Source organism: Zingiber officinale, chromosome 6A (assembly GCF_018446385.1).
Source record: "Zingiber officinale cultivar Zhangliang chromosome 6A, Zo_v1.1, whole genome shotgun sequence".
Lineage (NCBI taxonomy): Eukaryota > Viridiplantae > Streptophyta > Magnoliopsida > Zingiberales > Zingiberaceae > Zingiber > Zingiber officinale.
The window spans coordinates 19,005,559-19,077,647 of record NC_055997.1 but is presented as its reverse complement, the minus strand read 5'-3'; the positions used below and the strand labels follow the sequence as shown (position 1 = coordinate 19,077,647).

General features: G+C 42.3%; 2 protein-coding genes across 2 annotated transcripts; both read right to left on the bottom strand.

Annotated features, from left to right (window-relative positions):
• Positions 1–18,495: 18,495 nt before the first annotated feature.
• Positions 18,496–20,115, bottom strand: LOC121993779 (ACT domain-containing protein ACR8-like). The gene is made up of 4 exons (XM_042548092.1): positions 20,011–20,115; positions 19,711–19,942; positions 19,057–19,626; positions 18,496–18,972 (listed from the first exon to the last, which is right to left on the bottom strand). The coding sequence occupies exons 1-4, from the start codon at positions 20,088–20,090 to the stop codon at positions 18,496–18,498; spliced, it is 1,359 nt and encodes a 452-aa protein (XP_042404026.1). The 5' UTR covers positions 20,091–20,115.
• A 41,569-nt stretch (positions 20,116–61,684) lies between these two features.
• On the bottom strand, positions 61,685–62,303 carry LOC121993778 (indole-3-acetic acid-induced protein ARG7-like). Its single transcript, XM_042548091.1, has one exon. The coding sequence runs from the start codon at positions 62,241–62,243 to the stop codon at positions 61,794–61,796; it is 450 nt and encodes a 149-aa protein (XP_042404025.1). The 5' UTR covers positions 62,244–62,303; the 3' UTR covers positions 61,685–61,793.
• Positions 62,304–72,089: the final 9,786 nt, after the last annotated feature.

The following is a 72,089-nucleotide window of genomic DNA, read 5'->3' as shown; positions in this document are numbered from 1 at the left end:
TGGCCATTAACCGCTTAGTCAGCCCTTCATCGGTCCCCATGCTGAGACCCTTTAGGAAATGGGTCCCCCATTCTTACCGCCGGATCACTTGCCTTCCCTTCAAGTCTAGTCGAAGGAGGCAGTGAGTCCGACTGACTGGACTATATGTGTCCGAGCGGGCGGTCGCCGCCTTTCCGTAGCTTATAATATTCCTGGGGTCGTTCGGCCCTTCTGTCAAATTCAGCCGTTCGGCTCTTCATTCCGGTTGTCTTGTCGCTCAACATGGATGTTTGCTTGTCTAGATCTTCTCGAAAATCACGCAAATCTTCTCCATTAAGTCGAAGCATGCGCGGTATGGGCGCATTAATTGTGCCTGGCGATAGAGCGCCACGTGGCTCTTCTCGCGTGGTGGTGATGATCCGTACGATGGGACGCTGGTCATTTTGAAACGGACGGCTAGATGATGACTTCGTCTTCCGTGACCTGCATCCGACGGACGAGGCTGACCAGCCTCGTTCGTATAAAGCCCTCGTCTTCGCCTTTTACGCCGCATTTTCTGTTTCATCGCATATTCTCCGTCGAAGGTGCCCGCTGCTGCTGCATCATTCCGGCCGTCCCAGCTCTCGCCTCTTGTTGGTCTTCGGCTCTTTGGTGATCCTTTCTGTCTACCTTCCCTCAGTAAGCTTCTCCCTTCCCTTACAAGATCTTCTCTGCTCATTTCGCCTCTTTCGTTTCCCTTCCTTCGATTTCTTGCCATTCTTTCGCTTCTCCGAGATGGCAAGCTCCTCTGCACCCGCTGTGGGTGTTCATGGCCCTTGGTACCTGACCATGGAGAGTCGATTTGATGAGGAGGGTGCTCGGCGTCTTGTTCGGACGTATGGAATTCCTGATAACTATGAAATAGTCGTAGCCGACCCGACCGACCGACCACATGACCCGCCGATCGGCACAATCTGTTTCTTTTTAGACCAATTCCAGGGCGGCCTTAGATTTCCTACCCATCCCTTTATTTTAGAGGTTTGCAACTATTTTCGCATCCCGCTCGGCCAACTTGTGCCGAATTCCTTTAGGCTGCTGAGCGGGATGGTCGTCCTCTTCAAGCTGCACAGTATCCCTCTTGACCCTAAAATATTCCACTTCTTCTTCTACCCCAAACAATCCGAGCTGGGGACTTTTATTTTCCAAAGTAGAATAGGCTTTAAATTTTTTGACAATATGCCGACCTCCAACAAACAATGGAAGGAGTTCTTCTTTTATATCCGACTTCCCGAGCGGCCAGCATTCCGAACCAAATGACAGACCGCTGTGCCGACTCAGCCGGAGCTCGGCAAGTTCAGAAGCAATCCAGCCTATCTTCATGCGGCGAATTGGTTGTCCGGTCAGCGATACAAGATCGATCAGCTGCTGCTCAAGGGGGTGTTGTATATTTTCGGATTGTCTCCCGTTCGGGCAAATCACCCCGTCCGCATGAGTAAGGATTCTTTACTCTCTTAGTCTTTTTTGTCTAATTGATTTTAATTTCGTTTACTGCAGCTGAAGTCATGTGGCGCTCTAAGGCTACCGCTCATTTGAAACTGAAGGCCGTGGAAATTGAGGCGGCCACCAAAAAGGAGCTCGCCGAGCGGGGTCTCATTCCCAGCCGCTCGGCAGACGCGGGAGAGGGGGGGGCGCAGTCCGCCCCTGAAACAGATGCTGCCCCATCCGCTTCAACAGAGGTTGAGGCGGATCCTGTTTCCTCAGCCCCCGCCGAGCTGGGGGTCCCTCAGGTCGGGGATCCACCGCTGGAAGTTCGGCGAAAGCGTCGAAGAGACTCCAGCCTTCCGCCGCCACAAGAGGGAGCACCACAGGTGCCGATCGGCGTAACTTCGCCTGCTAGCACGCCATCACAGATCGGGACTCCAGCGGCCTCGCCTACCGCACAGCCTTCCGGCTCTCCTCCCCGGACTCGTCGCCGTTTACGTCGGTTGGGCGAAACTTCCACCATAGGGGAGTCTTCGCAACAAGCGGCTACAACTGAGGAAGCGCCGTCCGGCCATCCGACCATCAAGACCACCCTCCGATTCCCATCGGAGGAATATTTACTGTTTGCTGATCGGCCATCGAGCCCTGTTCACGAAATAACCTTGATGGGTCCGCTCGCCAAGCTTTTTGAGGACGCCCAGATTCAGGTTGCCCTCATGACGCCCAAGTAGCTCGGCGATAACAATATGCAGCAGGCCACACAGGTGAATTCATCTTTCTTCATGTGCCATGCTACTGTTTGACTCCTGATTTTATTATTTCCTTACAGCGTTGGGCAGAGCAAATCGCCACCAGCCACCGGCTGGCCGAGCTGGAGGATCTCCTGGAAAAACTCCAAGTATCAGGGGGTCCATCGGCCGAGCAGGAGAAACAAACTCTCGAGGCCGAACAGAAGAAGGCTGCTGATCTGGCTGCAGAGGTGGCCCGACTCGAAGACTTGGTGAAGAAGCGGGACGGGGACGTGAAACGCGCCAGTGGCCGGAACAGGCGGCGCCAATTTGATCCTGTTCGAATCAAGGGTCAACGAACGCTGGGGATGTGGCGCTCCTTGCTGGGTCCTCGAGTGCTCCGGTGAACCTGCAGCAAAACCGAGCCGGGAGGGGTGTCCCGGCGACGGTCCTCCGACGCTCAACTCAGGCGAGGAATAACAAGAAGGTGGTCTCCAGATCAAGATTTCTCATACCTCCGGTGAAGAAATGGAGGCCTTATATAGACCTCCCGAAGAAGCCTGGGCACACCAATCAAAGTAACCACCTGCCTTTGACCATGCCCAGGTATGGGTCTGTCAGAAGGGCCATGCCCAGATATGGATATGTCAGGAAGATGTCCATGAGGCCATACTGCTACTGTATCAATCTTTCCATGATGTGACGGCAAGGTCCTCCATCGTGCGATCTGGTGTACGGCCTAATCATCAGACATGCTTTAGCTGATATCCCATATCCCGAGCCGAGCGCATAGGTCGCTCGGCCCCCTTTGTACCCTCGCCCTTATCTTGGCCGAACGGACGACCCGCTCGGCCCTTCGTTTCCAGCCGAGCGGCATCCCGCTCGGCCCTTCGATCCTCCTGCCTTGGCGTCGGAAACCCAAACCCTTGGATGGGTTATGTCTAGCTCCGCTCGGACTTACTCAGCTGCTCGGCGTGGCCATTAACCGCTTAGTCAGCCCTTCATCGGTCCCCATGCTGAGACCCTTCAGGAAATGGGTCCCCCATTCTTACCGCCGGATCATAGGACATGAAAATTCATGTTGGTATCCATTGATTTTACAGAATTGGGTAGACCTATGATTTTCAAATTCCCCCCCATGATCACTTCTTATTCTTTTAATTTTAGTATCTTTTTCATTTTCTGTTAACTTGCAAAAATTACTAAACTCTTCAAAAGTTTCATCTTTTGTTTTTAGAAATTTTACCCAGGTGAGCCTAGAGTAGTCATCAATTATCACTAAGCAATACTGGTTCTTGCTTAGTGACTTGGCTCCATGTGAATCAAATAGGTCAAGGTGAAGGAGTTCAAGTAACGAGTTGGTTCTTTCTAGATTAGTTGATTTGTGAGTTGACTTGGTTTGTTTTCCTTGTTGACAAGTATTACAGATTGAATTTTCAATAAATTTTAATTTGGGCAAACCTTTAACTAGACCATTTTGACTCATTTTTGAAATGAGTCTGGTGTGAGTATGACCCAATCTTCTGTGCCACAACTCAGTTTCCTCTTCTTGTGTTAAAAAACACTTTATTAAGGAAGTGGGTAGATTAATTGAGTACATATTATTTTTCCTAAGACCCTTAAGTGTGATTTCAGGGTTTTCAATATTTTTAACTAAACAACTAGATTTGTCAAAGGTAACTAAGTATCCACTATCACACAATTGGCTTATACTTAGAAGATTAAAATTGAAGTTTTCAACTAATAGAACTTTTCGAATAATAAAATCGGATCTAAGTTCGATGTTACCTCTTCCGATTACCTTAAGTTTGTCGTCATTGTCGAATGCAACAAACCCTAAATTCTTTAGTTTGAGCTTTGTGAATTTTAATTTATCTCCAGTCATGTGTCTAGAGCATCCACTGTCTAACATCCACTGATCCAATTCTTTATGTTCCTACACATAAATCGTTTGAATTGGAATCTATTTGATGAAAAGAAAGTAAAGTGATTGATTTTGTCTTGGTTGAAACATAAGTTTAATTTTAGGTTAATTGAGTTCTCAAAAAATAATTTTAATTTGAGAAGTAATTTTAAGTTAATTAATTTTGAAAAATAATTTTAGTTAATTTTGAAAAATAATTTTAAGTTAATTAAGTTTTAAAAACGATTTAAGTTAATTTTGAAAAATAATTTTAAGTTAATTAATTTGAAAAATAATTTTAAGTTTAATTAATTTGAAAAATAATTTTAAGTTTAATTAATTTAAAAAGGTAAATTTAAGTTTAACTAATTGAAAAAGTAAATTTAAATTAATTTAATTTTGAAAAATGATTTTAGGTTAATTAACTTTTAATTCTAATTATGAATTAAATTAATTTTTATTTTTCTTAGTCATCTCACCCGATCTAAATTTTCAAGCAGATAATCCTATAATTGTTGTGAGATGAATTGAGGTTCAATTTTAGGGTTTAGTTTAACTTTGTGTTAAATTCAAGTTTAGCTTTGGGTTCAACAAGTAGGAGTTCTTTGGATAAACTTTTGGGCTATGGTGAGTCACAAGGACATCATTAAAGTAACCATGCCTTCGACGTTTTCCAAATAGTCCTACCCATTGAACTTAATATAAAACCTTGGTCTAACTAGTTAGGATCCATAAAGGGTAGCTTCGGTCAGTTCCACTTAGCCAAATGCACCAGGTCGAAGCCATATCTTCCTAGACATGCAATGACTAAGTTTCCCCAACGTATTATCATCCAATACTTCACCAGTACCGTGGGTCAAGTTAAACATAACTCCTTTTAATCTAACCTTAATTACCCTGCCGGGTAGTCTAATCTTGTTTACCCATTTCGGGTAGATTAAGTTCGGTTACCTAGTCGGGTAGTTTAGTTGGGGGTGCCAGCTATTCTGGATCCTCCTTCTATTTTTTATTTGATTTAAGTTGAATTTGAATTAATTTTGAATTGAATTTTGAATTTTTTAATTGAATTTTGAATTTTGAATTTTAATTTTTAATTTAATTTCATAATTTTTAATTTAATTTTGAATTTTTAATTTTTAATTTTAATTTTTAATTTAAAATTTTAATTTAATTTTAGAATTTTAAATTTAATTTTAAATTTAATCTTAAATTTTGAATTTTAATTTAATTTCAAATTTTAAATTTAATTTTGAATTTTAATTTAATTTTTAATTTTTAATTTCGAATTTTTAATTGAATTTTAATTTAATTTCGAATTTTTAATTTAATTTTAAATTTTAATTTTTTAATTAAGTTCGTTTTATTAATATCGTTTTTCTTTTTGCTCCCCCTGGATCATAGCCTCGATATGGTCTATCGAGGTAGTGTATTTGATCCTTCAGGATCCAATATAGACCAAGTCCAACTTGATTAATAAATTTGGACTTGGGGACCCATGCTTGGACTGTTTTTCTATTTCTTTCTACAAGAGATAAGTAAAATTTATATTTCCTTTTTGGTTTAAATCCTAGACCAGTTCTATTGTAAACGGTTCTATGTGTCCCAAGAATTAAGTCAAGATTCTTGGAACCTAAAGAAAACTGTTCTAGTGTTTTTTCCAGATCCTTGACTTGAGTTTTCAGGCTGGAATTCTCTTCCTCAAGTTTTTGGACTTGAGTTGAGTTTCCAGTCTGAATTGGTTCAGTCAAAGATTCGGAGTTAGTCACTTCTTTAAGGACAGCTACTTCCTTTAGAAGTGACTTAATTCTAAGGTTTGATTTAGATAATTTTTGTAACAAATAATTAACTAAATTATTGAGGTGAGGGATAATTACAGAGGGATCGGGCCCTTCGGAAATGGATACGGATCCATGGCTTCGCTCGGACTCGGCCTCCGACTCGCTCTCGCTCTCGGATTCGTCGATCTGGTCCCGGGCCATCAGCGCAAGTAAACTTGCCTGATCGAGTTCATTGTCGTCGTCTTCTGAGGAAGATTCATCCCATGTCGCCTTCAGGGCCTTCTTCCTCCTTTGCTTCTTTGCTTCCTTTTGGTTGGGGCAGTTGACCTTGATATGCCCCTTCTGGTTACATCCATAGCAGGTCACCTCAAACTTGATCTTCGAGCTCTGTTGACCTTCCTTTGATTGCACTGCCTTCTTTAGGTCTTTCTTCTTGAAGCCCTTCTTTTTCTTGTAGAGCCTCTTTACCAAGTTCACGAGTTCGGCTGTTAGTGCGTCGTCTTCATCGTCTAAGTCTGATTCTGGTTCCGACTCTTGCTCGGTTCTTCTTCGTGATCTTGGTTCGCCTGTTCTACTGGTACCTGCAAGCAAAGCTACACCTTTCTCGGGTGGCTGTGTATTAGTCTGTTCATGAAGTTCAAATTCAGAAAATAACTCGTCTAATTTAATTGAAGATAAATCCTTGGAGACTTTGTAGGCATCTACCATTGATGCCCACAGTGTGCTCCTCGGAAAGGCATTAAGAGCGTACCTTATGATGTCCCTGTTCTCGACCTTTTGCCCGATCGCGTGGAGAGAGTTTAGTATGTCTTGTATACGAGCGTGAAGTTGGTTGGCTGTCTCATCTTCCTGCATTTTCAAATTACACAATTTATTAAATAAGAGATCTCTCTTGCTTACCTTAGTATCGGAGGTGCCCTCGTGGAGTTCGATCAGCTTCTCCCAGAGCTCCTTTGTTGATGTGAACGGACCAACTCGATTGAGCTCCTCCTTGGTCAGTCCGCACTGGAGGGTGCAGGTCGCTTTGGCATCAACTTCCACTTTCTTGATTGTCGTCGGTTCCCATTTTTCGCAGGGTGTCGGCTTGCCGTCTTCATCGGATGGGAGTTGTAGTCCGGTCTTGATTATCATCCACGTATCGAATTACGTCTTCAGGAAGGTTTCCATTCGCCCCTTCCAATATCCGAAGTCTTCTCTGGAGAAAAGTGGGGGGGGGCGAACGGTATTGAAACCTTCTTGTTGGGTCATTTGTAATATGCAACAACAAAAATTAAAGAATGTTCCAAGACTAGATCTTGGATTAGTAGTACGGGAAATAGAGTTAAAGATTTGCAAACTCGAGTGGTGTTGCACCAGTCTCGAGCAAAATTCGATTAGAAAAATTAATTAGAATATTGCTATTAAGCTAATTCTAATTGACTCCGTAAAAACTGAAAATACCACGAAAAAAAATGTTTTGAATAGTGGTTGCACTGATTCAAAACGACCACACTCTGATACCAATTGTTGGATCGAGAAGCGCTAGAGGGGGATGAATAGCGCTCGTGGCTTTTACTTTTTGAATTCGTAAATCGTACGAAAAACTAATAGTGTAATAAGTAGCGGAATAAAGAGAGAACAATCAAACACATAGACATGAGGAATTACTTCGTTCGGAGCCTGTGACGACTCCTACTCGAAGGCCTGCGATCCTTGATCGCTTTCCGTGGGCAACAACTATAAGCTCGAATAGAGTACAAATATTACAATTAAGTACAAAAAATAGCTACACCGACAACAGTATAGTAATCTGAAGATTTCGGAGCTCCGGGTCGTCGTTGTCAAGTCGTAGCACTGCCGGGTCGTCTTGTTAGCAGCTAGTTGCAAAGAGATCGCTTGGTATTTGTTGTTTGGAGCTGCTGGTCGAGACCCTCTTATAAAGGGTGTTCAAGGCGCCTCCATCAGGCTCCAAGGCACCTTGAATCCCTAAGTTTTATCCCGGAAATGACTCTGCGATGAAGCTTTGACCGCTGCCTTTTATCCATCTTAAGGCGCCTTCATCATTGTCCAAGGCGCCTTAAGCCACCTGTTCAAGGCGCCTTGAGCTTCCTTCAAGGCACCTCCAACCCTTCTGGACAGTTGGCTTCGGCTCGCACCCGAGGCGCCTCCAAGCTCCATGGAGGCGCCTCGGACACTGTTCATCCGAGGCTAAGTTGTGCTCCTTTGGTCCTGCAACAAGTGTTAGTCCCAAACACATACCCTGCAAAACCAAGTTAGCACAAAACAATATAGATATGATAATGACAGTCTCCGGACTGTCCGGGTTTGACTTTGGATTTCCAATCGGAAACCCTAGGTCGACCCGACGCCTACTGTTTCCTCTACGGGGAACGCGTCCTCACCTACTTCACTAAGGAAATTTACCTGTTGCCAGTGCGATCCTCCAGATCGACTGGACTTTTGCTCGGTGCTCGATGCTTCCGAACTTTCTGCTGGACTTCCGCTTCCCGGCTGGTCCAGTCTTTCACCTGGTTCGCCACACCAGGACTTTCCACCTAGGGTTACCCCCCCCCCAGGACTTTTGCCTGAAGCACTCGACCCACCAAGACTTTTTGCATAGGGTTACCACCCCTTATGACCTAGGGTTACCACCCCCTAGGGTTTTTACCTTGCCTAACCACAGTTAGGGCTTTTGCCTAAGTACACTTAGAACTTTCCTGCAATCTCATTCAGACTTTTAGATCACCACACACCTTAACTTTGAATCCTTTGCCATTATCAAAACTCAGGTTCGATCGTCGGATGCTTCCCGCACCAACACCGACAACCACTCACGTTGTTCGTAGGTGCACTCCAAGACGAACGTCGCACTCGGACTCAACCTCAGATCGTGGAACCAAGCCTCAGACTCAGAACAAGGAAAGGAAGGGAGCGGGCGAACACACAGAGGAAGAAGAGAAAGCAAAGCAGCGCACAGATTGATTGAGTGAAGAATCAGAAAGCAGACTTCATATTTTTTTCACTCTGAAGCACTGCTTCCCAAAGCGTGTGTCACTTTCTCACGCTGACAAAATAACCAGGTGCGTCACTTCTCTTCCTTACGCGGAGAGAACCAACCAGGTGCATCGCGTCGCTTCGCTTCCTCACGCGGACAGAACCAAACCACCAGGTGCGAGGGACAGAACCAAACCAGAGACTGGCAAAAAACTAACCAGGCCGCCTGCAAGCGTGAAGCCCACGAGCCGGGGATTTGCGCCCCCCCTGCGCGTGATGATCGTGTGTGTCGTGCCCGGTTTATGGATTTCTGGCTCAAACCCCCCGAAACCACCTGATTTGGGCTCGGCCCGCGCATGCGTGTAGGTCCCCTTAACTTTGCTAAGCAAGGATGGAAGGGCTCCATATATAAGGCCTTCCAACCTTTTTAGCTTAGCAATGTGGAACTAAATGCATACACATATGCTTTACCAAAAAGAAACAAAAGGAATAGTTTGAATTAAAATTCAACAATCCCCCACTAATTCATATTATTTTTGGTCGAAAACAAAGATATGTTCTGAGGCTTGGTTGCAATGAGATTTTAGTGAAAATACCTTCCGGTTTGAATTTTCACCTAAGTACACCAATCTTATTCACATAGGTTTGAAGAGAACTCAGTCTTGATCTTAAACCTTTTATATGTGAAAATCAATTGGTAACAACTCATCACGGGCGACGGATGAATCCTTTTGGGTTGGTACATTACGGTCATGCCACCGAATCTTGTTTCATAACTGCTAAGGAGAGTTGCCTAGACCCCCCACACTGCGGCCCCACAGTTACACTTACATAGGTGAGTTCTCCAAGGATGTACTGCGAGCATCCTGTCATTAAGACCTTGAACTCATTAAGAGCTCCTAAGCTCATCCTTACTAGCAGTCAAGCATCTATCCAGGGAATAGACTATGAGATTACATCTCAATCAATTTGATGCTTACGTTTCACCCTTATAGCTTGTTTGTACCACATTGAACCTACTTTTTTGGATCTCCAATCAGATAGGTTGGATTGCCGCTATAGATGAAACCAGGACAGGCCTCAGTCCCATTCCCTTACTGGATCTCTTGATTTTCTCATAATCAAGTCCTTTAGTGAGTGGGTCAGCAATATTGTCTTTTGAACTTACAAAATCCAATGACACCACTCCAAGAGACACTAGCTCACGAATAGACTTTAATCTTATTCGTACATGTCTCTTCTGTTTCTGGTTATACTTGGAGCTTCTAATATGAGCTATTGTTGTTTGATTATCACAGTGTACTGAAATTGAAGGTATTGGCTTCATCATCAAGGGAATTTCAGAAAAAAGACCCTTAAGCCAATCAGCTTCAGTTACTGTGGTATCCAAAGCACACAATTCTGCCTCAGATGTAGACCGGGTTATAGACCTCCAAGCAACTGCACCGCCTCCAAGTGTAAAGACATAACCAGTAACGCCTTTACACTCAGCAGTGACAGCTATCCAACTAGCATCACTATATCCCTCCAGGACTGTAGGGAATCTCCCATACCACAAGTCCAAGGATATAGTGCCTCTTAGGTATCTGAGTACTCTGTCTAATGCATCCCAATGTATTATGTCCGGACAGCTGGTAAACCTGCTCAATTTCATTATAGCAAAAGAAATATCAGGTCTAGAACAATTTGCTAAATACATTAGACTACCTATTATTTGTGAGTATCTTAATTGAGACACTGCCACACCACTCTTATTCTTGTGGAGAGTTTTTGAAGGATCATAAGGTGTGACGACAGATTTAACTTGGCTAGAGCCATATTTCTCTAATACTCTCTCAACATAGAGTGACTGAGAAATTGCTATTCCATCAGTTGATCGAGTCAACTTCAGCCCTAAAATCATATCAGCACAACTCATATCCTTCATATCAAACTTACCACTTAAGAGGGCCTAAGTCTCATTAATAATAGAAAGGTTAGAACAAAAAATTAGAATATCATCTACATATAAACATAAGATAATACAATTATCACCTTTCATTTTAGCATACACACATTTATCAGAGTCATTCATTTCAAAGCCAAACGATAGCATATCACTATCAAATTTTTTGTGTCACTGCTTTGGGGCTTGCTACAAACCATAAAGAGATTTGACTAACCTACAGACTTTATTCTCATTTCCAGAAACTACATGTCCCTCAGGCTGATCCATATATATCTCTTCTTCAAGATCTCCATTTAGGAATGTCGTTTTGACATCCATTTGATGGACCTCAAGATGATATATGGATGTCAATGCTATTAACACTCGGATTGTAGTAATTCTGGTAACAGAAGAATAAGTGTCAAAATAGTCAATCCCTTCTTTCTGTTTGAATCCCTTAGCAACTAGGCGGGCTTTGAATTTATCTACTGACCCATCAGGTTTTAGTTTTTTTCTTAAACACTCATTTACATCCTATAGTGGTACACCCAGGAGGTAAATCTACCAACTCCCAAGTGGCATTAGAGATAATAGAGTCCATTTCACTTTTAATGGCCTCTTTTCAGTGCTTAGCTTCAGGAGAAGCCATAGCATCTCCATATGTCACAGGGTCACCTTCTATATTATAGGTGATAAAGTCCTGGCCTAAATCCATAGACACACGTTGCCTCTTGCTCCTTCTCAGTTCTGTATGCTCACTAGATTCATCTAGTCTAGAGTGACTTGAGGAAGGTGTACCTTCTACGGATAATGGGGCCTCTACGGAAGCAGACATATCTCTAGTAGGAATACCAGATATAGACTGAGGTGTTCTTGTCTTCATAGGAAATATATTCTCAAAAAATGTAGTATCACGAAGTTCTACAATAGTATTTGCATCTATTCCAGAAATTTCAGATTTAATAATCAGAAACCTATATGCAATACTATTTTGAGCATAACCCAAGAAGATACCATCTATGGTCTTTGGACTAAGTTTTTTCCTTCTGTGTTCAGGTACTAATACATTTGCAAGGCACCCCCACACTTTAAGGTATTTCAAACTTGTCCTCCAGCCTTTCCAAAGCTCATATGGGTTTTTATCCCTTGACTTCATAGGGACTCTATTCAACACATGGCATGCAGTGTATAGAGCTTCCCCCCCACATGAAGTTGGGTAACCCAGAACTGCCTAACATAGAATTAATCATATCTTCAAGGGTTCGATTTTTTCGTTCTGCTACACCGTTGGATTGAGGACTATATGGAGCAGTTACCTCGTGAATTATACCTGTATCTTGACAACATTTTTGAAACAGGTTCGAGGTAAACTCTCCTCCCCTATCAGATTTTAGCCTCTTAATAGATTTATTTGTTTGATTCTCATCTTCAGATTTAAAAACCATAAATTTGTCTAAAGCTTCATCCTTAGTTTTCAGCAAATAAACATAACAATAACGAGAGTAATCATCAATGAAGGTAATGAAATACCTTTTATGATCTCTCGTTATTACACCGTTAAACTCACAATAGCCAGTATGAATCAATTCTAAAATGTCAAAATTTCTATCAACTGATTTGAAGGGTTTTCGGGTTTGTTTATATTGCACACAAACTTCACTTTTTTTCTTATTATTTATAGCATGCTTAGGAATCATGTCTAGATTCATCATTCTTTTTACGGTATTAAAATTGACATGTCCTAATCTGTCATGCCATATATCATAAGACTCAATGTTATATGAACAATCAATATCGGTAGATTTATTTAAGGTAGCATTTTTTCCATTGAGTTTAAATAAACCTTCATTAAGGTAACCTTTTCCAATAAAGGTTCCTAAATGTAATATTACAACTTTATTACATTTAAAGTTCAACTCATAACCAGCGCGAACTAACTTTGACCCGCTAATCAAATTCCAACAGACCGCTGGAACATGATGCACCTCATGCAGTGACAGGACTTTTCCAGAGGTGAACCTCAGGTCAACTTGTCCTATCCCAAACACCCTGGCTGCAGAATGGTTCCCCATGGTCACGGAAGTGCCTTTAATTATCTGATAAGTAAGGAAGGCAGAGCGATCAGCACAACAGTGCACATTAGCACCTGTATCAACTAACCATTCATTGGGTTGATAGATCAAGTTTAGTTTGGGTTTGAAGGTAACAAACCTATTGCTGGTGTCGTCACTAGCAGTCACGACATTTGCTTGTGATTTGGTGTTGGACGTATTGCTTTGGTTTTTCTTCTTGTCCTTTTGCTTATAGCAGAATTTGGCATAATGCCCAACTTGTCCACATGCCCAGCACAGTTTGGTTCCATTTTTATTTTGAACCTTTGGTTTGGGTTTCATCTTGTTCTTCATTTTATGATTTTTGAATTTCTTCTTGTCAGATGAGACTACTACATTTGCCTTAGGAATAAAATCCATAGACATTCTTTTATCATCATCTTTATGTTGCTTCCAATGTTCTTCTTCGATATTTAAGGCAATCATCAAATCTTCTAGAGAGATTTTACCTCTCCTATGTTTAAGTCATGCCAAAATCTTCCCAACTCGGAGGTAATTTTTCGATGATAGACAAGACCTGAAATTTTTCAGGTAATGGCATATCTCCTTCAGCAAGACCATGAATTTGAACTTGGAATTCATGTGACTGCTCAACCACAGATTTGCCTTCAACCATTTTGAAGTTTAGGAACTTTGCCACAGTATACTTTTCTAAACCAGAATCTTTGGAGTTGTATTTTTTATCCAAAGATTTCCACAGCTCTTTAGCCGAAGATGTTGAGCAGTATACATTAAATAGTGCGTCTGAGAGGGCAGACAGGATCCTTCCATGGCAGAGATAATCCCTTTGCTTAAACCTCTGTAAGGCAGCACTATAGGCAGGTTCCTCTTTATCAGGTGAAGGAGGATCTGTTTCTATAACGGAGAATAGCCCTAGTGTAGTAAGCCAAAATTTCATCCGTTGTTGTCAAGTCTGAAGTTTTGCCCGAAAAATCTTTCGGGTTTGGCGCTAGCCTCATCAGACCTCGTTACCCTATCATTCATCATGTCTACTGATGCTGAAATTAAATTCTCTAAAAATGTTGTTGTAACGAGAGTAGCAACTCAGTAATATAATTGCACCAAAACAACAAGCATGCAGTAAACAGGTAAATAAAAAGAGAGGTCGAGAAAATGTTATCTTCGATTGAAGCGTCGGCGTGCCGACTGTCTTTAGAGAATTTATTGTCACCCACGGTGCAGAGGCTCTCCGGAAAAATTCTCCCAAGATCCGACAACCACTTGCGTCGTCCGTAGGTGCACTCCAAGACGAACGTCGCACTCGGACTCAACCTCAGATCGCGGAACCAAGCCTCAGACTCAGAACAAGGAAAGGAAGGGAGCGGACGAACACACAGAGGAAGAAGAGAAAGCAAAGCAGCGCACAAATTGATTGAGTGAAGAATCAGAAAGCAGACTGCATATTTATTCACTCTGAAGCACTGCTTCCCAAAGCGTGCATCGCTTTCTCATGCTGACAGAACAACCAGGTGCGTCGCTTCGCTTCCTTACGCGAAGAGAACCAACCAGGTGCATCGCGTCGCTTTGCTTCCTCACGCGGACAAAACCAAACCACCAGGTGCGAGGGACAGAACCAAACCAGAGACTGGCAAAAACTAACCAGGCCACCTACAAGCGTGAAGCCCACGAGCTGGGGATTTGCACCCCCCCCCCTGCGCGTGATGATCGCGTGCTTCGTGCCCGGTTTATGGATTTCCGGCTTGAACCCCCCGAAACCACCTGATTTGGGCTCAGCCCGCGCATGCGTGTAGGTCCCCTTAACTTTGCTAAGCAAGGATGGAAGAGCTCCATATATAAGGTCTTCTAACCTTCTTAGCTTAGCAATATGGGACTAAATGCATACGCATAGGCATTACCAAAAATAAACAAAAGGAATAGTTTGAATTAAAACTCAACACTAACGAGCAACGTAACGAGGTAATGGCAAATGGTAAGGCCGAGTCTAGTCTTTTGAGCGTACTACCTACCAAGTATTCCAACAAAATCGGAAAATATAAAAGCGCAAATGAACTTTGGGAAAAGTTCTTGAAGATCTATGAAGAATTAGCTGAAGTCGAATCCAACTCTTCAACGGACTCTAAGTCACCATCAGAATAGTCCGAGAACAAGGAAACTACCGGGGCAGCCGTAACAGTCGAATTCCATCCTGAAGATACATAAAGCTCATCCCAGATGAGCATCGATGAAAGGGGAGAGTTTTCAGAAGAAAGTGACTCAACAGGGGGAGAATCAACTGTCGACAAGGTAAGTCAGGTATGGTCTCCACCTCCTGAACAATTGGTTAAGTCAATCAAAACATTGCTGAAAGATTTTTGCAAATTAGAAATTAAATTATTGAAAGATTTTTGTGAGTTAGAATTTATATTCTTGAAACATTTTTGTGAATTAGAAATTCAAAATAAAACAAAGAATAGTGAAATAAAAGAAACTCAAGCAACAGCTTGTCAATTAAAGGGTTTAGACAAACTAAAAAATGACATGTTGGAGGAACAAATACAGTTTATTCAATTTTCTGCATGTTCAAATTTTCTTGCTTCAAATTTGAGAAATTATGATAGATTGAAATGGAAATTTAAACATCACTGACCTAAATTTCAGTACTTTCAGTAAGAAAATTAAACATTTAATTTTTTTATGCAGCTTTATTTAAGAAAGTGGTTATTGCTCCAATAACCAAGAAGGTCTAGTGCCTCGCCACTGCCTGGAAGCCAAATATTAAAATAAAATATTTAATTAACTTACTAATAAAGTATTAAAGTGAGATAATGCTTGAAGTTTGTCAAACATTTTTTTCTTAAAAATAATGTTTGCAAAATTATCTAACTTAGAAATTTTGAAATTTTCTTTCATTTAGAATTTTTTTTAAAATAATTTTTAAAATTTCCAAAGCTTTTACCTTTAGATTTCTTGGAACCTCATTTTTTATGTGATCAAAGGGGAAGAGGAAAAAGTATAAGTCTAGGGGAGGTAGAGATTGAAATTTTTATCTTATTGCACTTAAATGCAAAATTTTGTTACTCTTAATTTATGTTAGTTACCTTACCTTAACTTGGGTTGCTCACATCAAAAAGGGGGAGACTGTTGGAATCCTAAAGTTGTTTTGATGTGATCAAACAAATTAAGATAGGTCCTGTTGTGTTTTGACCATGTGTTTAAGTGTGCAGGAACTTAGGACCACAGGAAGTCGAGCAGAAGACGTGGCTAACGAGAAGGACGGCACGGGGAGAGAGCCGACGGGATCGGTGTGTCTAAGGGACGAGGTGTCGCGGAAAAGTACCCCGGCGGACGAGAAGGAAGCGTGCACTGGTTCCGAGGGACGAGAAGCCGGAGCGGAAGATTGCTCAGGGAGCAAGAGACGCAGCTAGCGAAAATGTCAGCACAGGAGACAACCGACGGGCTAGGTACGTCCAAAGGACGAAGAGCTGCGGATGAGTATGCTGGTGGACGAGAAAGAAACAAGCGACGATTCCGAGGGACGAGAAGTTGGAGCGGAAGCCTGCTCAAGAAGGCCGGGAGCTAGGTTCGGGTGAGCCCTATTCCGGATGACAGAGATCACCCAAGTAAGCGGAGCCGGAACGGAAGACCCGGATCGAGGCGAGCAGCACCGGAGCAGAGGGCCCGAATCCATTCCAGGCGCCCGGAGTTGGCTTTTTGACCAGATCGCGTCAAGCGTGATCCGTTATGTTGGGGATAAAGTTTTATCCCCCTAGGGCGCCTCGACCAAGGCTATAAATACAGCATTGGTCCAGAAGCTAGACATTAGACAAACAATCTTGATTACAACACTTGTATAGTTTCTTTGTAGTTTAGCTTCTTTATTCTCTATGCTTAAATGTTGTAAGAGGTTTTTCCGCCTGAAAGGAGATATCTACTACACTTCATTCTCCTTGGATTAACAACCTCCCCGGTTGTAACCAAGTAAACATCTTGTGGCTCTTCTTTTCTGTTTTAATTTATTTACTTTATGTAAGTGTTTATTTGAAAGTTGAGAAGGATTGTTCTTTTATTTTTTAGAGATATTCAACACTCCTTTTAGTCAACCCCAGCGGTCCATCAAAAAGTTTTTCTTTTCTTTTTCAAAAACTTAATCAAAGTCCAATAGAAATATAAAACATAAATTGAGACAAGACAATTTTACTTGGTTCACACTCCAACAACCGCTCCTTCAATACCTACAATTTCTTGAATTATTTTCATATAAGCAATCAACTAAGGTTCTCTCCTTCAAAAAAATATTTTAGAGATGAAGAAAACGTCATACAGATGGACAACATACTAACATTTTACTATCTCAATAAAATAAAATATGCAAGTACAATTAACTTTACAAACAATGATTGAATAGAGATTCTGCAAAGGTTGTCGAAGAGTAGATCGTCATAGTAGACTTGTGGAGCTGCTTGAACAGTGAAACGGATGAAGGAATTGTGTATAAAAAATTGAGAATTTATACTGAGCCTTGGGTTTTGAGCCTCTTTTACATCCTTTGTTTGATCGACTAATTCGAATCTAATCTTGTTAAGTCAACACTTGAATTTTGGGATTTTCGATAGACTAAATCTCTCTATCGGTTGAATGAACCCGATCTTTTCTTATTTATTGTAATCTGATTAGATTAGACCCCATTAATCCACTTGATTAGTTCATTGTTCCTCAAGTTTTCCTTTGTAGTTTGATCTTGTCTCATCCGATCCTTTATTTTCATATAGATTTGATCGATTAATCATGTTGATCGGTTGACCGATATTTTATTTTCATTTGAACTTGGATTTTGATCTCAGTTGTACTTATCTTCTTGAGATTAGCCAACTAAATCTCCTTATTTGATTGACTAAATTTTTCCGTCAATTTAAATTTTATTTTATTTTTGACAAAATAAAGATTGTACAATAAAATAACAATAATCATTAAAAAAAGTTAAAAATAATCAAATATATGAATGATTTATTCTGACAGTGTGACGGTCTAATCTCAACTTAAAACTCCGAATAAATTTTTTAGTTGGATTATCATCTAAGTGCTTTGTCTCAATTGGAGGGCATGTCCTCACTGCCTTTCATTTTAAAAGATCTCTTAAACATTTATGTTAACATTGTCGAATATTCGACTGGTCTATTTGAATTTTCTTTATTCAATATCTTTTTGATTTATCAGGATTTTCTTCTTTACTCGATGTCCAATCAAGCTGACACATCAAGTATTGTGTCATATCAACTCATCTGATATACTATCGGTCGTATCTCTGATAGAGTCCAGACCGTCAGCCCGAGTCCCATCTACCATTGTCTATCTCATGCAATTTATTGATAGCTTTATGACATGGGACACCACAGTTGTTAAGAATGGTCGGAGATGCAGATTGAAAGGGTCAGCCTTGATAAAGATGTTCTCAATCGGAGATATTTTTACAATGTTCCCAAACGAGAATATTCTTTATTTACGGGGATGTTTCTAAAGTTATGTGAGACTGGAGTATTGTGTAATTTGCTACAAAAATTCTTTCAGTTAGGTTGAAGCTTTGTGTAGTTGGAGCATATGAATTTTACAAGGAAATTTATTATGAATTTTACAAGGAAAAGTTTTGCTACTGGATTTTACAAGGAAAAGAATCATTATGAATAAGAAAAATAGGAAATTAAGAAAAAGAGTTGATCAATCCTAAATTGTACAGATTTCTCCTAACAAAATTACCCAAATACCCCAACCCAATTCCAACTCCTCCCTCAGCTTCCACGCCACCGACCGACTTCAACCGCCAGCGTTGCACCTCCCCCTCCCCCTCCTTCACCGTGAGTCTATCCACGCCGACCCACCGCCTGACCGCCTCAATCGCCTCTGGAACCGCCGGCCGCCCTGAGGCGCCGGTCACGTAGAACACAATCGAAACCACGTCGCCCTTCGTCGACACCTCCGCGCGCGTCACCAGGAGCCCGTTCTCCCTGAGGGTTCTGGTCACGTCGGCGAGGATCCCCGGCTGGTCCGGTGTTTCGAGCTCCAATCTTGTTCCTGGCGATGCTCTTCTGTCGATTGAGGCTTGGAGGCACCGGACGACTCGCTGCCGCTCTTCTTTGGAGCCTATGGGGGTGCCGTCGTTGTGCCTTATGTAAAATTCCTGAAGGAATCGCCGGCGGAGGATTAGATAGAAAGATGGGATTTTGATCTCGGTTTATGGATTTAGAGAGTGAAAAGACCGAACCTGGCGAGCTGAATCGCCGGCGGTGTCGACGGCACCGTGGAACACGACGTACTCCATGTCCGTCAGAGCGCAGAGGACGTCGAAGAGTAGCTTCGGCCGCTCGCGGCACTGCACGCTGAGGACCGAATAACCGCGCTCTGCCCAGCTCTGGATAGAAACGGCAGCAGGTGCCGCCGGAGAGCCACGCTCGTAATCACGGTCGGCGAGCATCAGCTGGTGAAGACGGCGGTCGGCGCTGGCGACTGCTGCAGGGGAGATGGCCGCCGTGGCGCCGCGGGCGTCGTCGAGGTCGCCCTCGAGGACTCGCCGGAGGCGCGACTCGACGCGGCGGAGGCGCTGCTCGTCCGCCACCGACTTGCCGGAGAGCGCGTTGTTGATGGTGAGGCAGCACGCGATGCGGCCGTGACGGACCCACACAGTGGCCTCCACCACGCCACAATTGTGGTCGGCAAGCACGGCGAAGACCTCAGAGAGAAGGCCGGGACGGTCGTTGCCGATCAACTCCACCACCGTGTGCTTTTCCCGGCCGGTGTGGGATCCCCTGCTCTCGTCGTTCCCCGTATCGAAAGACTGGATTTTTAGCCCAAATCAAAAAAACATCAAAATTGGATCGTCAAAGATGGAATTCTCAAACAAATCGGGCAAGGTCCAAACCTGCTCGAGGCACGAGAGCACGCTCTCGTCGGTGAGCTTGCGGCCGAATCGGTCGGTGATATGGAAGACGTCCATGAACCACCGGCCGTCATAGGAGAAGTAGGCCTTCTTGACGGAGAGATTGAGGTCTGCAATTACCTGAACGACTTCCATAAGAGCTCCATGCTTACTCGACGAGCTGTCCACCTTGACGATCGTCGCCGTTGCGCAAGCGACATTGTCAATAACGACTCTGCAGCAATCAAGATCGGTTTTTTTTCTCAGAAAAACAACAGAATTCATTTCAAAGTGGATATTTACCTGGGATTGTTCATTCCAATCACGAGCTTCTCGTATTCATTCATGTTCGTCGTCGTTGTCGTCGGCGTCGGCCACTCCATTGTCTTCCTCTGTTTCTTCTTCAACCTCTGGAACGTTCTCCTGACCGGAAACGCTAAACGTGGCACCTATTTATAACCGGGCCGGGTCTGACGTTGCCGGCTCAGACCGCCAGCTAAATCTTCCTAAGTTTCGGGAGAATAGATCTGTGTAGGTAAGATCCAACGATGCTTTAAATTCGTTATTTAAATTCTTTTTTAATTAAAAAAAAAAAAGGAAAATCGCTTTCGAATTGATCCGATTCAATTAATAATCGATCGAGAATGATGGCATCTCGGTCCGGCCTATGCTTCCGATCAAAGAAAAAACCAACTCCGATCTGCCATCGAACCTCTCCTGACACGTGGATCCTCATGGACGGGAGCTTTGCTTCGCTTCCCGGCTAAGACAACGACTCACATGGCGCCACGTGAGAGTGACAGGTCCGAGATGCTCCGTTCCGGACGGTCCAACCGACCCACTTTTCCGTAAACCGCCGGCCGAATTCATAAACCGAAACCCTTACGGTCCGTCTCGATTTGTCGTTTCTGTTGTGCCGTTTGTGGCGGGGAAATGAACGTGCGTGCGTGCATGCATGCACAATGATCACGTAGTTGGCGTGTGATGGAGCTCCACTAAATTTGCAGCACGTGGCGTCCCACTAGCCGACATGGGGATCTGCGAAAATTTCCAGTGTCGGATCTTGCATGAAATATAAATTCAAATTTATTTATGCATTTTTAGGAATATTATACTTCTTTAGGAAAAAAATCTATAAAAATTAAAATTTCCACATGAAACGTTTGGGTTTAAATAAATTTAAGAAAAAAATAATTTCAACCGGTAATTAATCAATAGCTATAATCAACTACTTTCAAATCTATTCAGAATCTTTATTTACTTTTTATACAAAATTTTTGTAAAAAAAGAACTAGCATCTTTTCCACGATATGATGCATGATATTTACTCGTGGAATTGCATAGATTAATTATAATTATATTAATTCCCATGTGCATGATATTAGAACATAAAGAAGAGAAGAAGTGAAGGCACTCATGGCATTTTTTTTATAATTTAATTAAGTTGTGCCATGGGAGATGATTTCCAAGTTCCTCGGCCTTTATTGCAATCACTCAATTGGGTTGAAGATTATTATTAATAATTTTGATTATCTACTAAAATTATAGTATTTAATTTGATTTAAATAATGAGTGATTCTTAGGTAATGTAACATACTGTCACATAGCAAAATTGGGGATAGAATTGTGATTATTTTGGAAGTGTGAAATTTTAAGTGATTCTGAGATTAATAAAAAATAATTTCAAAATTTTTTTCCAAATCTTATTTCTCAAAAAGTATTTCAAAGGTTGAACGAAATGTTCCTCCTCTATATGCTTATGTGAAAGCTTTACACATTTGATGCACATATCAATGAAAATAAGTAAAACTTAATCAAATTCAACAACTTTTATTTCATTTCCTTTTTTTTCTTAATTAATTTGATTCAATGAGTTGAATTGAGAGATGACATATAATCGATTATATCTTTCTAAAAAAAATTTTTTAAAAAATGGAAACTTTGAACCTGTACCATCCCATTATATCATAAATAAATAAATAAAAAGGATGGAGTTATTTTGTTAGAGTTATAATAAAAAAATTCCTTCTATTTTCGATAGACATTTATAAAAAATTTGTTGCAATTACCATTAAATTATTATTTATTTAAATTTAAAAAATTAATATTAATATAATTAAGTAAAAAAAATTATTTTATATTTTATCAAATAATAAAATAATAATTTTATGAATTAATAATTAAGAATACAATTTCTTTCTAACTATCCTAAATCCACTAAATTATTATTCTTATTTAATTTAAGTATCTTCTTTCTATACTATGATTTTAGCAATGTGACATTGTTTCTAATATAATCAATTAAGTGTCCCCAAGACTATGATATAGTGGAAGGACATTTAATTGTCACCTAAATATTTACGGTTTAATTTTTAACTACAATATATTTATAGAAATTTTTTCTTCAAAATATAATCAATTAACACAATTTATTTAACTATCTTGGACATCATTTGGGCCACCAAATTAGAGTCCATTAAAATGCCTATTAGCCCAAATAGGTTCCTACATATATAGTAGTCTTTTTGAAGTCTATTTTAAGATTAAATTCTAGTCTACCAGCTCAATTTTGGGTGTCTATTTGAGTTGAAGTGTCTATCCAACTTAAGTTGCATGGTCGATCCAATTTGAATTTACATCACCCAAAATTCTCCTCAAATTAATATTGTATGAAGTTTTATTTGCACGTACGATACTCAAGATAATGCTCACATAATATAAGTCCTTGTGCCTTTATCCTAGACTAAAGTTGAATTACTCCTAATTGTCTCTATTACTCAAATACTTTAATAGAATATTAATTGGTGTAGCACAGGTGATGAATTTATGATATCTCTAGCATAATGTTAGAGTCGATTCTTAGAAACTGACGATTTAAAATTTATCTCATCATACGTCTAACATCAATGTACAATATTTACCTCCCTCTATATCGATAGAGCCGACACTAAAGAAACTGTTAATATAACGAATCTATATTTATTTTTAATAGAACATTACTTTCTTATTCATTTTAAAAAACCTAACTCAACCACCCCTACGCAGTTTTATTTTAGTTATAAAAATCCTTTTTTTGAAAGTTGAAATGGCCACTAATATGTGAAGTTTTAGGAGTCTCCATGTGTACAAGAAAGATCAATAGTCATATTGAAATGAAGGTAAAAGTCAAGATGGATCAACAGATTCATCATTACTCAGCTATCCTAAAATGAGAGGATCTGTCATTCAGATTGTTTAACCCAAGACGAACAACTCCTTCATTCAGCTCAGCTTATTTGAATGAGAAGTTCATCATTCCGCTTGACCCAGCCAACCTAATGCCCTGTTCATCTCCACTCGACCTGACAACCCGACGCCTTGCTTGTCTCTGCTTGGCCCAATCGACCCGATGCTATACTCATCTCCGCACATCCCACCGACTCAATGCACTGCTCGTCTCCGCTCGATCCGATCAATCAAACACTCCTCCACTTAACATGTCAAGTTCGTTGACCCAACTATTTCAATATCACAAGGGATATCATAGCACGTGGAGTAGTACGTAGAGCAGGTTATTAGAGCACGTAGAAATGTATGATCAACATAGAGTGAACTCACACCATCTTCTACAATACAAGATGTGAATGACGTGACTCTATAATATGATGTGATGCGGTGATAAGGCGGGGCCCACCCTGCGGAGGATAGCTGCTACGGTGGAGGTTAAAGTCAAGGCAGTCAACACTCAGATAGCATCGGGCGGTCAGGCGAACATGCCTCGATCGAGGCAGAAGGTCCTAGTTCGATCCCTCCTTCAACTCGGGGGAGTTGTCAAACGACCGACGCTAAATGGAGTATGGGGCGCCGGAAGGAGTCTTTGTGCAAAAGCCGAACCGAGCGGCTATCCCACTCGGCAAGGCAGTGGACTTCTGCTGAGCGGCTATCCCGCTTGGCCAGGCAGTAGGACTTGGCAACGACAAAGCGAGATTTCTGTCGAGCGGCTATCCCACTCGGCCAGGTAGCATGACTTGGCAACGGCAGAGTGGAACTTCTACCGAGCGGCTACCCTACTTGGCCAGGCATAAGACTTGACACGGGCACATTGGATCTCCGGCCGAGCGGATGAGACACAAGGAACAGCGAGGGGACCAGCCGAGCGGCCAACCCGCTCGGCCTAGCAGCATATACTCTCTCTGGTATCCAGCGACATCCTTTTGGGAGTTAGTGACACCAACACCGAGTATGGACAACTAGAAGATAGTACAACAGAGGCTTCCACTATCACTTCAGAGATATGCTCGGCCTGTTAAGGTATTGTGCCAAAGACACTTTACTAACAAGTCTTTTCAGGGAAAACTTAGGGAAGAGTGCCCGCCTTGGGAAGCATGCATGCGCGTTATACGAGCTCTATATAAAGGGAGGTCCAAACATCGACAGAGGTACACAATATGTCATGCCCCCAGAGGTATCCCTTCCAGACAAAAATCTGACAGGATCTGTAACGCCCCGGCCTGAGTGGGCCCCACCCAGACCGAACCGGGAATGCCACCTAGAATTGCCCATCGGGTTGACGACTAGCTCCGCAGACCACTGGAGGTCCTTTCAAGGTGTTTTGTCCTCACTCGCACGCACCCTAGAAAACTTCCCAAGAGGTCACTCATCCTCAGATTTCTCCAATCCAAGCACGCTTAATTTTGGAGTTCTTAAGTTTGGGCTTCCGAAAAGAAAGATACACCTTGGTGATATGGATAGTACCATCTAACCTTTTTAAGCCATACTTAATCAGAATCTCAGAACCGAGGTATTACAATCACCCCCACTTAAAGACACAACGTCCTCATTGTATAACCACGAATCACACCACAGACAAATCCCAGAATCTCCCTCGCTAGGTGATGCCTTGGGTGCTCCTGCCACAGGTGCACTCACGGTCGCAAGGTCGCTCTGATACCATCTGTAATGCCCTGTCTCGGGCGGGCCCCACCCGGACTAAACCGGGAACACCACCTAGAATTGTCCATCGGGTTAACGACTAGCTTCACAGACCACTGGAGGTCCTTTCAGCGTGCTATGTCATCACTCGCACGCACCCTGGAAAACTTCCCAAGAGGTCACTCATCCTCAGTTTTCTCCAAGCCAAGCACGCTTAACTTTGAAGTTCTTAAGTTTGGGCTTCCGAAAAGGAAGGTGTACCTTGGTGATATGGATAGTATCATCTAACCTTTTAAGTCATACTTAACCAGAATCTCAGAACCGGGGTATTACAATATTTTAGAATACCTTATTCTAGTTTACTTGAAAACACCCACCCTATACTTGGATTTGAACCCGAGATCTCTAGCATGCTTAACATGCTGAATAGTTTCAACTACCAACAAGACCAAGGAATCCAAGTACGACGGATTTTGAGGGGATGAATTGACGGGTTCAGATTAAGCCTGTTTGGGATACCCATTTAAGTGAGGAAATATTTTATTTTCTTTTCCTTATTTTCCTTCTCCCCAAAACGCCGATCCTTCTTTCCCCAATCTCCTCTTCCCTCTGCCCAATCCCCGTCTCTTCACCGATGCCAGGGAGTTGATTGCCGGCGGTTGAGCACCCCATCTCCTCCATCGATCGAGCTAGCTTGAAGGTCGCGTTTCCTTCCAAGTCGTCGCCTCTGCACAGGCAAGCTCTTAGTGGAGTTGAAGGGAGATCCGAACCCTAGCCTTCGCCCTCTACCTTGTGGACCCGTGCCCTAGATCGCCGGGAGCCGAGAGCGTGCGTCGACGACAGAGGTAGGTTTCTTGAACCTTTCCTCTCTTCCGATTTCATCGTCGGTGTCTTATTCCTTTCTTCCACGTGACGACGAAGCCGTGCCTTAGCTCCGAGCCATGCCTTCTCCTCAGAGCAGTGGTAATCTAGCAAGGTGAAGGGTTTATTTCTTGTCTGATCCCCTCTCTGTCCTTCGGCAAGAAAGCACTATCTCTTATTGTCGGCAATCTTGTAGGTGGAGGATTTGCTTGATTCCGGCCATCACGCCCCTGTCAGCAAATGGGCACACCTGAAGTGGTTAGGTTTTGATGGTTGATCACAGAGAAGGTGCCAAGTAAGATGGATTCCAGTAGGTGAGGGGTTGTTCGATGGATTTGGAATTGGAGGTTTTCAGTTGCTCCACGTCTAGGCTGTGAGGTTTTCTTATTCTTGGTTCTGGCAGCAACCCCATCTAGCAGCACCTTGTTCCAGCAGCATCAGCGGCTGTGAATTGAGGTATGTTGTAGGATAATTGAACTTTTGGTAGATCATGATAAACTAAATATTGTAGTTAGATGATCATGGGTAGATTGGTTAGGTTTATGTATTGGATTGAATGTTGATTGTGTGAAATTTATTTAGGTTTAGATTTTTAATCTAATGGATGATTAGGGATTAGGTAACTAACCCTAATTAACCGTTAGATTTGATTAGGTAGATTGATGTTTGTGTTGATTAGGGTTTTACCCTAAATTAATCTTAGGGATTTTATTTAGTTGTTCATATGAATTTAGCTAAATTATATATATATATATATATATTGTTTGATGCAGGGCTCTGATTCGAGACAAGTGTTTCAACATCGGATTTAGCTTGATTGGACCTTCTATTTGAAATGAGTATTTCTTCCTTGGCCTTTATGTAGTTTTCTTTTGAGCTTAGTGTATGGTTATTATTCGATGGATTAGGTTGCTTTATCTTATATCGTGTTCGTTTGTTGCTTTCCTGCTTGATACTTATGTCTGATCTTTGAGGTGTTCTAGTTATATCATATACAGTCTCAACGCTTGCTATCTACTCTGTTGTGTATACACGTGTAGACTATGTATTATAGGGATTGCCCAGTTGTTTGAATTACCATGCTGATTGTGCATAGGATATGGATTGTACTTAGGTTGGTATGTGTTATAGGAGTCATCATGTTGACCGTACATTTACATGTTGTATGCACACGTATTTGTTATGTACTTTTGGAGGAGTTGTGTTGATTGTATGTTTTGTGGTATATACACGTGTTTGATGTATTTTATTGGAGGATATATGTTGGTTGTGCCTATGTTCTGTGTACATGTGTCTAGTGGGATTATTGGAGATATTTGGTTGATTATACATGTGTAGTTGTGTACATATGTTTGGTGGGATATGTAGATGTATCATGATGATTATATTTATGTTGTGGGGGTACTTATGTGGATTTGGAGGTTGCATTGATGATGACGGTGGCTGTATCATATGTGTGTATATATATATATATATATATATATATATATATATATATATATATATATATATATATATATATATATATATCATGTTCATCATTTATTGCATATCGTCGACCATTATCTCCCTTGTGTGAGAGAGTCATCAGTTGTTCTAGATTAGTGCCGCACACTCGGTCACTCATGGATAGTGGTAGCTAGAGCAGTTGCCCTTGTCCTGTCGTGCCACCCGGTCACGAGGTTTGTAAGATCTGGCGTTATGAGCAGTCAGAGACCTTGATGATATGTAGTTAGATAGCTACTAGCAGGCTGTCCGGCTCAACCACTCTGTAGTGGGCTGGAGGGTAGTACAATCGTCAAATACCCAAGCCTCTCGGCCATACAAGGGTTGTGGTGTCTAGAGAGGTGGCGAGGCGACCATGGAGTATGCATGCATATTTGCATATGATGCGCGGTGCATCTGTGGAGTTATATCTGCATACATGCCTAGTATATACTAGTTGCATGTGATTGTGATATGTTGCATTTGATTGAGCTATGGTTGTTGCATTTGGTTGTCATGTTGCATACATGTCATTTATTCTATATGTATATTTTGTTGTATATATTGCACAGGTGTTACGAGCAAATCTGTTGTTGATCCGGTGAGCACTGTTCATTATTATCTTGTGCCAATTACAAATTAGGTATGTACATTCACTTATGTCAGTTTTGATTATGTACAGTCGTTATGTATGATATGGTTAGGTGTGTGGATTTATTGTTAGCTATAATCATTATACCATGTGGGGTAGACAGATACTAGTAGTGGTGTTTATTGGTTATGTCAGTATGATCATGTTCTTTATTCCCTACTGAGACTATATACTTTTGATCTCCATGTTTATTTATGAACCATGCACTATCCTATCTATTACCCGCTGAGTTACCTATACTCACCACCGCATTTATACCTTTATGTTTTTAGGTAGCAGTTAGATGTTTGGTGTGTTGCTTGGAGTATCTTGTCTGTCGGGTCCTACGTCACATCCGAAGACCGCTTTGGGTTCGTTTTATGCTTTACTTGTATTTGATATTTGTGTATTTGGTGTTGTTGTTGTATTTGTGTTGTTGTGGTTGTTATATAAAGTCTAGCCGGCTGGTAGTGTGTTGATTTATTTTATATGAGCTTTTCGTTATCGTTTTTCCGCTGTGCTGATTTTTGGTACAATCGAGTGGGTTGTTTAATGTATATATATAACTGCGTGATTGTGTTTATTCTTGTTCCTACCGAGTGGGCTAATTATTTAACTATGTGGTTGTGTATATATTCCAACCGTATGTGACTGATTATTTAACTGCATATTGTGTTCTTAAGTGGGGGTGATTGTAATACCCCGGTTCTAAGATTCTGGTTAAGTATGACTTAAAAGGTTAGATGGTACTATGCATATCACCAAGATGCACCTTCTTTTTCGGAAGCCCAAACTTAAGAGCTCCAAAGTTAAGCGTGCTTGGCTTGGAGAAATCTGAGAATGGGTGACCTCCTGGAAAGTTTTCCACGGTGCATGCGAGTGAGGACAAAGCATGCTGAAAGGACCTCCAGTGGTCTGTGGAGCTAGTTATCAACCCGATGGGCAATTCTGGTGGCATTCCTAACTCGGTCTGGGTGGGACCCGCCCGAGCCAAGGTGTTACAGATGGTATCAGAGCGACCTTGCGACCGTGAGTGCGCCTGTGGTAGGAGCACCCAGGCACCACTTAGCGAGGGAGATTCTGTGATTTGTCTATAGTGTGATTAGTGGTTACACAACGAGGACGTTGTGTCCTTAAGTGGGGGTGATTGTAATACCTCGGTTCTGAGATTCTGGTTAAGTATGACTTAAAAAGTTAGATGGTACTATCCATATCACCAAGGTGCACCTTCCTTTCCGGAAGCCCAAACTTAAGAGTACTCCAAAGTTAAGCGTGCTTGGTTTGGAGAAATCTGAAGATGAGTGACCTCTTGGAAAGTTTTCCAGGGTGCGTGCGAGTGAGGACAAAGCACGCTGAAAGGACCTCCGATGGTCTGTGGAGCTAGTCGTCAATCCGATGGGCAATTCTATGTGGCATTCCCGGTTTGGTCCGGGTGGGGCCCGCCCGAGCTTGGGCGTTACACATACACGCGATATTCACTGTTTGTGCTATAATCTTCTTGTTACTCCGCCTTATACTTCATCGCCGGTGATTGACTTGAGCGTCCGAGGGCCAACGCCGGGGACACCTTCCCTGGCTTGGCACCGATGTCATCTGTGTTGCAGGTTAGAGCGGAGTCTATAGGCGTTCAGTGACAACGCCACATCCCCAGCTTTCCATCTCTTTGACTTTCGAACAGGATCATATTTGACATCATTTGTGGGAACTTAACTTGCATCCGAGCCGAGAAGATAAAGGACGTTGGACGACTCACCACCGTGATGCTCAACCAGGAAGAGCTCGACATGCTCATTCAAGCCCGAGCGGCAAAGATGATTGAGCAACAACAACAACAGACGTTAGTCGATCGACAAGCGTCGCAATCGGCGACATCAGCATCCGGGAGACGAGCAGGGCAGGAAGACCGAGCGAAGCAAAACTCCATATGGGGGCAGAATAGAAGGTTGACCGGCACACAAGGGGAAACGCAGCCCACGCTGATCCCCTTTCATCGCGCCTTGTTCCAAACCCCCTCAGAAATAGCCCAAGCGAATCAAGAATAGGGATCGTCTTCGGATGATGCCCCCGTTCGAGATGCACAAAAAGGTAAGGCGCCCTGAAGCAACGCTTCACCCGAACGGATCAATCGACACTTCTCCGAGGAGATCTTATAAGACCCTGTGCCCAGACACTATACCTCGCTGGCGATCGGGACATACAACGGATTGACCGATCCAGATGATTATCTGGATAGGTTCGATAATAAAGTCACGTTGCACCAGTATACAGATGAGGTAAAGTGTCGAGTCTTTCTTACTACCTTCTCCGGATCAGCACAATGTTGGTTCAAAAGATTACCGGATGGATCTATACGCAGCTTCAAGGACTTCCAAGCTACATTCTTACATCATTTTGCCAGCAACCACCGCTATCAAAAGATGAGCGTCAGCTTCTTCTCCCTGAAGCAAGGATTGAAAGAAGCACTCCGGGCCTATATACAGTGTTTCAACCAAGTAGTCATGGACATCCCCTCGGTTTCATCCGAGACGATGATGAACGCTTTCACTCAGGAGCTCGCCGAGGGAGATTTATTCCGATCGCTCATCAAGAAGCCGCCTAGGGACTTCGACCACATGGTCAAGAAGGCCAATGAATATATAAATGTGGAAGAAGCCCAAGCGGCCAGAAGAAAAGAAGCGTCGACCGAACCCTCGGCGCCAATTGAGCGCCGACCATCAAGCATCCATCAGTCACTCAAAGGGCCGAGGGTCGAAGGAGCGTGGTCGTACTAGGAGACCAGGACACATGTCGTGTAACATGTGGCTTCCAGTTGGCAGAAGGCAGCAAAAGACAAGGTGTGGACGCCGATATTTTGTTCTTTCTACCAGTCGTCGACCCACAACACGTGTAATTGTCGCGGTCTAACACCAATCGTCAGTCAACTGGCTCTAAGGGGATATTGCCACCAATCTCCTTCTCCTTATCGGCGACAAAGACATCGATCTACTGGGCAGTGAGAGGACAAAGGAAGGGCGCTCGAATATCACCATCAACACATCGACCCCTCCCGAGTCCTTGTTGAACGAAACAGACCCTCCATTCAGGAAGAAGCAAATAGAAACAACGCATCTCAAGGAGAAATAGGCATGATCGTCGGAGGGTCGACCGACAACAACTCTAATAGAGCCAGGAAGTCGCTGTAGGATCGAAAAGAATTTAGATATCTCCACAATGGTATGACATTGTCCACTTTGGGCCTAAGCCCTCATGGTTTTGCTCTTGGGCTCTCCCCAAAAGGCCTCATGCCAATGGAGATATCTTTTCTCTTATAAACCCATGATCTTTCCCATGTGTTTTCAATATGGGACTATGTTTGCAACCTTGCAACCCCAACAATCCCCCCTCAAACAAAGGACCATAGGCTTCCCATGTCCGATGCTCGACCCACCAGGTCTTCCTGCCCCTCGATCCACCCGACCTACTAGGACTTCATTGCCTAGTCGCAACTAGGACTTCCTGCCTGGTGTATGGTCCTCTTGATCCGAACATAGGATCCCTCACTTTCTTTGTTCGAGGTCAATATTGTACCCACATGGCTCAATCAGACCATAGCTCTTATGCACAGTCGGCGGTTAAACCTTCTGGCAGTCCGGGCTCTGATACCAATTGTAGGATCGAAAAGAATTTAGATATCTCCACAATGGTATGACATTGTCCACTTTGGGCCTAAGCCCTCATGGTTTTGCTCTTGGGCTCTCTCCAAAAGGCCTCATGCCAATGGAGATATCTTTTCTCTTATAAACCCATGATCTTTTCCATGTGTTTTCAATATGGAACTATGTTTGCAACTTTGCAACCCCAACAGTCGCACGTTCGCCGACTGGAAATCCACGCTGTGGGATGCAGCAGGGAGAAGGTAGAAGAGTCTGAGATCAACTTCAACCCCAACAATTTGGAGGGAGTGGAGATCCCTTACGATGACACGTTAATCATCCGGGCAGTAATCTCTAATTATACTATTCATCGAACTTTTGTTGATACATGGAGTTCGGTAAACATTATTTTCAAGAAAGCGTCCGATCAATTACAAATTGATTGAAATGAGTTGCTACCCATGATGACCCCTCTGTACAGTCTCACAGGCAACGAAGTACTATCGCTTGGACAGACCCGACTAGCCATCTCGCTTGGGGAAGAACCAGTGAGGAGAACCAAAACCATGAAATTCATTGTGGTGGATGCATCGTCAACCTACAATGTCATCCTAGGCCGGCTGACCCTCAACGAGTTTTGAGCAGTGGTGTCTACTTATTGCCAAAACATCAAGTTTCCGGTGGACAACCAAGTGGGTGAAGTCAAAGGTGAGCAGCTGACCACCCGACGATGATACGTCGAGATGGTTAAGGCCGAAGCAAGAAGCACTCGGAAGAATCCATGCTTGGAGGTTAATACAATCACCGAAAAGCCTCCTACATTAGTGTACTAAGAAAAGGAGGAGGTTCAGATCCACCCTAGCCGAGAGGAAGCAACAACCTTTATTGCTGCCGACCTGGAGGTGGAGAAGAAGGCAGAGCTGATCGCCTGCCTCAAACAAAATCATGATGTGTTCACATGGTCGACACATGAGCTTCCCGGTATCTCCCCCAGTGTGGCTCAACATGAGTTTTATGTCCAATCGAATGCTCAGTTGGTGAAGCAAAGAAAGAGAGACTTCAGCACGGAACAAAATTTGATCATCCGGACAGAGATAGAGAAGTTGCTGGAGGTCGACCATATTAGGGAAGTTCAATTCCCGAGCTAGCTAGCCAATGTCGTATTAGTCTCCAAGCTGGGCAATAAATGGCGAGTTTACATCGACTTCTGTGATTTGAACAAGGCATGCCCAAAAAACTTCTATCCGTTACCCAGGATATACCAGATGGTGGACTCAACAGCGGGTTGCTAATCTGCATGCTCGACACATACCAAGAGTATCACCAAGTGTCGCTCGCCCGAGAAGACCAGGAGAAGGTTAGCTTCATTACGACCGATGAAACGTACTGCTACAACGTCATGTCGTTTAGACTCAAGAATGTCAGAGCCACTTACTAGGGGCTAATGAACAAGGTGTTCCGATGGCAGATCGACCGTAATATGGAGGTATATGTCGATGACATATTAATAAAATCCTTCCGAGATGCTGACCTGTACGTAGATATCAGGGAGACCTACCGAACGATGAGGACCTATGGAATAAAGCTGAACCCGAGCAAGTGTCTGTTCGGCGCGAAGAGTGGTTGCTTCCTTGGTTACATCATCATCGAGCGGGGCATTGAAGCCAATCCGAGAAAGGTCAAAGCGTTGCATGACATGTCGCCACATCGGAACTTGAAGGAAGTTCAATAGCTGATCGGTCGGATCACGGTGCTGTCCAGATTCATATCCAAGTCATCTAACAGGAGCCTGCCATTCTTCAAAGTGCTTCGTCGAGCTACAAAATTCTAGTGGGACGTCGAGTGCGATCGGGCATTGGAAGAGCTCAAGGAATATCTAAACTCTTTACCTATACTGGCCAAGTCGGTTGTTGGTGAGCCACTTTGGATTTATCTATCATCCAATGAACATGTCGTTGGATCGGCTCAAGTTATACAGAATGGCCAAGAGCAGTAGCCTATATACTTTTTGAGCCATATATTGAAAGATACAGAGTCTAGCTACACCGGTCTTGAAAAATTAGCTTATGCTTTGATTCTCGCTGCTCGGAGTCTTCATCAGTACTTCTTAGCACACACAATCATCGTGCTAACTAATAGCGCCTTGGGACGAGCCTTTCTCAACCCCGAGGCATCAAGAAGGCTAATCAAATGGGTGACCGAGCTAAGCGAATTTGACATACAATATCAACCCCAAGTGGCAATCGAGGCTCAGGCCTTGGTGGATTTCGTCATAGAGGTCCAGAATGTCGAGCCAGAGGTAACATGGAGGATATATGTTGATGGCTCGTCCACTCTACAAGGTAGCAGAATTGACATATTGCTCATCTCACCATGGGAAGACCGGATGCAGCTTTCTGTTCGGCTGGACTACAGAGCCACCAATAACGAAGCCAAGTATGAAGCATTAATAGCCGCCTTACAGGCAGCCCGGCATGTGGGAGCTGTTAAAGTCCTCATCCATTCAGACTCTCAACTAACCACTCAGCAGCTATCCGGGACATTCAAGATAAGCAATGCCCGACTCAGACTCTATGCGAAAGCCTTCAAAAAGTTGAAGACAAACTTTCAGGAGATCATTATACAAAAGATCCCCCCTATCGGAGAACCAGGCGGTGGATGAATTAGCAAAACTAGTCAGTTCGTTGATGTCAATCGTCATAGGGCAGCCGATCGAACAGGTATCACTCGTGGCACATATTGACCGAATGGAGGGAATAACCTCTCCAACGATTGGAGAACAACCCTAATAGAGTTCTTGCGGTCGGGAGCTACACCTGCTGATCTGGAAGAAGCTCGCTTGCTAAAGAAGAGGGTCTGACGGTTCACCTTGATTGGAGATCAGCTTTATAATAGAGCCTTCTCCATGCCCCTACTCAAGTGCGTCAGATCGGAAGATTCTAAATACATTTTGCGGGAGGTGCACTAAGGTTCCTATGGAGGTCACCCAGGCGGTCGTGCGTTAGCTCGAAAGATACTCCTGACTGGATATTTTTGGCCGATCTTTTAAGAAGATGTCACTCGGACGGTGGCCACCTGCTTGTCTTGCCAAAAGTATCACAACCTTCCGCACCGACCGACCATGGAAATGAAGGCGTCCACAGTATCTTGCTCATTCAACCAATGGGGCATGAATATCGTTGGATTATTCCCCATGGAGACAAGTCAGCAGAAATTTTTGCTTGTCGCCATGGACTATTTCTTGAAGTTGGTGGAAGTTGAGCCACTTGCAAGAATAACCGAGCAGATAGTCATTAAGTTTGTTTAGCAGAACATCATATGTTGGTTCGACATCCTACACTAACTCGTATCAGATAATGGGAGGCAATTCTCCAGTCAGAGGCTCAAAGAGTGGTGCGAGGGCTATGGTATCCAACATGCTTTCATCTCTATAGCCTACCCTCAGGGCAACGGACAAGCCGAAGCCGACAATTAAGAGATCCTTAGAGTTCCATGCGCTCGGCTCGACCACGTTGGGGGAAGCTGGGTCGACGAGCTCCCCAGTTTGTTGTGGGCCCTTCGCACGACCCCAAAGGAGGCGACCAGAGTAACCCCCTTTCACTTAGTATATAGCGGCGAAGTAGTCATGCTTATGGAGGTCCGAGTAGAATCCGGTCGGGTGCAGTATTATGATGAAGGAAACGTCGAACGGAGGCTCATGGAGCTCGACTTGGTGGACGAAATGCGGGCGTAAGCAGTTGTTCGGCTAACGACGTACTGGCAACGGATGAAACAGAACTACAACCGGAGGGTGATCCCAAGGTCCTTTCAAGTCGAGGATCTTGTCTGGAAGAAAGTTAAGTCGGTCGGCGATGTCACCAAGCTCGAAACCCGGGCGGGACCTTTTAAGTTTGTGCAAAAGCTCCGTTCAGGAGCCTACTACTTGGAAGATTAGGAAGGCAACTCGAGCGGTCGTGGAGCTCGAATCATCTCCAACCCTATAGGGCCTGATGAGAGGTTTGTGAGTGATACATGTATTTTTGTATGTCTTTTGAACGTAGGGCAAAATATAAATAAAAGTGAATGCCACTCTTGAGATAAGTCTACGTCAACGGTCGAGCGATGACCTTAAACTCTAGTCTACGACAACAGTCGTGCGGCGACCTTAAACCCTTGTCATCATCAGCGGTCAAGCGACGACCTTAAATCCTTGTAGTCATCAAAAGTCGAGCAACGACCTTAAACCCTTGTCGTCATCAGCAGTCAAGCATCAACCTTAAACCCTTGTCGTCATTAACAGTCGAGAGACAACCTTAAACCCTATTCTACACCAATAGTTGAGCGGCAACCTTAAACCCTTGTCGTCATCAACGGTCGAGCGGTGACCTTAAACCCTTGTCGTCATTAGTGGTCGAGCGACGACCTTAAACTCTTGTCATCATCAACAGTCGAACGTCGACCTTAAACCCTAGTCGACATCAACGGTCGAGCAGTGACCTTAAACCCTGGTCTACGCCAGCAGTCGAGCGGCAACCTTAAACCCAGGTCTACATCAACGGTCGAGCGGCGACCTTAAAACTGGGCCTACTTGAACGGTTGAGTGGCGACCTTAAACCCTTGGCTTAGTGAGCGAGCAAGAATCGATGAATAGTCAACCATGAACCCGGGCTACTCAAAAGCTCGAAGTCTTAAAAATACAGTGACTGTTTGGGACTATTCTTCAAAATACTCCCAGGACCGATCAGAATGTCATAGAATCATAATGAACCCTAAAGACAAAAAGGATCGATCGGTTGGATAGACTAATCGAGGATGATCAGAGGAGTCATGAGGCCATGAGTTGAAAAAACAAATATAAGGAGTGACTCTCAACCTCACTCAAGGTAATCTAAAGCATCATCAGGCAACGATGCAATGAGTTTGTCCCGGTTAATGATGTTGCTGGTCAGAGCTGCTAATAGGTAGTTGTTAGGATGTATACTAAAAGCCTAGCTTTTGGTATAAACATTTATCTAGAAATAAGAATCACATTGGTCAAATGTTTACATTTATGATAAATGTGGTTGTTCAATTAATTTATATTGTAGATAACATGGTGTGTGGTGTCACACACAGAGGATCATGTTATCAGTACCTTATAAATTATAAATAGTAGCTCACGATCAAGATGGAAAGGAACAAACCATTGGAAGATCGGAGTGTAATTAGGTATTAGTTTGTCTTAATTATATAATTACACTAGTACACTTAGAGTGTATTGAGTAGGACCATTAGAGGTTGTTTCTTTTATACTGACTTTATAAAGGAACAAAGACCTCAGTTATTATGGAAGTGTGTGCTCTTAATCCTAATATAATAACAAGCACATATATTTGATATTTATTTCTTTAATTTATCAATGGGTGAGATTTAGTTCGATAAATCAATAAGCCCGATAAGTTGGGAAATGATATCACTTATAGTGTGTGTTGTTGATTATAGAAGGAAACTGTGTCCTAGTAATCTAGGTTGATAATGTCCCCAAGAGGAGCTCATAAGGATTGTCATGTTAAATCCTGCAGGTGGACTTAGTCCGACATGACAATGAGGTTGAGTGGTACTACTTTTGGACTAAGATATTAATTAAGTGAGTTGTTAGTAACTCATTTAATTAATGGGCATTCGACATCTTAAACACAGGGAGACTAACATACTCATAATAAGAAGGAGCCCAAAATATAATTTGGGATTGGTGCAGTAGTTCAATAATAGTTCTCTAGTAGAATGAATTATTATTGATAAAATTAAGTTGTGTGTTCGGGGCGAACACGGGATGCTTAATTTTATCGGGAGACCAAAATCAATTCCTCCTCTCGGTCCCTATCGTAGCCTCTTAATTATAGAGTGCTGTACCCACCTATACCCACCTTCTTACCTATCCTATAGGGGCCGACCAAGCAAGCTTGGAGACCAAGCTAGGGTCGGCCATGGCTTGGTTCATGGGTGAATTCATATGGTCGGCCCTAGCTTGAACTCAAGCTTAGGTGGCCGACCCTATTAAAATAAAAAGGAATTTTAATTTTAAAATTTTTCTTATGTGAATAACATGATTTAAAAGAGAGTTTAAAAATTTAAATCTTTCCTTTTATAAGATTCTACAAAAGATTAAGAGAAGAGCTAAATCTCTTTCCTTATTTGTAGATTAAAAGGTTGCTTTTAATTTTGGTAAAAACTTTCCTTTTAATCATGTTCATGATTTAAAAGAAAGTTTAAAAAATAAAAAATTCTCTTTTATTAGTTTCTACAAAAGATTAAGAAAAGATTTAATATCTTTCCTTATTTGTAGATTGAAAGGAGATTTTAATTTTTAGAGATAACTTTCCTTTTTGGAAATTATCCACATGTTTAAAAGAAATATTTTAATTTCCTTTTTATTAACCAATCATAAAGGGATAAAAATTATTGGAGAAATTTTTATAAATTTCCGGAAACAAATTAGGTAGTTTTAATTCTTGTTTTAATTAAAACTTTCCTTGATTTGGGGATTGTAGGTGGTCGGCCATTGATATTAAGAAAAGAAAATTATTTTTAATTAAATAATTTTTTATTTTTCATGGCAAAGGAATTAAGGAAGTTTTTATTAAAATTTCCTTATTTGCCAAGACCAAGGATTATAAAAGAGGGGGTAGAGGTGCCTTCGTGGCTAACGACTCTATTCTTTTTCTTCCTCTCTTTTCTTCCTAGGTGTGGCCGGCCCCTAGAGGTTCCCCTTCCCCTTCTCTCTTCTCCTTCTTGTGGCCGAGACTCCATCACCTCTTGGAGACATAGAAGTGGCCGGATCTAGCTTGGAGAAAAGGAGAGAAAAGAGGCTTGTTTCTTGCATCCCTTGGAGCTTGGTTGGTGGAAAAAGTTCTTCATCCTTTGGAAGTTTTTGCTTGGCCAAAACTTGAAGAAAGGAAGAAGAAGGTGCCTTGGTGGTTCTCATCTCGGAAGATCATTGCCCACACAATGTCCGAGGTTAGAAGAGGAATACGGTAGAAGATCAAGAGGTCATTGAAAATTCACAAAGAAAGGTATAACTAGTAATTATTTTCCGCATCATACTAGTTTTATTTCTTTGTAAAAAGTACCAAATACAAGAGGCATGTGATTCTAGATTTCGAATTAGTTTTCGATGTTGTGTTCTTTTGTTTTCTTTTCGAACTTTTGCTTCAATTAATCTTTTTGGTTAACCTAGGGTTACTATAGGAAGGTTAAATATTTAATTTCCTTAAAAGGCTTTGTCTAGTCAGTGGTGGTTTCTCCCATATCCAAGAAGGTCATGTGCCTCGCCATGCAGTACTGGAAGCCGATTTTGGAAATAAATATTTAATTGTCTTCATGACCTAGTTGATTTGGATCGAACGTGTTAAGTTCCGCAGGAGATCTAAGTCTAAACCTAAAAGAACAAATAAATTAAACTTAGGATCAAACGTGTTAAGTTCCGCAGGCGATCCAAGTTTAATTTAAAAGAACACATGGTAGCTAGGAGAAGGTTCAGACCTTTGTACAAAAATTTTTTACAGTGGAACCATTAGGTTTTCCGAGTAGCAACCAACAATTGGTATCAGAGCTAGGGTTTTGCCTCTGTGTATTTGATATTAGTTTAATTATGCACATGTCATACATAATTTAGGCAGGATAATAGTAGGATGTGCTAACTTTGTGGATGCAGGATTCAACTATTATGACTTATAGATATTGTGTGTGTGATTAGACCCTTGGACATGTCAAGGGCATTTTATTGTATGTGTATGATTATATTATAAAATACAGCAGGAGCTGTATTTAGTTTTATTAGGATTTTATTTTTTGATCTAGTTACATGTACATGCCTTTTATGGAATATAGGATCGATGGATGTAAATTTTATTTTATGTTCGATCTAGTTTACATGTACATTCCTTCGAGAAATATAGGATCGAAAAATGTAAAATTCTATTTATGTCGCGGATCAAATCTTGCAAGGCGTGGAACCTTTTTTTTTTAGGACCAGAGGCGCAGCGGAACAAGGAGCAAGATGGATGCGACAACTAGACTCGGTGGCGGTGGCCAAAGATGGCAGCAGCTAGGGTTGGCGACACACGGAGGACAGCAATAGATAAAAGTCATAATAGTTGAAAATTAGTTTTTCTATTTATTGCTTTTTATGTTGTGTTGTGTGTGCTTGTTAATATGCATGTTAAGTAGGCTAGCATAGTTAAAATTCCTCACTTTAAATAACTAAGTGGGAGAGATATTTATTTTTAAATAAATTTCACGGTCTCCATTACTGGTTTATAAGTGATGCAACAAGCTTGGGCGTTAGCTCTGAGTGTCTTCCTCCATATCGGATGAGCTTCTTTGCGGATCACTAGATTAAACTTTCATTTTGGATGACTATAGAAAGTTAATTAAGAGCGTATGATCTTCCCCATCGGAAGGGGCATGATCCGGTGATAAGGACGGGGGACCCTCGTGGGCGGGAGGTCAATGACATGTGGAGGTCAAAAGTCAAGAGATCCAACCCGGAGACCCAGCCGACTGGAGCAAAGCAGGGCGACCGACCGAACGTAGCGGGGATGACCGGCCTTGAATCCCCCGCCGAATGAAAGACAACCCGATTAGGGGTCGGGTTTCCGATGCTCAAAAGGTAAAAAGGTTTCAAGGCCGATCGGGATGTCCGTTCGGCCGGTGCACAAGGCAACATAGGCAAGAGCAATCTAATCCGAGCATACGACCGAGGCAGAGTGATATGCCCGTCGAGCGACCGACCCGCTCGGCCTTGGAACAGACAGGGAACGCAAGAGGACAAAGGAGATAGAGGATAACATCATCCTCGAGACACCTGCCGCCGACAAGCAGCAGAGTTGGCGGTCGAGCCGTACACAGGATCATACGGTGGAAGCTTCCACCATCACATCCGGGATATGCTCCGACGATTGCGGAATGGCGCTAGAGGCACTTTACTGACACAAGCTCCTTAAGGTATGTTTAGGGAAGCGTGCCCACGCTTCCCCGGGGTCCTATATAAAGTATGCGTAACTCTTTACTGTAGCCACATTACTCTGCCTCTCTCGTTGCCTGACTTGAGCGTCGGAGGGTCGTCGCCGGGAAACCTCTCCCGTCTCGGCTTCTTTGCAGGTTCGCCGGAGAGCTACCCCATCAGTTGGAGATAGCGGAGCGTGCCACGTCCCCAGCGTCCGTCGACTCAGCGCTCGGACAGGATCAAATTGGCGCCGTCTGTGGAAACGCACCTGAATCCGAGCCAAGAAGATGGAAGAAGCTGGACGGCAACTTCTGGTAACGCTCTCTCCCGAAGAGCTCGAAGCGCTCGTCCAAGCGTGAGCAGCGAAAATCGTGGAGCAGCAGCAAAAAGCTCAGGCCGAGCGGGCAGCGCAGCAGGCGACATCAGCCTCGGGGGGCCGAGCACCACCCGAAGACAGGCAGGAGCAGCTCTCAATATGGGGGCAAAACAAGGGGCTGGCCGGCACTCAGATGGGGGCGCCACCCGCCCCGATACCTTTTCATCGGGCTCTGTTCCAGACGCCCTCGGAGATAGCGCAAGTTAATCAAGATAAGGGATCTTCATCGGACGAAGCACCCGTCCGGGACGTAAGAAAAGGAAAGGCGCCCCGAACAGACTCGTCACCCGAGCAGATCAACCGGCAGTTTCCAGACGCCATTCTTCGTGATTCGCTGCCGAAGCATTATGCGCCCCCCGCGATCGGGGAGTACAACGGGACAACCGACCCAGACGACCACCTGGGTAAGTTCGACAGCACCGCCACTCTGCATCAATACACAGATGGTGTGAAATGCCGAGTGTTCCTCACCATGCTTTCGGGATCGGCGCATCGGTGGTTTCGGAGACTGCCGGACGGATCCATCACAAGTTTTAAGGAATTCCGTGTTGGTTGCTACTCGGAAAACCTAATGGTTCCACTGTACAAAAATTTTGTACAAAGGTCTGAACCTTTTCCTAGCTACCATGTGCTCTTTTAAATTAAACTTGGATAGCCTGCGGAACTTAACACGTTTGATCCAAAGTTTAATTTATTTGTTCTTTTAGGTTTAGACTTGGATCTCCTGCGGAACTTAACACGTTCGATCCAAATCACCTAGGTTATTAATTCCATTAAATATTAATTTCTAAAATTGGCTTCCAGGACTACATGGCGAGGCACATGGCCTTCTTAGATATGGGAACAACCACCACCGCCTAGACAAAGCCTTTTAAGGAAAGCTAATATTTAATTTCCTTAAATAACTTTAGGTCAACCAAAAAGAACAATCAAATCACAAGGAAAAGAAAAACAAAAGAACAGAACATCGAAAACAAATTCGAAATACTAGAATCGCATGCCTCTTGTATTTGATATTTTTACAAAGAAATAAAACTAGTATGATGCGGAAATTAAATACTAGTATACCTTTTCTTTTGCAAACAAAAACCTCTAGGTCTTCTACCATATTCCTCTTCTAATCCCGGACGTTGTGTGGGCAACGATCTTCCGAGACGAGAACTACCAAGGCACCTTCTTCTTCCTTCCTTCAAGTTTCGGCCAAGCATATCTTCTAAAGGATGAAGAACTTTTTTTTTTTTTACCAACCAAGCTCCAAGGGATGCAAGCTTTCTCTACTTCTTCCTCAAGCTAGATCCGGCCACCTCCTCCAAGCTCAAAGAGATAAAGGATTTCAGCCACACAAGAGGAAGAGAGAAAAAAAGGAGAAGGGTCGGCCACACCAAGGAAGAAAAGAGGGAGAAAATAGAATAGAGTCATTAGCCATGAAGCCTCCTCTACCCCCTCTTTTATAATTCTTGGTCTTGATAAATAAAGAAAATTTAATAAAAACTTCCTTAATTCTTTTGCCATTGAAAAGGAAAATTTATTTAATTAAAAAACAATTTTCTTCTCATCAATTCATATGGCCGGCCACCACAAGCTATAAACAAGGAGAGTTTTAATTAATTAAAACTTACTAATTTGTCTCCAGAAATTTATAAAAATTTCTCCAATAATTTTAATCCCTTCATGGTTAGTAAAAAGGAAATTTTATAAATTAAAATTTTTCTTTTAAACATGTGGATAAAAAGAAAGTTATCTCTAAAAATTAAAATCTCTTTTAATCTACAAATAAGGAAAGATATCAAATCTTTTCTTAATCTCTTGTAGAAACTTATAAAAGAGAATATTTAATTTTTAAACTATCTTTTAAATCATGAACATGGTTAAAAAGGAAAGTTTTCTTAAAATTTAAAATCCACCTTTTAATCAACAAATAAGGAAAGATTTCAAATTTTAAACTCTCTTTTAAACATGTAGATGATTTACAAATAAGGAAAATTTTTACCAAAAATTAAAACCATCCTTTTAATCTACAAATAAGGAAAGAGATTAATCTCTTCTCTTAATCTTTTGTAGAAAGCTATAAAAGGAAATTTTAAATTTTTAAACTCTCTTTTAAAACCATGATATCCACATAAGAAATAATTTTAATAAAAATCTTTTTTAATATTCTAGTGGCCGGTCACCTAAGCTTGGGACCCAAGCTTTGGCCGGCCACGAACTTGGCTCATCCACTTGGTCTTGGCCGGTCCTAGCTTGGGTTCCAAGCTAGCTTGGCCGGCCCCATTGGATGGGTAAGAAGGTAGGTATGTGGTGGGTATAAATCTCTATACACAAGAGGCTACGATAGGGACCGAGAGGAAGAATTGGTTTTGGTCTCCCGATAAAATTAAGCATCCCGTGTTCGCCCCGAACACACAACTTAATTTCATCAATAATAATTCATTCCACTAAATAACTATTATTGAACTATCGCACCAATCCCAAATTACATTTTGGGCTCCTTCTTATTATGAGTGTGTTAATCTCTCTGTGTTTAAGATGTCGAATGTCCACTAATTAAGTGAGTTACTGACAACTCATTTAATTAATATCTTAGTCCAAGAGTAGTACCACTCAACCTTATCGTTATGTCGGACTAAGTCCACTTGCAGGGTTTAACATGACAATCCTTATGAGCTCCTCTTGGGGACATTATCAACCTAGATCACTAGGACACAGTTCCCTTCTATAATCAATAACACACACTATAAGTGATATCATTTCTCAACTTATCAGGCTTATTGATTTATCGAACTAAATCTCACCCATTGATAAATTAAAGAAATAAATATCAAATATATGTGCTTGTTATTATATTAGGATTAAGAGCACACACTTCCATAATAATTGAGATCTTTGTTCCTTCATAAAGTCAGTATAAAAGGAACGACCTCTAATGGTCCTACTCAATACACTCTAAGTGTACTAGTGTAATTATATAGTTAAGATAAACTAAAACCTAATTACACTACGAACTTCCAATGGTTTGTTCCTTTCCATCTTGGTTGTGAGCTACTGTTTATAATTTATAAGGTACTGATAACATGATCATCTGTGTGTGACATCACACACCATGTTATCTACAATATAAATTAATTGAACAACTACATTTATCATAAATGTAGACATGTGATTCTTATTTCCAGATAAATGTTTATACCAAAAGCTAGGCTTTTAGTATACATCCTAACATTCCGAACGGTGTTCCTCCATCATTTTGTAAGCAGCAGGCGCCACCAGAAGACAAGCGTCAATCTGTTTGCCATCAAGCAAGGCGCGAGGGAGCCGCTCCGAGTGTACATCTAGCGCTTCAACCAGGTGGCCATGGACATTCCATCGGTCGCCTCGGAAACAATGATGAACGTGTTCATGCAAGGGCTCATGGACGGTGACTTCTTCCGCTCGCTCATCCGGAAGCCTCCCCGGGACTACGACCATATGTTGCACAAGGCCAACGAATACATCAATGTGGAGGAGGCCCAGGCGGCAAGAAGAAAGGAAGCCCAGACGGACCAACTAGCTTTCGCCGAGCGGAAGCAGCCCTTCAGTCACCAGCCCCCTAGAGGACCTCGAGCTGAAGTCGCCCGTCCTCATCAGCACACTCAGCCGCACGCCGTCCAGCAAGTCGCGGCTGATCGGCCCAAGCCCAGGGGGAAGGTATGGACCCCGATGTTTTGTTCACTCCATTAGTCGGCTACTCACAACACCCGCGACTGTCGGAGCCTCCCCCCCATCACTCATCCCGTGCCAAGGAGCTACCGCCGCCGATCGCCTTCATCAGACCGGCAACATCGACAACGGAGCACTGTTCAAAGGATAGAAAGGAGATCCCCCGAGCGGAAACATCGTCAACAGCCCGAAGCTCATCATCGAGCGTCGCACGAACGACCTCGACCTTCCGCTCGGGAGGAGGAAAATAGGGGTAACACATCTCGGGGCGAGATCAACATCATCGCCGGAGGCCCAACCGGCGGAGATTCCAATAGAGCCAGAAAGGCACACGCAAGGCAGCTGAGGATCCACGCGGTCGGCTACAACCAGGAAAGGGCGAGCGGACTCGAGATCAGCTTCGGGCCTAGGGACCTCGAAGGAGTTGAAGTCCCACACGATGACGCCCTGATCATTCGAGCAGTAATAGCCAACTATACTATTCACCGCATTTTCATTGACACAAGCAGCTCGGTCAATATAATATTCAAGAAGGCCTTTGACCAACTGCAAATAGACTGAGCTGAACTACTACCAATGACGACCCCCCTCTACGGGTTCACTGGGAACGAATTCTTGCCGGTCGGCCAAGTCCGGCTAGCTATCTCATTGGGTGAGGAGCCGCTTAGAAGGACAAGGACCACCACCTTCATCGTGGTTGATGCTCCTTCTGCATACAATGTTATCTTGGGGCGACCGGTGCTCAACGAATTCCGGGCGGTCGTCTCTACCTTCTGCCAGAAGATCAAGTTCCCGATAGAAGATCAAGTAGGGGAGGTGCGGGGAGACCAACTGGCGGCTCGGAGATGCTATGTGGAGATGGTCCGAGCCGAATCCAAGTCCGCTCAGAAAGTGCTGCGAGTCGAGGTAAATACTATAACCGAGAAACCTCCTTTGGTTTATGAAGAGAAAGAGGAGGTGCAGATTGACTCTTCCCGACCGGAGGCCACCACCTTCATAGCATCCGATCTGGAGGAGAAGCAGAAGGAGAACCGAACCACTACTTGGAGGATGAGGATGGACGACGGCTAGAGAGACCATGGAGCGCAAACCACCTCCAGCCCTATCGAGTCGGATGAAAGGTGCGCCGATGTAATGTATTTCATGAATATTCCGTTCGAATGTATCATTTGGTTACAGGAATGAAAGCTATAAGAACAAAGCAAAGGCATGAGCATTATGCACCAAGCGTGTAGCTGCAAGATGGCGTGGTCAAGACCCCGTGTCGTTCAGACGGGTGTATATTATCCGAGTCATATGCTCGATGGCGAAGACCCCATGCCGTTCGGCCGGGCGTATGTGTATATTATCCGAGCCATATGTTCGATGGGGAAGACCCCGTGCCGGTCGGCCGGGCATGTATTATCCGAGCCATATGCTCGATGGCGAAGACCCCGTGTCGTTCGGCCGGGCGTATGCGTATATTATCCGAGCCATAGGCTCGATGGCGAAGACCCCGTGCCATTCGGCCGGGCGTATATTATCCGAGCCATAGGCTCGATGGCGAAGACCCCGTGTCGTTCGGTCGGGCGTATATTATCCGAGTCATAGGCTCATTATTGAAGACCGTCGAGTAGCGACGTTAAATCTTAGAGTCGGACCGGCGACTATAAACCCCCCGACTTGAAGACCGTCGAGCAGCGACGTTAAATCTTAGAGTCGAACCGGCGACTATAAACCCCCGGCTTGAAGACCATCGAGCGGCGACGTTAAACTCTAGAGTCGAACCGGCGACTATAAACCCCTCGGCTTGAAGACCGTCGAGCGGTGACGTTAAACTCTAAAGTCGAACCGGCGACTATAAACACCCCAACTTGAAGATCGTCGAGCGACGACGTTAAACTCTAGAGTCGAACCGACGACTATAAACCCCCCGGCTTGAAGACCGTCGAGCGGTGACGTTAAACTCTAAAGTCGGACCGGCGACTATAAACCCCTGGCTTGAAGACCGTCGAGCGACGATGTTAAACTCTAGAGTCGGACCGGCGACTATAAACCCCCGGCTTGAAGATCATCGAGCGGCGACGTTAAACCCTAGAGTTGGACCGGCGACTATAAATCCTCTGGCTTGAAGACCGTCGAGCTCCGACGTTAAACCCTAGAGTCGAACCGGCGACTATAAACAACCCGGTCAGAAGACCGTCGAGCAGCAACGTTAAACCTTGGAGTCAAACCGGCGACTATAAACCCTCCAATCGGAAAAAAATAATAAAAAGGTCGACCCGTGAGTCGAGAGGCCGATCGGCCAGGTTACCAAAGATACTTCGTGAACATCTAGCGGGGATTCCATTTAAAGAAGTGGGGGTGTTCAGGCGAGCGGCCTAGTTATAAAGAATACTTCATGAAAAATTCCTTTGGAGAGCAAGGAAAGGCGAGAAATGATTAACGAGAAGAAAAAGGGGGAGACGCGAACGATAGTAGTTCGCGCTCCGATCGTAGGACACAAGTATTGACAAAGAGTAAGCTAATAAAAAGACGGCATATCTTCATTAAAATTCAGGCCCTTTGAGCCGATCGGAAGGGTTACAAAAAACACTACAAGGAAATCATAAACGCTCCTCACTCTATGGGCTCGAAGATGGACTCCGGAACAGCTTCCAGCAGGCCAACCATGTCTTGAGGAGGGATAGAGGTATCCTCAGGGAGATGTCCCTTGGCCTTCAGGTAAACAGTTGTCGCCCGGATGGCCCCTTCGAAGGATAGAACTAGCCGATCGCTAAACTTGTCACCAAATGCGTCCGATCGAAGGTAGTTCTGTTTCATCACCTTGAAGCGGTCAGCTTCTCCGTCCTGGTATTCCTTTAGCGCTGCTCGGGAGGCGTCGAGAGCTCCTTGGAGATCTTCCTTATCTGCCCACAGTTTAGCTTCAGTGGCAGATCGGCTCTCTTTCTCAGCAGATAGGAGGTCGGTCAATTCTGTAACGCGTTGCTCCAGCGCTCGGACATGCACTTTCATCGCATCCAGATCAGCAACGACCCTATTTTTTCTGTTGGTGGCCACAATGATCTGGTGGTCATGGGACTTGACTTGGGCTTCGAGTCCAGCTACCCTGGTTTTTAGGCCGGAAGACTTGTGCCGCTCGGTCGCTAGCAGTTTTTCTATCTGGGTCAGCTCAGACCTAAGCGTAGCATACGAGGGCCCCTCAGCCGGCGCCCCTCCAGAAATTTGGAGTTTCTTCAACTCCTCCTCCAGTTCGGCTAGACGATTGCTGACCGCAATGTTCTCCACCCATTGCTGCGTTCGGATGGGATAATGTCAGGAACCTGGTGAAGTCGTCGTAATAGCGTGTTAAGAAACATACCCCGGTGGCTTGCTACATATGGTTGTCCGCTAGCTAACCGGGAGTCATCAGGGCAACTCGAGCCCTCGCATCTTCCCACGTCTTGACGAGCGGCCCTCGGATGGTAACTTGATGCTCGGGAGCAGTAGGTTGATCCGCCGCCAAAAGGAACTCCTCGGTGGGAAGATGGAGGATGAACTTGATCACTCGACGATCGCTCGGATCAAATTGGGAAGAAACGACTCGGCTGGATGACTCGTCGAGCGGTGCAGAAATAATATCCGAGCGCTTGAGCCGAAGGCGAACCCGGGGAAAAGAACTAACGGGTTGCTCCCCAAGCGAAGCTGCTGGCTGGTCGAGCTGTGAGGGATTCGAATCAGACGAGATGGCCTCATGTGCGGCGGGTAGCGGATTGATTGCCTCTAAGGGGGCATCGACTGGCCCAATCACCGGCTCCGCATGTGCAATGGTCGTCCGGCGTCGCTTGCGTATTATCAGTGGGGAATCGCCTGCCGACCACTCCGCGTCCTCTGACGTAGGCTGCTGACCGACCGAAGAGATAGCATCCCCGGCCGCTCCAGTTGTAATGACATGAGCGGTAGACTCTCGGGCCTCAGTTGGAGTTCCTCCGCTTTCGCCCTCATGCGAGCCGACCGGCTCGATGCCTCGATCGACCATCTCCTTGGCTGCCGCCGCCTCAATTTCGGCAGCCTTCAACTTCAACTGATCAGCAACCTTGGCGCGCCACATGATTTCAGCTGCATAACAGAAGAATAAATCAGTTAGACCAAAAGGAAAAAAAGGACAAGGAAAGTGCTTACCCATGCTGCTCGGGAGCTGCGTTCGGATCGGACTCAAGATGAATATGTACAACACCCCCTCGTGAAGTAGTTTATCCATACTGAACCTCTGGACGGCTAGTAGATTGGTTGCTTGAAGATAATTCGGCTGGCTCTTGTATTTACCGAGGTCAGGCGGGCTCGGCACGGTGGTCTGCCATTGGGTGCGAAAGGATGGCAATTCGGGAAAGCGAAGGTAAAAATAATTTTCCTTCCAGTGCTTGTTCGAGGTAGGCATCTTATCAAAGAAGACGAGGCCGATCCGCGACTAGAAGAGGAAAGTACCCCACTCGGACTGTTTGGGATAATAAATGTAATGGAAAACTTTGGGGACTAAGGGAATGCCATGCAGCTTGAAAAGGATTACTACGCCGCACAGCAACCTAAAAGAGTTGGGGACAAGTTGGCCGAGCGGGATGCGGAAATAATTACAAACCTCCCTGATAAAGGGATGTAGAGGGAAGCGCAGACCGGCCACGAATTGGTCGCGGAAGAAGCAAACAGTGCCGATTGGCGGATTGTGGGGCCGATCGGAAGAGGTGGCTAAAACTGGTCAGGAGGGAGTTCAAATTCGTTGAGGAAGTGTCCCGCGTCAGTCTCATCAAACCGGCTTACCATGGTCATATACCATAGGCCAGGAGGAGGATCAGAAGGCTGCGAGGTGCTAGCCATCGCCGGAACAGTAGCAAGGAAGGAAGAACCAAGGAAAGAAAAATGAAGAGGTTGACAGAGAGGGTCGAAACTATATTGAACGAATGCAAAGACCACCAGAAGGGAGAAAGCGGAAGAAAGTAGAGATAGGAGAAGGCTTACTGGGAGCAAAACGTGAAGGAGAAGGTCGAAAGTTCGTTGGAACACCGAGGCAAGCGAACGTCGGGAAGATGGTCGCGAGAGGAACCACCAAAAACGCGAAGGCAAGAACGATGGAAGGAGGGTTAGTGTCGGCGCTTCATAAACCCCGGGCTCAGTCCACCACAACCGTCCGACCCAGGTCATCGAGAGGAGCGATGACATCGGACCGTCGGATTTGAACCAACGCCTGTCCAATCGAAGCTGATGCCCTCGCCGTACGATAACGGCGGACTTGCCAGGTGGCGATCAGCAATTGGGCGGCATTTAATGAGCACCATTACTCGCGCGTGGGCAGCTTAATGAGGATTGGCATGAATTCCGAGGAGACCCGACGACTCCGACCACCCCCAAAACAGTACAACAACAAGCAGTGAATGGAAATCAAAACTACAAGGCATAGCCATCAACGTGTCGATCGGCCTAAGGGGCCTCCTAGAGCCGATCGGAAATACACTTTCAGGAGCAGCAAAGTGAATGTCGCTCAACCAAACTCATAGTCCAGTCAGTCGGACTTAGAGCCTCCTTCGACTAGACTTGAAGGGGAGGCATGTGATCCAGTGATAAGGACGGGGGACCCTCGTGGGCAGGAGGTCAACGGCACGTGGAGGTCAAAGGTCAAGAGATCTAACCCGGAGACCCAGCCGACCGGAGCAAAGTAGGGCGACCGACCGGACGTAGCGGGGATGACCGGTCTTGAATCCCCCGCCGAATGAAAGACAACCCGACTAGGGGTCGGGTTTCCGATGCTCAAAAGGTAAAAAGGTTTCAAGGCCGATCGGGATGTCCGTTCGGCCGGTGCACAAGGCAACACAGGCAGGAGCAGTCTAATCCGAGCATACGACCGAGGCAGAGTGATATGCCCACCGAGCGGCCGACCCGCTCGACCCTGGAACAGACAGGGAACGCAAGAGGACAAAGGAGATAGAGGATAACATCATCCTCGAGACACCTGCTGCCGACAAGCAGCAGAGTTGGCGGTCGAGCCGTACACAGGATCATACGGTGGAAGCTTCCACCGTCACATCCGGGATATGCTCGGACGATTGCGGAATGGTGCTAGAGGTACTTGATTGACACAGGCTCGTTAAGGTATGTTTGGGGAAGCGTGCATGCATCGGGAAGCATGCCCGCGCTTCCCCGGGGTCCTATATAAGGACCTCAGACGTCGAAGAAGGTATGCGCAACTCTTTACTGTAGCCACATTACTCTTCCTCTCTCGTTGCCTGACTTGAGCGTCGGAGGGCCGTCGCCGGGAAACCCCTCTCGGCTCGGCTTCTTTGAAGGTTCGCCGGAGAGCTACCCCATCAGTTGGAGATAGCGGAGCGTGCCACGTCCCCAGCGTCCATTGACTCAGCGCTCGGACAGGATCAGGGAATAATCTTATTAATGGACTTAGTGTCAAGTAATGATATACACTTAGGCACGTCTAATAGTATCCTCCTCATCGGAGTCACTGCTATTATTTGTGTGACCGAAGAAAACCAACTATTAATTTGTCAAATAAATAGGTTGACAAGATAATAAAATTAAAAACTCCTATTACAATTGTCTGATTTTGTATACGTCCACACTATCGTGGCATACAAAATTTACGATGTTTGAGGTAATTTTATTTGTCATAAAGTTTTTTTTGACAAGGTAATTAATGGGTAAAACCCTCCTCTTACAAATGTTTGAATTTGTATACGTCGACACTATCGTGGCATGCAAAATTCACGGTGTTTGGTAAATTTAAATAATATTGTTTGAGGAATCAATGTTATTTTAAATTCAAAGTTTTGACCAAAATATTTGATCTAAGATAGACCAACTATTAATTTTATTTGTCATAAAGTTAAGATGATGAGATAATAAAATTAATGGATAAAATCTCCTTTTGAATTTGTATACGTCCACACTATCGTGACATACAAAATTCACGGAGATTTTAAAAATGTTGGTCTTGACCAAATATTTTTTGTGATTCTTAGGATTTAAAATGTTTGTCAATCCCCTAGTTGTTATACTATAGAAAAGACTTAGTAGTCCCAATTATAATGATTGAAAATAGGACTTGGATATTAAGGTAGACTGTCCTCTTAGAATTAAGAACAAGATAGGTGTATTTTATTCATTAGTTGATACATGTTTAGTGGTATTATCTACCGGTACCTAGTGTGTAGATACAGGAGCCACTGATCATGTCTGTAATTTATTGCAGGGATTCCAGGAAACCTGATAACTATATGAAAGGTAAAATCACCGTCTATATGGGCACTACTACAAAATGTGGTAGCTATTGCAGTGGGAGATGCTTATCCTCTGATAGGAATAAAATATGGATTTTAGAAATTGTCTTTACGTACTAAGTTTAGAAAGAACTTGTTTTCAGTTTCTAAACTATTAAAGTATAGATATTGTGTCTATTTTTTATAATAAAGTTGTTATCAAGAAAATAGAAAAGATATCTATTCTGATACGTTGGTTGACAATTTATAATCCAATAACTCCCACGATGCAACAAATGGAAATTAGTAACACATCTTCTAACTTTAAGAGAAAGCAACCTTCGAAAATAAACCAATTATATCTTTGGCATCTAAGGCTAGGTTATATTAACTTGAGTAGGATTCAATGGTAGCTAATAAACTTTTAGGTTCATTAGTAGTGGAAATCTTTCCAACCTGCGAGTCTTATTTGGAAGGAAAAATAACCAAGAAGCTTTTAAGTTTAATGGGCATGGAGCCAAAGATATGTTGGAATTGGTTCATTCTGATTTGTGTGATCCTATGACTATCCAGACATGAGAAAGTATCAAATATTTCGTCTATTTTATAGACAACTATTCAAAATATAAATACATTTACTTAATGTGCTGCAAGACTAAGTGCTTTGATTAGTTCAAAGAGTACAAGGCTGATGCGGAGAAACGTTAAAGTAAAAGTATCAAGTCACTATGGTAAGATCGTAGTGGCAAGTACCTCTTGGGACAATTTAGGAGTTACTTATCCAAAGTAGGGATTCAATCCTAACTAACTGCACCTGGTACACCCCAACAGAATGGTGTAGTAGAAAGAAGGTGTATGACTCTTATGGAAATAATTAGATTGATGATGAGTTATTCAGAAAATTACCAAATTCGTTTTAAGGATATACTCTGAAAAAGAAAGTGAACATAGTACCTTCCAAAGTCAGAACTCTCTACTCATATAGAATTGTTGAATAGGCGTAAGCCTATTTTGAAGCATATTCGGATTTGGGTAGTCCAGCACATATACTGAAGAGAGACAATGATAAGTTGGGTAGGAATGCACTTATTTGTGGGTTATCCTAGAGAAACGAAAGTAGGTTTATAGTCTTAAAAATCAGAAGGTCATTGTTAGCATCAATGACTGATTTTTAGAAGAGGACTATATAATAAACCACAAGCCCATAAGGAAATTTGCTCTTAATAAAGGACACGTCTAATCTAGTACCAACTGTACAAGATGAAATATCACAAGAAACTGTAACATGTATCATAATTGATACACAATTATAGACAGTGTCTAATCGTAGTGGGAGGGTTGTCAAACAAAGATTCATATTTTTGGAGAGTCTTTTGGACTTGATCCCAAATGAACATGAGCCTGATCCCGGACATGTGATGAAGCACTCCAAGATAAAGATGCAGCATCTTGGCAAAGAGTAATGAATAACAAAATTAGAATATATGTATTCTAATAAAATCTGAAAGCTTGTAGAACCACCAAATGGTGTAAAAGCTATTGGGTGTAAAAAGGTCTACAATAGGAAAAGATGGATAGATAGGAAGGTGGAAACTTTCAAAGCAAGACTTGATGAAAAAGAAAACTTTTTCACTGGTAGCCATGCTTAAGTCTATCTGGATTCTTTTATTTATTTGGCAAGTGGATGTCAAGACAGCGTTCCTTAATAGAAGTCTTGAAGAAATCATTCATATAAAGCAACCAGAAGGGTTCATTGCAAAGGGCAAAGGGCAAAGAGTATCTTGTATGCAAGCTCAATCAGTCTATGGACTGAGGCAAAGCTTCAAGGTCTTGGAACATCCAGTTTATCAAAGTAATCCAGACCTATAGATTTATTTAGTAACCGGATAAGTCTTGTGTATACAAAAAGTGTGATGGAAACGTGGTGGTATTTCTTGTACTATACATAGATAACATTTTTGGTAGTTGAAACAATATCAAAATGTTGTCAGAAGTAAGGGTATGGTTGTCCAAACAATTCGATATGAAGGACTTGGGAGAATCTATATATTCTTGGGATCAAAGTAATAAGGGATCGCAAGAAAAGAATATTTTACTTATCCCAAGCTTCATATATCGAAAAAATCCTTGCTCGTTTTAAGCATGCAAAACAACAAGAAAGGTTTCTTACCTTTTTAGCATGGAGTAACTTTATCTAAAGAAATGTCTCCGTAGACATCAAAGGAGATAGAGGAAATGAAGGCAGTTCTTTATGCTTCGGCTGTCGGAAGCCTAATGTATGTTATGCACGAGATCAGAAATCTGTTTTGCCAAGGGCATAGTTAGTAGATAACAAAGTAACCCTGGACAAGGACATTGGACTGCAGTAAAGCATATATTGAAGTACCTTAGAGGCACTAGAAATTATATGCTAGCTTACAAGGTAGTTAATTTAATCCCTGTGGGTTGCATGGATTTTGACTTCCAATCGGATAGGGACAATAATAAGTCAACCTCGGGGTTTTGTGTTTACTTTAGGAGGTAAAGTCATAACTATGGAAGAGTGATAAGCATAGGTGTTTTTCTTGACTCCACCATAGAAGCTGAGTATATGGCAAGCCTCTGAGGTAGTCATAAAAGCTGAATGACTTAATAACCTCAAGATAGACTTAGATATGATTTCTGGTTTGTCCAAAGATTATTACAATTTATTGTAATAATAGTGGTGCAGTAGCAAACTCGAAAAAACCATGAGTCTATAAGGCAAGTAAACACAATAGAGCGCAAGTACCACCCAATATGAGAAATCGTATAAACGAGGAGAAGTTGTTGCTGCCTAGATTGCATCAGATGATGACCTATAGATCTTCTCACTAAGGCTCTTAAGGCAAGAGTTTTTGATAGGCGTGTTGAAGGGTTGAATTAGATGTATGGCAGCAGATATGGCAGCTTAGTCTTTTAGTATAAGTGGGAGATTGTTAGGATGTATACTAAAAGCCTAGCTTTTGGTATAAACATTTATCTAGAAATAAGAATCACATTGGTCAAATGTCTACATTTATGATAAATGTGGCTGTTCAATTAATTTATATTGTAGATAACATGGTGTGTGGTGTCACACACAGAGGATCATGTTATCAGTACCTTATAAATTATAAACAGTAGCTCACAATCAAGATAGAAAGGAACAAACCATTGGAAGATCGTAGTGTAATTAGGTATTAGTTTGTCTTAACTATATAATTACACTAGTACACTTAGAGTGTATTGAGTATGACCATTAGAGGTCGTTTCTTTTAAACTGACTTTATAAAGGAACAAAGACCTCAGTTATTATGGAAGTGTGTGCTCTTAATCCTAATATAATAACAAGCATATATATTTGATATTTATTTCTTTAATTTATCAATGGGTGAGATTTAGTTCGATAAATCAATAAGCCCGATAAGTTGGAAAATGATATCACTTATAGTGTGTGTTGTTGATTATAGAAGGAAACTGTGTCCTAGTAATCTAGGTTGATAATGTCCCCAAGAGGAGCTCATAAGGATTGTCATGTTAAATCCTGCAGGTGGACTTAGTCCGACATGACGATGAGGTTGAGTGGTACTACTCTTGGACTAAGATATTAATTAAGTGAGTTGTCAGTAACTCATTTAATTAATGGACATTCAACATCTTAAACACAGGGAGACTAACAAACTCATAATAAGGAGCCCAAAATGTAATTTGGGATTGGTGCGGTAGTTCAATAATAGTTCTCTAGTGGAATGAATTATTATTGATAAAATTAAGTTGTGTGTTTGGGGCGAACAAGGGATGCTTAATTTTATCGGGAGACCAAAACCAATTCCTCCTCTCGGTCCCTATCGTAGCCTCTTAATTATAGAGTACTATACCCACCTATACCCACCTTTATACCCATCCTATAGGGGTCGGCCAAGCTAGCTTGGAGACCAAGCTAGGGCCGGCCATGGCTTGGTTCATGGGTGAATTCATGTGGCCGACCCTAGCTTGAACTCAAGCTTAGGTGGCCGACCCTATTAAAATAAAAAAGAATTTTAATTTTAAAATTTTTCTTATGTGAATAACATGATTTAAAAGAGAGTTTAAAAATTTAAATCTTTCCTTTTATAAGATTCTACAAAAGATTAAGAGAAGAGCTAAATCTCTTTCCTTATTTGTAGATTAAAATTTAATTTTGGTAAAAACTTTCCTTTTAATCATGTTCATGATTTAAAAGAAAGTTTAAAAAATTAAAAATTCTCTTTTATTAGTTTCTACAGAAGATTAAAAAAAGATTTAATATCTTTCCTTATTTGTAGATTGAAAGGAGATTTTAATTTTTAGAGATAACTTTCCTTTTTGGAAATTATCCACATGTTTAAAAGAAAGATTTTAATTTCTTTTTTATTAACCAATCATGAAGAGATAAAAATTATTGGAGAAATTTTTATAAATTTCCGGAAACAAATTAGGAAATTTTAATTCTTGTTTTAATTAAAACTTTCCTTGATTTGGGGATTGTAGGTGGCCGGCCATTGATATTAAGAAAAGAAAATTATTTTTAATTAAATAATTTTTTCTTTTTCATGGCAAATGAATTAAGGAAGTTTTTATTAAAATTTCCTTATTTGCCAAGACTAAGGATTATAAAAGAGGGGGTAGAGGTGTCTTCATGGCTAACAACTCTATTCTTTTTCTTCCTCTCTTTTCTTCCTAGGTGTGGCCGGCCCCTAGAGGTTCCCCTTCCCCTTCTCTCTTCTCCTTCTTGTGGCTGAGACTTCTAGATTTCGAATTAGTTTTCGATGTTGTGTTTTTTTGTTTTCTTTTCGAACTTGTGCTTCGATTATTCTTTTTGGTTAACCTAGGGTTACTATGGGAAGGTTAAATATTTAATTTCCTTAAAAGGCTTTGTCTAGTCGGTGGTGGTTGCTCCCATATCCAAGAAGGTCATGTGCCTCGTCATGCAGTACTGGAAGCTGATTTTGGAAATAGATATTTAATTGTCTTCGTGACCTAGGTGATTTGGATCGAACGTGTTAAGTTCCGCAGGAGATCTAAGTCTAAACCTAAAAGAACAAATAAATTAAACTTAGGATCAAACGTGTTAAGTTCCGCAGGCGATCCAAGTTTAATTTAAAAGAATACATGGTAGCTAGGAAAAGGTTCAAACCTTTGTATAAAATTTTTGTACAGTGGAACCGTTAGGTTTTCCGAGTAGCAACCAGCAGTAGCCTCCCTTTCTGAGATGGTCGATCGTCCCGTCAATCGCCAGGTCGAACAGGTAAAGGGCCCAGTCGGCAACTTTATCGTTGAAAGCATCCGGGTAGATGTAGTTCTTCTTCAAAGTCTCGAACCGGCCAGCCTCGATATCTTGGTAAGACTTCAAAGTAGCTCGGGAAGCCTCCAGCTCGTCCTTCGCGGTGGCCATTGCATTATCTTTGGCGGAGAGTTGGCCACGAAGGGCAGCTTCTTCGGTCGATCAACTGTTCGCTCGGTGACCAGAAAATCCTTAGCTTCCTTGAGTTTCTTGACAAGAGTCTGGACCTCCTTATTCTTTAGGTTGAGGTCTTCGATGGCCGAAAGTTTCCTCACATTGGCCGATTCAATCTTGTCGTCGAAGGTGGTAACTTGCTTATTAAGTCGAGCCAGTAGAGTATCATGCTCTGCACTTTTTCCCCATTTGGCCTCAAGTAGCTTGGTGCTCTTCCCTAGATCGGCCCACAATTTAGCCACCTCGGCGTTCGTCTGCTCTTAAGCGACAAAGGATTGGCCGCTCAACGCCTTCATTTCTTGACTTTCTCCTCCAAAAATATGAGTTTTTAGCACATGGCCAGGCTCTCCACCCAGTACTGCAAACAATAAAGAGAAGATAGGCGTCGATCGGAAATAGATTAAGGAGAACACAATAATTATCCTAGTCGACATATGGGTGTGGCTGTCCTAGGCATCATCGCTGCACGAACCCGGGCATTAGCCCATATTTGGGCGAGCAACCCCTGGATTATTATCTGGTCCTCGGGAGCTCGGGATGCAGCGCCAGCCGACTCGCGCCATTCTTCAACCGGTAGATGGAGAACCGTCGTTATATGGCGCTGGCCGCTCGGGGTTGATTGTGTAGAGGTTGCTCGCTTGGACGGCCGAGACGAAGATGTCGGACGGATGCCAGACTTCTTGGCCTATGATTTTGGTGGCATGAAGGCCACTAGCGGCACGTAGATGGTTCCTTGTGGAAGATCGGATAGGGAGGGATTCCAATCAGACGATGTAGTAGCTGCCATCTCTTGGAATGGAGCGGGGGTCGACGTTTCAACTTATTCGATGAACCAAACCACTAAGGATGCGGAGTGTGATGAAGGCTCCGCTCGGCGCCTCTTGCGCCTAATCAATGGCTCTCCTGGGGAAGCCGAGCCAGATGCCCCCTCCACTTGAATGACCTGAAGTCGTTCGGAGGCAGGATGTGATCTCTCAGCCACTCCGTCACTAGGTGTACGGCTGGCTGCCCCTCTGGTTACCAAAACGGGAGCCGCTTCACTTTCATCTTGCGGCTCTTCTTGTGAGCCGACCGGCTGCATGGCGCGACTCTCCAATTCTTCCACAACAGCCGCATTGATCGCGGCATCCACAAATTTCGCCTTGTCGGCCAGACGTGCACGTAGCATGACTTTAGTTGCAAAAGAGAAAGAAAAATCAGTTAGAGTCAAAGGAGGATTGAAGAAGTTGCATACCTAGGCTGGACGGAAGCCGGGTACGGATCAGACTCAGGCCGAAGATGTAGAGGACATCCTCCAAAAGCAATTTGTGAATGTCATACTTCTGACCGGCCAGTATGGAAGCAGCATTGAGACCGATTGGCTCTTGTATTGTTTCAAGGGAGGCTAATTCACTACTTCGAGCTGATAGTGGATCGGGAAGTCTGGCCGCTCGGGAAGGCATGCAAAAAAGAAGTATTCCCTCTAGTACTTGTTGGAGGTCGGCATCTTGTCGAAGAAAACCAAGCCCACTCGGGCTTGGAAAAGGAAAGTCCCCGACTCGGATAATTTTGGATAATAAAAATAGTGGAAGATCCAGGAGTGAGAGGAATGTCGTGCAGGTGGAATAGAACAACTACCCCGCACAGCAGTCGAAAGGAGTTCGGCACTAATTGGTGAAGGGAGATGCGAAAGTATTTACAAACAGCGGGGAAAAAGGGATGAATGGGAAACTGCAGAATGGCGGTAAATTGATCTCTAAAGAATGTGAGATAGTCAGGCGGCAGAGAGTGTTTGCCAATCGGAAGGGGAAGGAAGAACAACTTTGTAGCCGCGAGGAAATTCAAAGGTAGCAGTAGGGGTGTAAATGAGCCAAGCCGCTTGTGAGCTATTCGAAATTCGATTTGATAAAAGCTCGTTTGAGTTCGTTTAATTAGGCTCATTAAGATAAACAAACCAAGCTCAAGCTTCACAATATTCAACTCGTTAGCTCGTGAACATGTTCGTTAAACTCATGAATCAATTTTTAAATAAAAAAATAATAGTTTTGATATTGAATTTATAGATTTTACACTCTACTTCTGAAAAACATAGACAAATATATTAAATTTATTTATTAGAATAAAACTATAAATTTTAACAAGAATATTATAATTTTTTTAAAATACATAATTTAGTTTTTAATGAATATTTAAATTTATAATTTATATTTATTAAGCTCGTTTAGGCTTGATAAAAGTTCGAATAAGCTCATGAGCCATGAATATATTCGTTAAATAAAGCTCGAACTCGACTTGATTATAAACGAGCCAAACTCAAACATCCAAGAGTTCGACTCGGCTCAGCTCGATTGCACCCCTAGGTAGCAGTCAAGCTCTCAGCATCATCGACGTCAAACCGGGACTCGGTGGAGGTGTACCAGAGCCCAGAGATGCTAGCGGGAAGCTGTGAGGAACTCACCATCGTAAAAATAAGGGAGGGTGAAGAGATGCAGGGGAAGGAAGCCTACTGGCAGAATTAGTGCAGAAACACTAAGAAACGTCGAAAAACTCGAAGACGGGGAAATACAAAGGAAGAAAGCAAGGTGTGATTGGAAGGAAGCTTACTAGAGATCGCAGAAGGTTTCCGGAGAAAGGGCGATGGAGCAAAGCATGGTGAAGGAAACGACGGGAGGCTTGCAGACGAAGATGACGATGCAGAGTAAAGAAGACGCAGGCAGGCGATGTTTATAAACCCCAGGCCCGGCAGACCAGAGCCGTCCGATTTAGGTCATAGAAACCTAGGCAGAGATCAGACCGTTGAATTTGAACCGTCAAACGTCACATCGCCAGCGGATATCCGCCTGTCACGTCAGGCATGTGGCGGTAGTAGGCAAGATACGTGATGCATCTCCACGGGCCGACATTTAATGAGGGCAATTAAAAGCCATGGGGGGTGCGCTTAGCCTCAATGCGAAGAGATTTGCACGATTTCCCATAAATATGAGTGACGTAAGCCTGGCTCGCGCTCGCCCAAGATTGCCCCAGATAAGATTTTACAAAGTATAAAGCTTCATTGTGCCGATCGGCTTGAGGAGCAGACCTACGGCCGAACGACAAGCTTTAACAAATCGACTGGCAGAGAACGGTCGCGGCCCGATCAGAAACCAAGTAGTATCGAAGGCCGATCGGGTGGAAAACTTCTCAGATAATTATCCATTTAGTCGGACTTGCAGCCTCCTTCGATTAGACTTTAGGAGGAGGCATGTGATGCGGTGATAAGGTGGGGCCCACCCTGTGGAGGATAGCTGCCGCGGTGGAGGTCAAAGTCAAGGCGATCAACGCTCAGATAGCATCGGCCAGTCGGGTGAACATGCCCCGACCGGAGGGAGAATGTCCCGGTCCGATCCCTCCTTCAACTCGGGGGAGTTGTCAAACAACCGACACTCAATGGAGCATGGGACGCCGTAAGGAGTCTATGTGCAGAAGTCAGACCAAGCAGCTATCCCGCTTTGCTAGGTAGCAAAACTTGGCAACGGCAAAGAGGAACTTCTACCGAGCGGCTATCCCGCTCGGCCAGGCAACAGGACTTGGCAACGGCAGAGCGGAACTTCTGTCAAGCGGCTACCCGCACGGCCAGGCACAGGACTCGACACGGGCACATTGGATCTCCGGCTCAGCGGACGAGACACAAGGAACAGCGAGGGGATCAGCTGAGCGGCTAACCCGCTCGGCCTAGCAACATACTCTCTCTGGTATCCAGCGAGATCATTTTGGGAGTTAGTGACAAACGTACACACGGTGGCAAAAAGCGAATACGCTCGCCCTCAGCGCCTCCGTCAACTCTTCCCAGCGCCAACACGGAGGAGGTAAATCACGGGCGGCTAGTAGCATTTGGAATAGTGACTAGTACATAAGGGAGGTATTTACCTCGACTTTATCGAGATTCGAAGTTCAGACCTCATGGTGGCAACACCTCATGTGCTAGTCACTAGACCGTCCCGAGGGGACAGAACAAACGTACACACTGTGGCAAAAGGCGAATACGCTCGCCCTCAGCGCCCTCCGCCAACCCGTCCCAGGGCCAATACGAAGGAAGTAAATCACGGATGGCTACTAGCCTTTGGAATAGTGACTAGTATATAAGAGAGATATTTACCTCGACTTTACTAAGATTCGAACCCCAGACTTCATTATGACAACACCTCATGCGCTAACCACTAGACCCATCCAAGAAAACAGAACAAACGTATACACACTCGTTACACACGCTCGTTGTAACAATGCGCGCACACATACATTCATTAATCACTAGATCTTCCTATTATTATTCTTCTTCTTCTTCTCCACCTCTCTTACCGGATATTTGGCTTATCAAAGTGAATGAATCGGAAAACCGCTGACCTTTATTCCATCTCTCTTTCTCTCTCAAACTTCGTGAGTGTTCTTGAAGGTCTAGTTTCAGACTTTGTCAACACAGCAGAGAGTATTAATAAGTGGCTCATCTCTGGCGGCCTCAGACAAGAACAACTACTAAATTCATATATATATATTTTAAATAAAACCACATAAATAATTTCAAACGATCTGTGTATCTGTGGAGATTATTAAAGTTGGTCAAGTTTATAAATAAAGTTAAAGAAAAAGAAAGACCGCCATGAATATGATTAGTAGTTATTAAGGTAGAGAAATTCAATTTATTAATATTTATAATCTTTTTTTTTTTTTTTTTTTGATGGGGACATGGATCACTCACTTCTGTGCTCGCTTTAATCATTACACTTCCATTATTGCGACACGCAAATATCAACAGAAGGAGGGGGGAATGAAAATGTCGCGAAGAAAAATACTCACTGTTGTTTCTTTCTACAATTTGAATGATCACCAAACGGGTTCGTCGGCGCTGCGGCGGCCGTGGAGCAGCGGCAGCGAGTCGCCAGCGCACCTGCATAGGTCGCTGCCGGCGGGATAAAGCATGGCCTCGAAGTCCTCGAGGCTGCAATCCTGGGTCCTGGGAGAAGAGATGAGGCGGAGGAGACGCTCGAAGAGGGCCTCGTCGACGCCGGGGAGGGAGACGGGGCCGGCGCGGCCGGAGGCGAATCCGTACTCCTCCTCGGCTCGGAGGAGGAGCTGCCGGAAGACCGGGTGGTTCAGGTGCGACGCACGCACCACGAAGCGTCGCGCGCTGCCTCCCACGCACAGCGCCACGTGGCCCGCCGGGACGTCCGGCGGCGGAGACGACGACGCCTCCGCCGCAGATGCACGATGCCGCCACCGCAGAAGAATCTGCCGGAGGCGAACTATGCCGCGGATCTTGTCGTATTTTCCCATCCTTCGATCTCTCTTCCTGTCCTGATCGGCGAGCAGAGGAAGGGGGAGAACAACCCGGGAGAGAACAGAGCAGCTGGGCAGCGGCTTCTTATCATAAAGCCATTGACGGATCAGCACAAGTAAACAGGATCTTATTTTTTTCCTTTTTCTTTTTTCCTTTTTCTGGAAAAAATAATCCTTCATAATACAAAAAAATAAAATATAAATTACACGTGCATTATATTTATATATGGTCAGCCAAAGTGATGTTACTACGTGGAAGCCCTCCATTTCTTTACGGTGTGCAATTATTTATTTTTGTTATTATAACATTTCCACTGAATTAAAAACATTTTTCTTTCTGTTGAAAATTTAAATGGAAATAATACTAAGAATGAGCCTTCACTATACATGATTTTTTTTTATCTTATCTTATATTATTGAGTCTCATAATTTTATTATCGATTTAGGTTACGTTTAGTTCGGTGTGATGTAATAGAGTTTATAATATAATTAAATTTATAATGTAATGTAATATAATTTTGATTATATTACTATATTTGATAATATAATGTATGTAATCTTTGATTACAAACATTCTTTTATTTGTTGTTCATTATTTTTTTATAAGGAATGTAATTCATATTATTATAAATGATAAAAATATCCTACGACTTCTATCGACGGGTCGTCGCACCTCTGTCGAAGCTTACGGCAGCCACCGGCAACAAGCGACAGCCACTGGCAACTAGAGGCTGTCACCGCTGGTCGCCGCCGGTGGCTGGCGGGGGCGGCCATCCGACGGTGGGCGGGGAACTGGGGACCGACGGTTGGTGGTCGAAGGCAAGTGGCCGGCGGTTGAAGGCGGGCGGCGGGGCGTCGGCGGCGGGCGGCCGGTAGCGAGCGGCCGACAAGCGGTGGCGAGGGGCGGCGGCTGACTAAGGGTATATTCGGCATTCAAATTTTAGTTAAGCAGTGACCTTGTAATGAAATCGGATTACATAATATTTACTTTGTAATCCAAATTACAAAACTTCACTATTTTTTTAATCGAGATTACATTACATTACAAGTTTAAAGTTAAACCAAACAAAATAATCAGTCTTGTAATGTAATCTTGATTACATTATAAGGCAGATTACACCCTGCCAAACGTAGCCTACGCATGAATATATATTGTGAATAAATATGAGAAGAAAGTTTCTCCTACGCATGAGTGTATCAGGGGATATAAATTCAGGTCTTAGATTGTACTAAATCAAATTGATTCATGTACAAACATGATATGTGCGTGTTGAATATCGAACCGATCAGAATAAAATTTATCCAAATGGAACAATAAATATTTTGTCATATGAATATATTTTTACTACTTGCTTAAGTTAATAACGGATGCATTAACTGATATTAATAGTGTGTATCTGTAACCTCTCGGGTGAAACAACTGACATTTTAATTTGGATAGTAATGATAGTAAATGACCTTGAATCGATCATTTATCCGAACCAAAGGGGAGGCGCTCCTGTCTTTGGAGGCGCTCCTGTATAAGGAGGCTAGATTTTAAACAAAAGTACCAACATAAGCTATAGCATGGAAAGTGATCTTTGTTCACCTTTGTTCCCTTACTCTCTCATCCTCCTTATCATTCATCTTCTTGGTAAATCCACTTGGGATAGCATTCGGGTAGCTCTTAGTTCGCCGTGATTCACCAGTGCTTAGTGGTGATCATGGTCTGCCGTTGTATTTTGAGAAACAGACTACCCACATAATCTCGAAGCACAGTCGGAAGTAAGGTGAATTTATTGTAAGGAAACTACTTAATTAAAAGCAGACCTCGACATCTTCTTCTTCTCGATTTGGCTTCCACTTGGGAGCAGTCGGGGACGCTTCTTCTTGACGCGACATCCACTTGGGAGCACTCAACTTCCTCTCAACATCCACTTAGGAGTACTCGACTTTGACACGAGAACATTCAGCTTCCACTCAGGATAGACTCTACATTCAGCTTCCACTCAGGATCGACTCTACAATAACTCCTTGAGCACTTTGTAGTTAGTGATCGAGTGATTCTATGACTTGGCAACTTGCATCACTACTCGACAGTACTCGGATTCAGTGCTCAGGCGACTCTACGATTTAGTAGTCAGGTAACATCCCAACTCTAAATCAACACTCCACTTCCATCTTTGTACTAACCATCAGAAGCTCACCTAACTAACTCTGCTGGCAGCTTGAGATTATCTGCTCAAGCTCTTCAACAGATAAGTCTGATATTGATTTCGTGTAATTTCAATTCAGCAAATTTCCCTTGTAATCTCCAACAGCAATCTTCCTTGTTGAAGATTGTCCAACACATTCTTTACAAGATCAAGGAGCTAGTTAACCTCCCTTGCATGATTTAGGTTTGAAAATTAGGTTTCCTCAGGATAGACAGTTGGCTAGCGCATAGTGGTGTTGTCATAATGAGATTTGGGGGGTCAAATCCCAACTAGTAGCCCGGTGTCTGCCCTCCCCCTTGAGCTATTCAACTGCCTAAAGGTAGTAGCCACCTATGATTTACCTCTTCCGTATTAGCCTAGAGACAGAATGATGAATGCATTGAGGGCAAGTGAATCGTCTTTTACGAAAAATAAAATCAAGAGCTATCAAATTTCTTAGATTTACTTGATAGACGAAATATAAGATCAGACTGTTAGAGAAGAAGTTACATTAGGCTTGTCCTAGGTTATAATCCACCCTAATTTTTTAAATTATTATTGTCTATATAAATTTTATATTTTTTTAACAAGATAAATAAATAAACAAATTGAATCATCAAACACTAAGTGAAAGTGCTAATTTAAAATTAGATTGGAGTCGAATAAAATTCATAGATAGACTTGAAGATAAGGAATATGTTAATCTAAATCGAGGTTGATTTGATTTTCATTTTATCAAATTATGACTAAACCAAATTTAATTGGATTAAACCAGTTCAATTGACTTAAAATAAGTTAGGAAATTTTTAATAAAAAAAAGCTAATCTCTACTTTTTAAAATTCTTTTCCACGTACACAGTCTCACCAAGTCTCCACATGTCAGCTTCTTCTTCTAATCTTCTCCTTCCTTCTCCTTGTTTGTTTTTCTTCTCGACAATAGCTTAGTTGTTTAAGTCTTTTCCTTCTCTAACAACATCTCTTTTATTCTTCATGTTGGTATCACACTGCAACAATCATGAAGAAATTGCAAAAAAGAAATCAAAGAAAAACAAGAGAAGATAGAAGACAAAGAGTTTAACGTGATTCGACGATGTGTCTACTCCACAAACAACAAAAGAAGGTTTCAATTGATCTATAGATATTTTAGGATTAAAGCATCTACATCAGCTACCTTATTTAAAGATTTTACTCTAAATTTTAGATAGGATAGCTAAAAAACTTTTGCATTAGGTACCCTATCTATTCCCTAAATTTAGACTTGATGAATAGTATTTCTCTAAATTTAGAAAATGAAACTTCTATCCTAAAAGTCAAATAATATTTCTTTTCAATCTCTCTCTTTCCACTCATTCTTTTCAATCTCTCTCCTTCCACTCATTCCATAAATATAATAATAAAAAATAGAAGAAAAAGAAGGAAATAATAAAAAATTAAAGATAATAGAAATTTTAGGGTAGTTGATGTAGTGTGTAATGAAAAGTGATTATCTAAATTTAATAAAGTGAATTATTTATTCTAAATTTTAGATATAATGATAGAGAAATTGATGTGTATGCTTTTACAATGATCCTATATATACAGCTCAAGTCATACATGGTATTTTGAACCAAAAATACCAAGTAATATAAAAAATCCAACATCAATTCAGCGCCTCCACGAGAAGCATGACCTAGACGTGCTTTTGGGCATGCCCATGCCACGAGCATATAATTGAATATTCGGTTAAAATTAAACCCAACGGAACCAAATCGATTTTTTTGACTAACCAAATTGAACGATTTTTAAAAAAAAACATGAACAAATATAATCAATAAAATATCAATTAATTATGTCAAAAATCAAATTAACCATTTTTTTAATTAGGGTCTAAAATTTTGTTTTATTTAATAAAATTTATTTCCGGACTAAAAATAAGGTCAAAAAAATTAATTTGGTCTAAAAATTCAGTTTATTCGGTCTATTCGATTTAATTGAATAAAAAATTCTAAAACTAAACTCAAACCAAATTAACCGATTTATTTAGAAAAAAACCAAAATCCTAAATAAATCGAACTAGTCGGTTCAGTCGATTTGTTCGATTTAACCAAATCTTTTCTCACACCTATATGGGCATGCATATTCCCTTTAACCCTAGCACGGTCCGACTATGTTTGGTGTCATGGTTGTGCCCTATAGCATGACCGTGTGACTGACTTCTTCAATAAGCCCATCAAATCCACAACAGTTGTCATAGCCTAGCCGTACCTCCCAACACGGTCGTGCCCCATGTCGACCCTAATATGAGCCATCTTCAACACTTTCTCTTCTCAAGAGCAACAACCCTTTTTCTTCCCTTCTTTTTCTTGTTTGCCAGCCAACTAATAATAACCCTAGTCCTTCTTCCTCTTCAAAAAGAAAAATTCTTCTTTTACCTTTTCTTGTCGTTGGAGCTAGTTGTGATGGTTGGAAAAGAAGATAAAACTTTCATTCTCTTTTCATTTCATCCTTATAGTTATTTTGTTGAGAGGATAATGTAATATAATGAATTTTTATATTATATATAATTTATTGTATTTTATAATAATATGAATGAGAATCTTAGTGTAATAATAAAATTATTGTCATGTGATATAGAGGTCACGAATTCGAATCTCAAAAATAGCCTCGTGCAAAGTAAGATAAGATCGTGTACATTACCTTTCTTCAATACCTCATATTGATAGAAACTCCATGCACCATACTATTACATTAAGTTCAAGCCCACCCGAATTTTAATTTTCAAATCTGTCCTATGAATTGTCTATCTTGAAATTAGTTATATCCTAAAATCTGAATACATAATGTAATCCGTCTCGATGATGAACATGCAATGCAGTGCAATGCATGTGTGCATGCCCTAGGAGACCAAAGGTAGACCCTACTGCTTGGACAGTGGCACCTGAATAAATCGGACCAACACATGAAAGCAATCACCACCAAATCTTTAGGGCACCAATTAATTTAGGGTTGCATGAATGCTAGTGATGATGATGGTTATTAGGTTAAACAGTTGTTAGAGTATAGCACCGCACCACCTCGTGGTTTTGGATCATTGCGGGTATAGAGCATGTTCGGCGGCAAGATAAGACTAAGATGCCGATAGATTGAACAGAATGATTACTCTTTGAGGAACTATGTGTAGTATCTCTAGTTATGTTGATACTAATTCTATATGTTAAGTATTTGAAAAAAAAAATAAAAAAAATCAAATCTATCCATGCCATCCACGTGTACAAGCCTCTCCCATACCCCCTCCTTTTTTCTTCTCTTCCCCACCGACACCTCAAACCCTTCCTCCTCTCTTCTTCTTCGTTTTTCTTCTCTAGCGGCGACGAACGGCAGATTTCTCTCCCGTTCTTCTCAAGCAACTCTCGTTTTCTCCTCCCGCACCTCTTCTCTTCCACCAGCAAGGGCAGAGCACTGTTTTCTCCTTTGCTTCCTCTTCTCTGCTTCTCGGCAGCACTGTTAGAGCTCCTCGGAGTTCGCCAGAGCTCGCCAAACCACCGCGAAAAGAGGGGAAACAAAACCCTAGTTGCTCTCTCCTTTTTCCCCACCAACAGCAGCAGTTTTGCTGCCTTTTGTTTCCTCCAACAACAGCCCTAGCTGCTGTCCTTTTATTGGCAGCGTCGTCGTTGTTCGCCGGAGCTTGCCGCAGCTTGCCGGAGTTCCCGACAAAGAACCTTAATTGCTGCCCTAATTTCCAGCAGCCACACAAAACCCTTAGAAGGTATATTTTAGGTTGTTTTTGGTTAAATTGATGTGTAGTTAGAAGGGTTATCTAGATTAGAACAGATGTTGTATTTAGGAATGCGAAGTGGTACGAGGTATCGAGATCAAAATAATTCACTGATTTTGAATCAGAGTTAATGTGTAGATTTTAGGTCATTATTATTATTAGATAGTATTTTGATTATTTAAGTTATGTTTGATATTGTGTTTGTAGATCCGAGCTCGAGTGGAGCACGGTGACCTGCCGATACTCGGAGATTTTTGTTGTATATAAGGTGGATACATCTACTCTTGTCTATTTCCTTGTGCATGAATAAATATATAAATTGGAATATGTATATGTTGTATTATTGTTTTCAAAATGGGGATTAAACTGATATTAGAAATAGCGAAATGTGTTAAAATATTAAAATTATTGGAGGGTAAATAATTGATATTATTTCTTGTTCATATGTGGGTTCATATTGGGATTGATATGGGGAGGGTTGTTTTTAAAATTAAAGAAATATTCTAAATTTATCTTCTGTTGATACCTTGTCTCTTTTGACTTGCTTGACCTTACATATTTCATGCTTTTGATACTCTATCGGTTGATACTTGTAGCTTTTTATCTGTGGACCCTATAAATGATAAATTAATAGATTTGACACGAAAATATTACCTTGATTGACTAATCAATATGAAAAGAGAATAATCATGATAAATGGATGAATATAATCATAACGACGAATTAATAAAGATAGTAAATGAAGAATTAAAAAGTGAAGACCATGAACCTAGCTTTATACCAAAGCTCTATATTAGAGTACTGGACCGCCCACATGTTATTGTGGTAGCGCGGCGGCCGCGGTCTAGAGTATCTGACCGTACACCCGAGGCGTGTTGGCGTGATGTAGCCCTCGGTCAGTGTTTATTATGTCTTCCACCGGTGAGGGCTGATAGCCCGTACGTCAGATGACGTATGCGACAGTTTTATACTCTTAGGAGGCTTTTAGCCTATCCATATGATATTTCACTCTGATGATATTGGCTCCAGTGATTCACTTTTTAGTTGATTTATCAGATTCAGACTATTGATATACATGTTGATCTTACCATGATAACTTATAATTGAGTGATTAAATAATAAGATTGAAAAATTGATTTTATTAATGATGACAAGTGATGATAAGGTGAAGATCCTAAACTCTAATCTAAAAATTTTACCTGATTATAGATAATGAGAAGATGATTATACATATATATGTATAAATGTAGAACTTTAAGAATAATCCTAAAGTTGTAACAAAAGATGATGATTTATTCTACTTCCTTGACTTCTTCAATAAGATTAAATTCATGCACATCTTTCTTGAGTATCCACTTAGCCATTTGGCTAATTTGCTACATTCCTTGGTCTCCAGTTTTGCAGACACAGGGATCCTTTTGATATTACTGTTGATTTTGGACTTTCATAGAGTTGCTCAGAGATCTCGACGTGCTGATTTTTTTTCTGGTTTGTTTTACTTTTGTTTCGCTGTATTTACATTTTGCACTTTTGTTACAGATGTCGTTTATCTGTATAGTAATTGTAGTCTATGGATAGATATATATAATTGATACATTTCGTGGTTATGTTGTTTCTATTTTATGTATGTTCCAGCCGTGTGGGCTGATGAATATGTTGTTTATGTTTATATATTGTGATGTATGTATGTATGCTTCATATTGTCACCGGTACAGGGGAGATGCTGTCGGATTTTTGTCTGGCAGGGACTCCTCTGGGGTGTGACACTATAGGTGCCCAGTTAATTAGAGGATGACAGATTTACTATAATAGAGGGTTACATGAATGCTAGTGATGATGATGTTTATTAGGTTAAACAGTTGTTAGAGTATAGCACCACACCACCTCGTCGTTTTGGATCATCGCGGGTATAGAGCATGTTCGGCGGCAAGATAAGACTAAGATCCGATAGATTGAGTAGAATGATTACTCTTTGAGGAACTATGTGTAGTATCTCTAGTTATGTTGATACTAATTCTATAGGTGGCCAGTTAATTAGAGGATGACAGATTTATTATAATAGAATAGAGATTAATTTCTGATGGACACATGCCCTTAGAAAAAAAAACTTTTATGCCCCTTAGCCACCCTATTATTTACCTCACTTGACAAAATTTGGGACGGACGACATCTTTTACTACAATCTAATTATGTTCATACAACATAGAGGGATCGCGCCCCCCTCATTGATGTTAGGTCACATTGATTTTAATTGACTTGTTATTTTGATAGTGATTCTATTACCGAACATTGAACGAAATAAAAATGACAAAATAATAAATTGAATACCTTGCGTGGACTCAATCGAGGACAATCAAATTAAACACAAGTTAACAAAAAAGATTGATTAAAGTGCTTGACTAATTGAAGAAAATTTTAAGTTAGCAAGAATATATACAATAAAACAAAATCATAGATGTTGAGATTCAATTAAGCTCTTCTTAAGCATCTTAATCATTCAACAGACTCCTATTTCAACTTTTTCAACTTGATGGAGAACACAAGTGAAACTTCACCGCCCCACATATTTTTCTAAATTTTTTATTTATTTTTTTAACATTTACAAAAAACAAACTACTATAAAACTCTAAGAATGGTCTACTATATCCTAAACTTTATGTCAACATGCTAAAGTGTCTTATGCCTATATTTAAGAATACTGAGTTCCATGATGCTAGAAATTGTATACTTAACCTGCATGAGAGATGATAGACATCTAACTAGTCATTTTACCTCGGTTGGAAATTGATTCCAGAATATATTAGAACAATCATCTATATAGATACCAATTATGTCAATTTAGGGAGGACAATATCCTTTTCAACCAAGATCCTTATATAAATGCACTGAAAATTAATAATGAAATTAAAAAAACATAAAGCATCAAGATTATTAAAAACCAAAAGTAGTTTAGAGGACGGGCCTGAGCTTTGTCTTCTAACAACCACCACCACCACCACCTCCCATGATATACAGAATCATCCACCGTACCGAGACGTTTCCTCCCAAATCAATCAATAATTATGATCGAATTTGCATGATTGGGGGCCTAATTATTGCTGCTTAAGCATTGTTTAAGTGTCAAATCTTTCGTTGGATTCTTCACTTCATCTCTTTTGCTGAGAAATTTGGATTAGACAAGCAATGAGACACGCGTTGAAGGACTGGTGCCGTGGCTTTCTTTGTTTCCTGTTGAAAGAATTATGAAACAGTGCTGTTGACTTGGGGAAAAAATGGTACCTTAATGAACGACTTTGTATGCACGATGAACATTGGAAAAGTGACAAGAATTAGAGAAAAACGAAAGGGGCAATAAAACAGCTACTTAGACAATACATATAAAAGCAATTCACTGATGCATACCCAACGGCCTTATCGACAAAAGTTCATTGCCAGTTCCCTATAACTGAAAATAATTTCCTCGCATCGACCTGAGTTTCATTTATAGAACATCAGTGTGAATAAGTGTTGTACTGTCTGAGATCTGAGCTGATTTCTATATTGACTAAATCATGGAATCTTTGAGAAAGAACAGGAAGAAGGCTGAATCAGCGGGAAAGCATGAGAGGGAAAAAGAGAGTTAGAATGGATCGAGGTCAGGATTGCCCCAACTCAGCTACTCTAACGTCCAAGTCAGTCTCCAATAGGGAGAAAATGAATAGTAGAAGAGAAGAATAAGGGAATGTGTGACAATATATGTTCGCATGCCTTGGTCCACGAATGTGAGCTATTCTCATTAATTAAATGTCGTATCACAGTAAAGAAAATATATCATCATTGTATCTCTACCGTTTGACATTGCACATACTACGTATCTTGTATAATCATACTATTTCATGTGTTCTAACAATCCACATGATGTAGCATTTATGATGT

Bases quoted from the DNA above. Each gene is read 5' to 3' on its own strand.
- LOC121993779 (XM_042548092.1), bottom strand. From the start codon at position 20,090: ATGGAGTGGCCGACGCCGACGACAACGACGACGAACATGAATGAATAC. The intron at 19,943-20,010 runs GTAAATATCCAC...TGATTGCTGCAG, and splicing joins ATTGGAATGAACAATCCCAG to AGTCGTTATTGACAATGTCG. The intron at 19,627-19,710 runs GTTTGGACCTTG...CTAAAAATCCAG, and splicing joins TGCTCTCGTGCCTCGAGCAG to TCTTTCGATACGGGGAACGA.
- LOC121993778 (XM_042548091.1), bottom strand. From the start codon at position 62,243: ATGGGAAAATACGACAAGATCCGCGGCATAGTTCGCCTCCGGCAGATT.